The sequence below is a fragment of the Gorilla gorilla genome, chromosome 1 (assembly GCF_029281585.2).
Source record: "Gorilla gorilla gorilla isolate KB3781 chromosome 1, NHGRI_mGorGor1-v2.1_pri, whole genome shotgun sequence".
Lineage (NCBI taxonomy): Eukaryota > Metazoa > Chordata > Mammalia > Primates > Hominidae > Gorilla > Gorilla gorilla.
This window is the reverse complement of record NC_073224.2, coordinates 114,259,797-114,323,443: the sequence shown is the minus strand read 5'-3', so window position 1 is coordinate 114,323,443 and position 63,647 is coordinate 114,259,797. Positions and strand designations below refer to the sequence as shown.

Sequence of the window (63,647 nt, the reverse complement as noted above, 5' to 3'; positions counted from 1 at the left end):
TTGCCCGGGCTGAAGTTCAGTGGTGCAATCTCTGCTCACTGCAACCTCCACCTTCTGGTTTCAAGAGATTCTCCTGCCTCAGCATCCCGTGTAGCTGGGATTACAGGCACCAGACACCATGCCCGGGTAATTTTTGTATTTTTAGTAGAGATGGGGTTTCACCATGTTGGCCAGGCTAGTCTCAAACTCCTGACCTCGTGATCAGCCCACCTCGGCCTCCCAAAGTGCTGGGATTACAGGCGTGAGCCACCTCGCCTGGCCTAAAAGAATAATTTTAAAAAATCTTTTTTTGATCAGGCTTGGTGGCTCAAACCTGTAATCCCAGGACTTTGGGAGGCCAAAGTGGGTGGATCACCTGAGGTCAGGAGTTTGAGACCAGCCTGGCCAATATGGTAAAACCCCATCTCTACTTAAAATACAAAAAAATTAGCCAGGGTTGGTGGTGTGCACATGTGGTCCCAACTACTTGGGAGACTGAAGTGGGAGAATCACTTGAACCCGGGAGGAGGAGGTTGTAGGGAGCTGAGATTGTGCCACTGCACTCCAGACTGGGCAACAGAGACAGACTCTGTCTCAAAACGAAACAAAACGAAACAAAACAAACAAAAAAACAAAAAACAGCAAGCAAGGACCTCATGGCCTGCAAGATCCAAACCAGTAAAGGAGCAGCTCCTCAGAGACAGGCATGTGCATTAGAGGGAAAAAGTATGCTTAACTTGACTTCATATGATAATCAGCTCATTAAAACTCATGCATATGGACTACATATCATGCATGTACTTAAAATTATGGGATGGAGGTAACATGCAAGCACACAAGGGCCAAAGTAACTAAGCAACCCACCTGTCAATCAAAAGGCAAACACTGGCTAAAGATTAGGCATCCCTGTGAAGAGAAGAAAAAAACACACATAAAAAGACCCAAAGTATACCAAACTAATACTGATCTCATCTCCCAGACTCTCCCCACTCTGAGAGTGTTACTGTGCTTAATAAACTTTTGCTTTGCTTTGCTGCTTTATGTGTGTCATGTACAGTTCTTTGTTTGGGACACCAAAAGCCTGGAACTTCATGGAACCATCTGGTAAGAATTAGGATTTTTTTCCTAAGGGTTAACAAACCAGCCCTTTGGAAAGACTTGCCTCTCCACTGTTATCAACCAATGGCCTGAAACTTTCCCTCCCTTTTGTGGTTTTGACAAAACAAGCAAGCAGCATTCCCTCCTGATAAGAGACCACTGACCTAGGAATGATTCTGGCCAGACTACAGAGGATGTACAGTGAGGGTTTTCATGTCCTCTGCTTCAGCTTTTGATGTCAGAGGGCCACAAACTCCACTCTCAGATGATTGCTAATGCCACCATTTTATGAACATGTGCCCCATGCAGAGGCACGAAGCTCAATTGCACTTCTGCACATTTTTCCTCTTATAAATATTTGCAGAATGTACTCAAATTAGAAGCATTATATAAACACTATAATGTAGCAATGGCGCATCCAGTTCTCTACACTATAGAAATATCTGCGGTGTAGACATTTCCACAATGACCAAAGATATGTGTACAAGAATGGTGACTGCAGCATTCTTTGTAATCCTAAAACCATGAAACCAACCTCATCTCAAAGACATTTTTTTTTTTTTGAGATGGAGTCACACTCTGTTGCCCAGGCTGGAGTGTAGTGATCTCAGCTCACTGCAGCCTCCACCTCCCAAGTTCAAATGATTCTCCTGCCTCAGCCTCCCGATTAGCTGGGATTACAGGTGTGTGCCACCACGCCTGGCTAACAAAAACATTTTGAAAAGGGTTAAATAAATAATGCACAAACTGAGGAAAAACACTGTTTTCAAAAATGATGGAGAGGATCACTATGATGATGAATGATTCCACTGGTCACATTATTGATAGACCAATCAGTAAATCCAGGCACATCCTGGAGATACTACTGGACTCCTATTACTAAAATATGAAAAAACGGAGGCAAGTAAGTTACTCATTTAAGCGTATAACCGACTGAATTAGAATTTTATCACACCAGAAGTGGGTTCCTAGGTCTCTGTTTCAGGATTCCTGAGTTACACAGGTGTAAACCCGCCGTTTCTGGAGATACCCGGTTAAGAATCTGGTCAGGGAGCTGGTTGGCCCTTGACATGGATCAGTCATAAATTAGTGGCTAATTCTTCCCCATTTATGTAGTGATTGACAATACGTGCATGCTTTAAAAGTTCCAATAAGCATCCCTGGGTGGGCTCGAACCACCAAGCTTTCGGTTAACAGCGGAACGCGCTAACCGATTGCGCCACAGAGACAAGCACTGCTAATTCCACTGGGTGATATAGGAAGGGCGCACTCACTAAACTTCCTCCGTCCCTTCTATTCTCAGGGCCCGCCTGGCAGGACGACTGAGCAAGTCCTTGGAAAACCAGAGATATTAGAGCGGTGAATCGCGCTGGTCACGTTGGACACCTGCGCGTTAGGAGATTCTGGAGCCAGAGGGAGAGACCCCAGAAACTGCCCGGTCGGCGACCCAGCCCGAGACGCCTGGGGTCCCAAGGGAAGCTGAACGCCCGGTGGGCTCCCGGGATGGTTCTTCCGGTTCTTTGTGCCGCCTTCACCCAGTGAAGGAGCCTGTATCCACCCTGCCCAGTCGCTGTTGGGCTGCTGCGGAGCTTCCGCTGCCATCTTCGGATCCTGTGTTCCGCCCGGGGCTCCACCAGGGCAGGGATGGTGGTGAGGGTCGCTCGTGGGTCCCCTGGCAGGGAGCAGGGTCTGGCACTCACAAGGGCGCACGACTAGGACTTGTCGAATGAATCCCTTGTCGCCTTTAGCTTTTAGTCCTTTGAAGAGAGGTGAGAGTGGAAATCAAGAGATTTTTTTCCACGGGGAAGTTCTGTTTGCAAAGCGTTGATTTCTCGGCACCCCGCGGGGCGGGCAACTGACACGGCCTCCGGTGCACCTTCTGCGCTGTGGAGCCTCTGGGGCTCAGCTGGGCGGTGGTCGGGTCGTGGGGCGGTAGGGCGGGAGGGGGGGAAGGGAAAAGCAAAAGCTGGAAAAGAAGCAGGGGAGTCGTGAACCAGACATCCAGACCTCCTGAAGGGCTCGTGCAGACGTACAGGCGGGATCTTCTGGAAGTGAGAATTGTTTTTGTTTGTTTATCTATTGTAGCAGAATGGGGAAATGGAGAGAGAACCTGAAAGAGCCCCAAACTCGAGGACCTATTGCTCCCCAAGAATAACATCTTCCAGAACTAGACAGAAAACTAGGCATCTGGGAACCCTGAAATCCTTGGAGGAGTAGATTGTCATGACCCTCTGTGTTCCTTTTTATCAAATGACTTGCTTCCATTGTTTGTTTGTTCAATTGTCTGTTCGTTAAATAAATAAAACCCTTTTCATGTACCTTTAAAATTACAATGGTTCTATTATTTTATGATTACAAACGATGCTGCAGTCATCATTCTTGTACACTTCTCATTGGCCACTGGTGTATTTCTATAGGGTGGAGGCCTGGAGAGCAGTTGTTCCAGCATAGTATTTACACAGCTTTTACTTAATTCCGTTTTCTTTCCTTTGTTGCTTTATTAGCTATAACCCTTCTCTTATTTCAGTGGCAGCTTTAGGGTTTCTGGGATACATCTTTAATTTATCACATTCTGCTTTCAAGTGTAATTATACCTCCCTTTCTGGCCTTTAGCCTAGTGTTATGTATTTTTACTTTATGCATTATAAGTTTTGTGATTATCATTACTTTCATTTATTATGTCAAATATTTTTAAAAAGATTTAAATTATAAGAAAATGTGTAGTACATGCTTTCTAAATGCCATTTCCAATATTTGTTTCTGTATAGGTCCACATTTTTATCTGGGATCCTTTTGCTTCTGCCTGGAGGACTCTTAAGATTTCTTGTAGCGTGGGTTGGTGAGTTCTTTTAGTTTTTATATGTTTTTCAATGTCCTTCTTTCACTCACAGTTTTGAAATTTTATTTTTGCATAGAATTCTAGGTTAATTTTTTTCTCTAGTACTTTAAAAATGTTGCCATTTATGAAGCATTGCCATTTAAAATATCATCTTTCTTTCCTGTGCTTGTAAAAATGGCATAAAGCCGGTTTCTTGTGCTGGTTATGTAATTTTCAGAATGTGTATTTAAATTTAAAATATTAAATTTTACTAAAAAACTAAAAATATTAATCATGAATGTCCTAGATTCATCTTAAATTCCACCAAAAGTGCACTTAAAATGTGCCCAAACTGAGGGTCAAACCTACCTGCTGACGTGTAATTTGTGTTTGTGAGACATTCTCAACAGCATTTGCTTTCCCCAGCTGAGTGATCTTCCTCACATCTGAATGTCTTCAGTGTAAAAGGAAATGTTTTTCTTCGCAAAAATACTTTCAAATACTCTTACTTCAAGTAAGTGCATTAAAAACAAACTTCTCATTTGCATGCCTGGAATCCATTCAAAGCCCTAATCAAGTGCTTCAGGATCAAGAGCTAAACAGGGGAGGACAAAGCTTGGCTTCTTCACTAGGAGTCAAGCCAAAGTCAACTGGTTTGGTCTCCAACGTAGATCGGAACTCGGTTCACCAGCGACCTGAGGACCCGGCCCAGAAGAGGGAGTATCTATCTCTTCATGGTGCCTTCAGATAGAAAATCTCCTAGGATTTCTTTCTTTCCCTTTGATCTACTTCCAACTCTCCCTTTCTATTTCTTCAAGACCTTTTTCGGATCCCTACTGCGAAGGACCTAAGGGGCCGGTGCCCTTCCCCACTGGTCCCTCCCTGCCTGGTGTCTTAGGAGCCCAAGCTCACCTGGAATATTACTGCCCGCGGAGACAGCGAGAAGACCAAGGAGCGCGGCGGTGCGGTGGGAACCACAGCGTCACCGCTCACCTGCGTCTCGCCGGCTCCTAGAAAATTGAATAAATGCCCCCTGAAGCTTCTCTGCAGGTCACACGGAAGAGGAAGGTGGCTGCCGACACGTGGGAGAAGCTTCAAGAAGCGTCGGGAGGACCTGGCCCTGCCCCTGGGCCTTGAAGACAGGCCTGGCCAGGCTGATTTTGTCCGGTAGTCTCAAAGAAAATGTTCAAGGGTGGCCCAAACCTCGACCCCAAGATTAAGGCTCTTAAATGTCTGACGGTTTTGAGACTCGTCAGTAGAATCAATCCCGCCTGTATCAGGAGACCCCTTTGCCAAAATTCAGAGACCAAGAAAGAGAAAGATTGGGCAGGTTAAAGTCTGTAATGAACCAAACAGGAGACAGAATTTTTCTGAGAAATTGTATGTGTGCTGTGAGAAAAAGACTAGCCTCAAGAAGAATCTGTTCTTTTGGCTTAAGTGTAGGAAAGAATGGAATTGCCACCAACAATGGTGCGTTGAAACGGCAGGTGTATCAGGCTGTAGATGTGAAGGAATTAAAAATATTTTACCCCAAAATACATTTCTTTGACATATTTTGAGATGTCTGTTCAGAAAGCCAGCTGCAGAAGTAGCCCTGCAAAATTGTCTTTCGTTGGGGAGATTTGCATCTGTAGGGAATCTGCATTGATGCAGCCAAGTCTTTCCTTGCCCAGATCTAGGAAAGATTAACTGAGAGTCTGACAGCTGTAAAGGTCTGAAAGAAACTTTTAGAGCTTATTCTTTCTGAGAGCTGCTGCCTGTAAGGTTTCATTTACATATTAAGATCACCTTTGCTAGCCAGGCCTCCTCTTCTCTCTCTCCCATAACCTGTCTTGCCCACAATAAATGGATATACCTCTGACTCTAATGGTACCTGGTTTTGGCCATGCTTTGAGCCTTTATTCATTCTGTTAAGTTGAGACGGTATATAAGCCTCTGCATCCCATTGTGTGTTTCACTCACGTCCGTGTGAAGAGACCACCAAACAGGCTTTGTTTGAGCAACAAGGCTGTTTATTTCACCTGGGTGCAGGCGGGCTGAGTCTGAAAGAGTCAGGCAAGGGAAATAGGGGTGGGGCCATTTTATAGGATTTAGGTAGATAAAGGAAAATTACACTCAAAGGGGGCTGTTCTATGGCGGGCAGGGATGGGTTCACAAGGTGCTCAGTGGGGGAGCTTTCTGAGCCAGGAGAAGGAATTTCACAAGGCAATGTCATCAGTTAAGGCAAGGACCAGCCATTTTCACTTCTTTTGTTGTGGAATGTCATCAGAACAGGCCATTTAAATTTCACTTCTTTTGTGATTCTTCAGTTATTTCAGGCCATCTTGATGTCTACTTGCAGGTCACAGGGGATATAATGGCTTAGCTTGGTCTCAGAGGCTTGACATTCCTATCTTCTTATATTAATAAGAAAAATAAAACAAAATAGTGTTGAAGTGTTGGGGCGATGAAAATTTTTGGGGGTGGTATGGAGTGATAATGGGCGATGTTTCTCAGGGCCGCTTTGAGCGGGATTACGGGAGGTGTGGGAACATACAGCGGGAGAGGTTAAGCTGAAGGAAGATTTTGTGGTAAGGGGTGATATTGTGGGGTTGTTAGAAGGAGCATTTGTCATATAGAATTATTGGTGATGGCCTGGATACGGTTTTGTATGAATTGAAAAAAGAACGGAATAAGACAAGGAGAAAAACAGGTATTAAAGGACTAAGAATTGGGAGGACCCAGGACATCCAATTAGAGAGTGCCCAAGGGGGTTCAGCATAGCCCTGCCATCAAAGATTATTTATTTACTTTAAGAGGGAGTTAAGAGTGGCAAATCTGGGGAGAGCACCAGGAGATATAAGCTGTGATGGCTTGGAGAGACAGAGTAAACCTCCAGTTTAAGCAAGAGCAGAGCATTTATGAGTAGTTGAGAACGGTGAATAGGAGTATGACTAGACAGAAGATAGTAGGGATGACAAGTTTTTGGGGGCACAGTCCAAGTTGGTCTGGTGTCTGGAATGAGACTGGGGCCTAATAAAAAGGAGCGTCTATACAGGAGCTTAAATGGGCTGTACCCTGTAGCATTCTGAGGACAGGCCCGAATTCTGAGAAGGCAAGTGGTAAAAGTATTGTCCAGTCCTTTTTAAGTTGGTGGCTGAGCTTGGTGAGGTGTGTTTTTAAAAGACCATTAGTCCGTTTTACCTTTCCTAAAGACTGAGGACCGTAAGGGATATGAAGGTTTCACTGAATACCAAGAGACTGAGAAACTTCTCGGGTGATTTGACTAATAAAGGCCGGTCTGCTATCGCACTGTATAGAGGTGGGAAGGCTAAACTGATGAATGATGTCTGACGAAAGGGAAGAAATGACCGTGGTGGCCTTCTCTGACCCTGTAGGAAAAGCCTTTACCCATCCAGTGAAAGTGTCTACCCAGACCAAGAGGTATTTTAGTTTCCTGTCTCGAGGCATATGAGTAAAGTCAATTTGCCAGTCCTGGGCGGGGGCAAATCCCCTAGCTTGATGTGTAGGAAAGGGAGGGGGCCTGAGCAATCCCTGAGGGGTAGTAGAATAGCAGATGGAACACTGAGAAGTGTTTCCTTGAGGATAGATTTCCACGATGGAAAGGAAATGAGAGGTTCTAAGAAACGGGCTAGCAGCTTGTAACTTACTGTAGGAACACAAGATGACTGCTTTGGGGGTAGTGTTGGGTAGCTGCTATTGTGCTAAGGGCTGAAATTAACTGAAATTACCTACAATTTACCAACTGGGCCTTCCTCCAGAAGTTGCAAGCCTTCAGTAGGCTCCAGAGCTCTGAAATATTTACATCAGACAGATCCTGCCTGTGCAGTTGTTGTCTAGATTCCAGGTGCTTCTCATTCCACCATCTTCCCAGGATACACTCTGAGCTTCTGGATTTTGAATTCAGTCAAGCTGTTCTGTAACAGCTGGGGTGAAAGCCAGCAAAGATCCTGCTAAGAAAGCTCCCTGGAAAAAAAAAGTTCAAAAGTAACATAAATATCAAACTGGAAAGAAATTGATTTAGGAACCAAACCCAGGTTGTCATGGTGAAAAAAGGGGCAGAACCTTAGCTACTGAACTGCAGCCTGGGGTACGAGGTGACAACCATTGCTTTTTTAGTTTGGTTTGGCTAGCATAGGTGGCCTTGTTATATAAATAAAGCCCCTCTGGTAGTCAAAACCTTTATTTTCTCTTTTTTCTCTCTCTCTTTTTTTTTTTTTTTTTTTTTTTTTGAGAAAGAGCCTTGCTCTGCTGTCCAGGCTGGAATGCAGCGGTGTGATCAGGGCTCACTGCAAGCTCCACCTCCTGGGTTCACACCATTCTTCTGCCTCAGCCTCCTGAGTAAATGGGACTACAGTTGCCAGCCACCACGCCCAGCTAATTTTTTTGTATTTTTAGTAGAGATGTATTTTTAGTAGAGTTTCACCGTGTTAGTCAAGATGGTCTCAATTTTGTGACATCTTGATCCACCTGCCTTGGCCTCCCAAAGTGCTGGGATTACAGGCGTGAGCCACCGTGCCCAATGAAAACCTTTATTTTCGTGATGGCTGCTTATTTATTTATTTATTTATTTATTTATTTTTCTTTCCCTGCTCTCCCTCTTTTTAAATTTTTATTATTTATTTATTTATTTTTCTGCAGAGAGTTATCCAATTCAGAGGTCTTGTCCCCATAATTTGGAACTTTCCTTTGGATTTGATGAAGTCAGATAGAACTGGTCAAACCCAATGGGGAAAAGAAGGAAACAACAATAAAAACACAAACAGAAAACAAAAAACAGTTCAGAAAATTAATGATCGCACAATTTATATGATTGCCTAGCACTCTAACGGTAAGAAGAAATTATGATCAGTTGGTTGTTAATCTTTTTTATTTTTTTATTTTTTATTTTTTTTGAGACAGTCTCGCTCTGTCGCCCAGGCTGGAGTGCAGTGGCGTGATCTCGGCTCACTGCAAGCTCCACCTCCTGGGTTCACGCCATTCTCTTGCCTCAGCCTGGTTGTTAATCATAACTTTAATCATTTAGGAGAATTTCCAAGACAAAACACAGGTTCAGTTACTTACCTAGGAATGGGGCCCAGGCTGAAGACTGCTCTGTACCATCCTAGAAGCAGGAAAAAACTCAAACTCTCCTTCCCTCCTTCCCTGTTAGAAGTGAACTGAAACCCCAGAAAGGAATTGCCTGCTCTCCATCATCATGGAAGCAGGAAAAGTTGCCTTCATTGTTGGAAGCAAGTAAAACTCCAGAAAATGAGTTGTACAGCAAAATAAACCTTAGATCTCAATCAAATTTTGGGAAATCAGGGATTCTCTGGAGGGGGTGGATCTCTGAGGCCTCAGCAAATTGTCCTATTGGTTTGAGCAATAAAAATAGCTCAAGCTGGTACCAAGTACAGATAGGAGATTTGTCAAAGGTCAGGGCACCTCCACTCAGAATTCCTTCATGGTTATCAATTGTAAACCAAAAAGTATGTGAGACAGGTCTGAATTGATTTAGAAAGCTTATTTTGGACTCTTACTCATAGGTAATTCTAGTCTTCATAGCGGTATAGCAGCCAGGTGCAAATTGTGGGGGCCTGCAAATAACTTTGGTATAACAGAGATTAAATAATTTGTCTAAGCAATAGCTTGGCAACTTTGGGAGCCAAGTTGTAATCCTGGAAAGATTAATGCTTGGCCTGAGATGTAATAGCCACTCCTCCAGGTTGTCTTTTAACGTGGGAAGTAAGTTCTAGTGTGTTTCTGTAGTGTGGAACTTTTAGAAATAATATTCTTGTCACATTTGGCAATACCCATGGCTGATCTAGACAAAATATCATCCAGTCGCTGTTTAGCCCTGATTTGCATATGAGACTTTGTGCTGGTCATCTGGTAACTTTTCACTCGGCAGTGGGGATGAAGTAACTGAAACTCCAGAAAGAAGAGTTATTAGATACCTCAAAAATGATGAAGATATTAGAAGCCCTGGCCTTAGGGGTCCAAGGAAGAGCAAGGTTTGTGGGTAATAATCTGTATAAATCTGATAGGAAGCTATAAGGAGGACTCTTAGGACTTTGAGGTGGGTGAAGATTAGAGCCTGGATTAATCAAGGGCCTGTGGCTTCTAACACCATCAGTTGCCTGTACTCAGCCACCTTCAGCAGTGCTATCTGGCTCTAGAGAGCCATAGCATTCCAGGAAAGGAGAGAAGGCTGCACAAAGCCCTGATGTTTGTGTCCCCCCATCTAGACAGACATAGTAGCATGCAGGGACAAAGCAAAAGAGAAGAGTAGGCAGAGACAATGTGAATCTGTTCACCACATATTGTAAATGCATTTAAAAATATTGTTAGCCCATATTTGCAGATAGCACTAATTATGAAGTTGTTGGACTGAGGACTTTATTTATTTGTGACTCTCACCATCTTCAAAGTCAGCAATGAAGAGTTTCTTCCTCATTGAATCACTAACACGTTTTGGATCTCTCTGACTTCCTAGTTTGCTGACCTCTGACCTCTAGATCCAGACTTTAAAGGCCCATGTTATTAGATTAGTCAACCTTTATAATCTCCCCATTTTAAGGTTAATTGTACCTGCAAAATCCCTTTGCCATACAATGTAATATAATTATGTAATTAGCAACCGTAAGAAAGCTGAAGTGACTTTTAAACCAACCCAGTTGTCCCACAGAACTGATGTTTACAGTTTCTTTTGAATAAACATAGAAATTGACCCTTTCAGTCTTGAAATTTGAGAAAGTTACATTTGTATTATCTGAGTTCCTTTCTCAGGAAACCAAGCGTTGGGCCCTCCAGATAGTATCAAAGAACTGAAATTTACCAGAGTACCACATCTGGACAATGAAATGTCAGACCCCTTATCCCATCAAAATTGCCTAAGTGACCACCTGCTTCCTGTTGACCAATTCCTCTTTCTTACCTCTCCCTAATTCCTGTTTTCCTGCATGTAGTTCCATTTCTTCCCTGCTATCTAAACCCTGAATTTTCATGGTCAGGAAGATGGATTTGAGACTGATCTCCCATCTCCTAAGTTGTAGTACCTGATGAAAGCCTTTTTTCCTAGCAATGCTAGTTGGCTCAGTGATTGGCTTTCTGTGCAGTGAACAGCAAGACTTAAATCAAACCTCTGGTGTTTCAGTAGCAACTATCCTAATACCAGACAAAATAAACAAGAGACTTTAAGACAAAAAAAGTTACTGAAGACAATGAGGGCTATTTTGTAATGATAAAAGGGTTAATCCATCAGGAAGAGAGTACAATTATAAATGCACATGCATCTAATAGAGCCTCAAAACACAGGAAGCAAAAACTGACACAATTGAAGGGAGAAATAGACAATTTAACAATAGTAGATGGAGACTTTAATACCACAACTTTCAATAATGGATACAGCAACTACACAGAAGATCAATAAAGAAATAAAAGATTTAAACAACATAACCTACCAGACATCTATAGAATACTCCACTCAACAAAAACAGAATACACTTCCTCTCAAGTACACATGGGATGTTCTATAGAATAGACCATATGCTAGCCTTTAAAATAAATCTTAATAAATTTAAAAGGACTAAAATCATATAACTTCTGATATATCTCATAAACTAATACTATCACACACTATAGTTTCAGGTTAGCATGTAGGGTATGCAGTTTGTTGGTCCTGCTTCCATGTGTCATGAATGTGGAGGTGACCATGATTACACATGTGTAGGCCAGTAGCCCAGGAAAGTCAGGCAGCTGAAGGGAAAGGACAGATATTCCATAAGAGTCTCCCTATCTCAGTCTCAAAAAACCAGGGAGGAATTGATACATAGGAAGTGAAGAGTTACATCAGGGGATGACTTCTCTTCTGCCTATCTATGCCTGTCTTTAAAACCTCAGTTTCTATCCCACTAAACCCCATTGCACAGGAAAGCTGTTGATCACTGCCAACCACCACCGACTCATTAACTTGATTTTTACCATGCTTTGTCTGAGAATATATCCTCAGGCCAATGCAAATCATTAGTGTTCCATAAAAACTGCTTCAAACACATAAAATAGTAACAGTTTATAAGTCATTCCAAATTAGGTGGCAACTACATGTATTTAAAGAGATATACATAAATTATTTCAGCAATTGTGACAAATTGGAAAGAAAGCATGTGGAGTTAGAATGAAAATCATAAGTGACAAGCACAAAATATGTATACAGAGATTATAACACAAAGCAAACCACACATAGAAGAGGAGAGTGGGGTTAGGAGTTATGAATATCAAGCTTGTCCTCAAGTTAAGTGAAAAGCCAGCATGGGCCAGGTTTGGTGGCTTATGCCTGTAATTCCAATACTTTGGGAGGCCAAAGTGTGAGAATAACTTGGGCCCAGGAGTTTGAGACCTGCCTGGGCAACATAGTGAGACCCCATCTACACAAACACACACACAAAAACACACACACACACACACACAATAGCTGAGTGTGATGACATGTGCCTACAGTCCCAGCTATTCAGGAGGCTAAGGCAGGAGGATCACTTAAGCCTCGGAGTTTGAGGCTGCAGTGAGCTGTGATCATGCCATTGCACTCCAGGTTGAGCAGCAGAGCTAGACCCTTTCTATTAAAAAAAAGCAAAAAAACAAAAAACTAACATGCTTCCCCAGTGGGGGAAAAGATGTCAGTATAACATTGGTTTGCAGCAAGAAGTATATTAAGATATTGATCAAAATCCTTTTATTATTTATTTTGTTTTTATTTTTTGAGACAGGGTCTCACTTTGTCATCCAGAATGGAGTGCTGTGGCATGATCTTGGTTCACTACAGCTAAAAACACCTGGACCCAAGCTTGCAGTGAGCAATAATGTCTCACTGCAAGCTCCGCCTCCTGGGTTCACACCATTATCCTGCCTCAGCCTCCCAAGTAGCTGAGACTACAGGCACCTGCCACCACACCTGGCTAATTTTTTGTATTTTTAGTAGAGACGAGGTTTCACCGTGTTAGCCAGGATGGTCTCGATCTCCTGACCTCATGATCTGCCTGCCTCAGCCTCCCAAAGTGCTGGGATTACAGGCATGAGCCACCGTGCCTAGCCCTATGCCTGGCTAATTTTTAAAATTTTTTTGTAGTGGCAGGGTTTCGTCGTGCTGCCCAGGTTGGTCTCAAACTCCTGAGCTCAAGTGATCCAACAACACTGGTCTCCCAAAGTGGTGGGATTACAGGTGTGAACCACTGCACCTGGCCTCTAAATCGATATAAATCAATTATTCACGCACTGAGAGGAACATTCAGGATTTTTTTCTTATAATATAAATGATGTGGAAATCTGGAGAACCAAAGAAGAACACCAAGACTATCTAAAAGTGTTAAATTTTTCATTAGGAAGAAAATGACTTCATGATAGTAATTAAGACAGTGATAGAACTTGGGGAAATATGTATTCCTTGATGTTTTCTATGCATTTGCAATAATAAACAATGAAAATATGGTTGAATTTTAGAAAGAGATAGGCCTGTGGTATTGTCACAAGGGTATACAAATACTGAGATTGACTTGCTGAGGCAGTGGTCTCCATTGGTGGTGACCTTCAGAAGAGACCTGTGTTTCCACATGGCCTAGACACCTGGAAGGCAGAGATCCTAACATTCCATGACATCCCCACCTTCTAATTCTGACTGTGACTCCAGACCATTACCTGGCACTGGGTCTTACCTCTGGCATTCCTATCAGAGCCTGAACCACAGACAGTACCTTAGAGTCTAAGCTTAGGTACCTTTGTCTTGTTTTTGTGGCTAAGGATTCTCAGAGTTGCGGGATGCTGATGAAATTTATCGCAAAAGTAAGTTATGAATCAGATCTGCTTTCTTTTGACTCATTTAAATCCTTTGTTTAATGTAAAGAAACTTTATTGAGGTATAATTTACATACTATAAAATTTACCCATTATAATTGTACAGTTGAATAATTTTTAGTAATTTACCCAAGTAGTGCAACCATTACCATAATCCATGCATTTGTTTTTAATTTATTATTTGTCTGGGTTCTGATTCTACTTCCTCCACAAGCTTCAGCATGGCAGTATCTGCCACCACTTGTTTTGGTCCAAGGGCAGAAATGAGCATCCTGGAAACCAATCAGTACTTGCACTCTGAACTGGAAAAGTGCAAACAGAACTTCCAAGACCTCACAGAGAAATTCCTGACATCCAAAGCTACTGCCTACTCCCTGGCCAATCACCTGCAGAAATATAGTAGGTCCCAAAGGGGCATGGTCACCAAAGTGATAAATGATTGCCCATCTTTCCTCTGTGAAATGAAACACTGCAGACTTTATTCTCTATCAAAATTAATTTTATGCTAACTACACTCCCAGAAAGGTAGAAGTGGGCCTTTTACTCTCAATTTGCCAAGGACAGAAAAACTGAGGCACAAAGGTGTAAAGTTTGCAGGGCGAGTGTAGTGAGGAATAGAGACTAAAACCTTGGTTTAGGCATGAAACTGTCTTTCCCCTCTCAGCAATGAACATCAGCTTCTACAAACATGTAACATCACTGTTGGTTAAAACATCTCAGGATTCGATTTAAACTTTTTTAAGAGCGCCCATTTGCAAAGCACTGTGCCAACAGCATCAGGGGTGATAGAAGTAATAGTATACTATCACCCCATCTGCCTTGAAGGAACTTAAAACTAGCTATTCTCAACTGAGTCACAGATATGTGGAGATGTGAACTTCAATAGCAGACACGGAAAAAAGTCTTTATGATACCTGGATCAAGATTCTCTTCCCACATAAGGTCAGATAAGCCATTCCTCATGCTCTGGTTAGATTGAGGGTATTTCCAGAAAAATCAGAGACTTTGTAACACCCTTTCTGTCTCTCTCTGAGTATCAACTTTACAGACAGCAAGCAACTGCAGGTGGACATCCAGGATCAGAGCTATGAGACATATGGCCAAAATGAGAACAAGGCCAAGTGGAACAGACCGCCATTCTCAATAGAAGGCCAGGCCAGGTTAGGGGCTGGCCCCTTCCTCTCCACAGTTAGCTCTCACATTTTTAAATCCACTGTAAAATCCCAAACCTGTTACTAATAGTCAGGGAAGGGAAGCTGTAGTGACAAGGAGACATGGGAACAAGGGCATGAGAGGAACAGGGATATTAGAAGAGGATTCTGGTTAACATAGAAATTAAGTTTGTTTTCCAATTTCTACAATTATTTTTAAATACGTCATTGTGTGGGGGGTGGCTAAAAGTTCTGTCTAACTTACCGTCATAGAAAAGCAAAGCCAAAAGCCCACTTATTAAAGAAATGAAAAGATGAGCTTTGGTGTGTGGAAAAACTAGTTTAAAAAAAAAAACCTTCACTCATTATAATTGTAGGAAAAAAATTTCTCAAGCTAGAGAAGAAGAAAGATATCACCTAAGACCCTAGTATAAAGGTATTATTGTGCAGTGATTAAAGCGCATATACCCTAGGGCCAAATTTCCTGGGTTCAAATCTAACTTATCGTCACTGTCCCTCAGTTTTCTCATCTGTAATGGTAACAGAGTAGGAACTACCTCTTTGGATGTTGGTGATGATCATATGATGATAACTCCTAAAAACCTACTGCAACGGTACCATGACAAACACTATGTATTGATTCTCCCTTTAAAACACCACCTACTAGCTTTTGGGCACATATCATTTGGATCTTTCTCCTCTATATACAGTTTTACACAGCTGTATACAGATAAATGTTTAAATCTTTGAAATATTTTGGGAATATTGAAACTCCTGACACAGGAGGACCATCAGTCCTACCATTCTTAGTATCTTCCCAAACACACAGGAAGTCATTATTTCATGCCCTTATGTTCATGTTTTACTTAAGAGGCTGTAAGGCTTGGTAAATTGGCCTTAAGATTTGAAGTCATGGCTGGGTGCATTGGCTCACTTACTGCAATCCCAGCACTTTGGGAAGCCAAGGTGGGTGGATCATTTGCAGTCAGGAGTAATCTCAGCTACTTGGGAGGCTGAGGCAGGAGAATAACCCGGGAGTCAGAGGTGCAGTGAGCCGAGATTGTGCCACTGCCCTCCAGCCTGGGCAAAAAAGTGAGATTCCATCTCAAAAAAAAAAAAAAAAAAAAAAAAAAAAAAAAAAAAGAAAAGAAAAAGATGTGGCGTCAGACCTCAGGGGATGTGAATTCTGACTGCCTCATTCCAGTTGAATCATCTTGTCAAGTGACTTTATCAGCCTGTGGGCTTTTCTTCCCTCATCTCTAAAACAGGGAGTAGTTGAGAGACTGAGGAATAAAGATATGGAAATCCCAGTGTAAAGCCTGATACTGGGGATACTTTTATCCTTGAGATAGACCCTGCCTCCTGCCCTGCAGGCAGTGACCACAGCAGCATGGCCAGCCTTCCATGATGCAGGCATGTCTGTCTTTTCTCAGAGTGTGAAGAGTGCAAAGACCTTATAGAAACTGTGCTGGAGGAGGAGGTGCAGTTTCAGGAGAGGGAGCTGGCCGAATTGCCGAGGTCAGCTGCAATGCTCCGGTAAGGAGGTACCTCTGTGGGAAGTGCATAAATACTGTTTGAAGTAGGGCAGCTCAGGCTGGTAGAACAAAGAGCAAATTTGTGCAAGGAGAAGGGCAGAAATGTATGACTCAGGCACAGAACTAGACTAAGACACAATGAGGCTATGGTCTAGTTAGGTCTCTAGGGTTTTCCATTAAAGAGCATATTAGTAAAATGGAGACAGCTCCTGCATTGGAATACTAGCAATGTGGCTTCTATTTGTGTGTCCTTGGTCAAATTTACTTCACTTTTCTGTATGTCATTAACCTAGGCTACCCCATTTATAAAATGCCAATACTGACAGTATCTACCTTAGAGGGTTATGAAGATTAAATGCACAATTGCAAGTAGTTAGAACCATCTCTAACACATATAAAACTCTGAACAACTATTTTCTGTAATTATTATATTTGTTCCCATTTATAGATGTGGTGATTGTTATTAATATTTTCTATAAGAGATATTTTCAAACTTTCCAAAGTGCCTTTCATGATAAGAATGTTTCTCCTCCAAACTTTTTAAAAAAGTATTATACTAGGTGGAGTATTAACTGGTAGGGCTATTGGGTAGATAGATGATTGAGCAGCTGTTGTGTGGAAAATGAATTATTAATTCGCTCAGGACCAGCATTGACTATCCTTAGAGGGTTTCAGACATAAGGTAGATTGTAGCATTCGAAACTTCTTTTAATCCTTTGTTGAAATGAAATCGTAGAAGCTCAAATTTGTAAAACTCACCAAAGCAGAGATATTTGATTGAAGGTGGGATAGGTCTGGAGCCCCTGTTTCTCCCCAGTATGTGTCTTTACTTCCCCTGACACTTTCTAGTAACTCTAAGAAATAGAGTTTGAAAGAGGACCTGCAGATAACTACTTAGAAGACTGGTGGGGAGAAAATTCAAGCATTAGATGGGTTAGATGACTGTAAATGTTCAGTCTAGCTCTGGGATTACATGGTTCTAAACATTAATTGAATAACTACTTGTATGTGTACATACTACCGGGTGCTGTAAGTTGGGTAATAGGTAGCACTATCTTTAGACTCACAGAGCTCACACTCTACATTGGAACCCATGTGTATTAGTCCACTCTGACACTGCTATAAACATGTATCTGAGACTGGTGATTTATAAAGAAAAGAGGTTTAATTGGCTCATGGATCTGTGGGCTGTACAGGCTTCTGCTTCTGGGCAGGCCTCAGAAAACTTACAATCATTGCAGAAGTCAAAGGGGAAGGAGGCATGGTCTTCACATGGCCAGAGCAGGAGAGAGAGAGCAAAGAGGGAGGTGCTACACTTTCAAACGACCAGACCTCATGAGAACTCACTCACTATCATGAGAACAGCAAGGGGGAAATCCACCACCGTGATCCAGTCACTATCCAGCAGGTCCCTGGTTGGATTACAATCCAACATGAGATTTGAGTGGGGACACAGAGCCAAACCATATCACCATGAGAAATATTTAAACAATAATTAGAAAAAAAATAAATCCCCATAGAGTAGTGAAATTACTACTCAGAACTTTACTTTTTTTCTTTTTTTGAGATGGAGTCTTACCCTGTTGCCCAGGCTAGAGTGCAGTGGTGTGATCTCAGCTCACTGGAACCTCCACCTCCCAGGTTCAAGTGATCCTCCTAGGTCAGCCTCCCCAGCAGTTGAGAGTATAGGTGCACACCACCACACCAGCTAATTTTTGTATTTTTAGTAGAGATGGGGTTTCGCCATGTTGGCCAGGCTGGTCTCAAAACTCCTGACCTAAGGTGATCTGCCTGCCTTGGCCTCCCAAAGTGCTGAGATTACAGGCATGAGCCACTGTGCCCAGCCAGAACTTTAGTTTTAACTGCCTTCTTACTGATTATAGTCTATCTTCATGTCATTCAGAAGAATACTGCCCCTCTTGACCTTTTCACTGATTTTTCTTTTTAACTTCCAATTAATACTAGAGATACCGGCCCAACAGTTTTGAACTTGGCTTTTTTTTTTTTTTTTTTTTTCTGCCAGTTACTGCATATGAAAAGGTACTTGGGCTAAAGTAGGGAACCAAAGGGGCATCTTTTTAAAGGAAATTTAGTAAAATAACAGACAAACCCAAGGCTGCCTCTTCATTCCTTCTGCCACAGGCAAGTCACACAACTTGTACAAGAATTCATCTTGGGCCAGGTGCAGTGGCTCATGCCTGTAATCCCAGCAGTTTGGGACACCGAGGTGCATGAATCATTTCAGGTCAGGAGTTCAAGACTAGCCTGGCCAACATAGCAAAACCCCATCTCTACAAAAAATATATAAATTATCCTGGCATGGCGGTGGGCATCTGTAGTCCCAGCTACTTGGAAGGCTGAGGCAAGAGAACTGCTTGAACCCGGGAGGCGGAGGCAGAGGCGGAGGTTGCAGTGAACCGAGATCACATCACTGCACTCCAGCTTGGGCAACAGAGTGAGACCCTGTCTCAAAAAAAAAGAAAAAGAAAATTCAACTTGGGAGTTCCTTACAGGGATTCTAAGAGATCTCTCCTCTGAAACTTCTATAACCTATTATTCACTACATTCCCTCATACATTTTACTCTTCTTTCCCACCTTAGGATACATGATCCCTTAATTCAGGCTCAGTCTGAAGAACTGACCCACTCACGACAGAAGATACAGGAAGGGAGAGGTGTCTGCTACCTTTTCACCCAGCATGTGAAGAACACAGTCAAGTCTTTTGAGGGCCTTTTCAGGAACACTGGCATTGCCTACTACCAGAGACAGAGATTCTGTGAGCAAATGGTACAAGGAAGCCAGCTGACAGAGATCCTTGTCAGAAAACTTGCCACAGGTAAGTTGGCTACAGGCTCTGAAGACCCTTAGCTCCTCCCAAGTGCCCCAAAGTGGGGAGAAAAAATGCAAACTTATCTCCATTGTAGATTTTATTTTAGTTTTGACTATGGTCCTTAATCTGCATTCTATTGTTTTCTCTTTAGAGCACTCAGGTAATCACTTTTCATATTCTTTCAAGAATTCTAAGTTTTGTTTTTTATTTTGAGACAGAGTCTTGCTCTCTTGCCCAAGCTGGAGTGCAGTGACATGATCTTGGCTGACTGCAATCTGTGCCTCCTGGGCTCAAGCAATCTTCCCACCTCAGCCTCCCAAGTAGCTGGGACTACAGGTGTGTGCCACCACACCTGGCTAATGTTTGTATTTTTTGTAGAGATAGGGTTTCTCCATGTTGTCCAGGCTGGTCTTGAACTACTGAGCTGAAGTAATCCACCTGCTTTGGCCTCCCAAAGTGCTGGGATTACAGATATGAGCCACTGTGCCTGGCCTGAGAGTTCTTAGTTTCAATCAGTAAGAGAGATAGGGTATAGTGGATTACTTCATCTTGATGAGCATAAGAACTCACTTTCATTTCTGGAAGATATTTTCACTGGATGTAGGATTCTAGTTGACAGTTTTTGTTTTAAAAAAGTGTTTGGAAAGTGATATTCCACTGCCTTCTGGCTTACATTGTTTCCAACAAGAAGTCTGCAATAATTCTTATTTTTGTTCCTCTGTACATGTCTTTTTTTCTCTGGCCGCTTTTGAGATTTTCTGTTTATCACTGGTTTGAAGCAGTTTGATTAAGATAAGACCTTGTATAGTTTTATCTTTTACATATTGTTTTACTTTATTTAGTTTCTTGCATGTTTATAGTTTATACTTATTTAGTTTCTGCATGTCTATGTTCTAATCAAATTTGAATAATAATATGTATGTCTTATCTATGGCATATACAATATAATATTTGGCATATATATATTAAATATATATAATGTGTATTCTATTCTTTCTCTCTATCCTCTCCTTCAAAGACTCCAGTTATATTTATATTAGCTGCTTTGAAATTTTACCACAGCTGACTAATGGTCTGTTCATTTTTGTTGTATCTTTTTTTTCTCTCTTTGTTTCTTTCTTTTTCCATATCTTGGAATTGATTAATCTTTCTTTAGCAGCATCTAATCTGCTGTTAATCAGATCCAGTGTATTTTAATCTCAAACTTTATTTTTCATCTAAATTTAATTTATGTCTTTTTTTAAGGTCTTCTGTGTAACTCTTCATCATTTCATATTTTCCTCTAGCTTCTTTATTTTATTTTATTCTATTTTTTGAGACAGAGTCTCACGCTGTTGCCCAGGCTGAAGTGCAGTGGTGAGATTTTGGCTCACTGCAACCTTCACCTCCTGGGTTCAAGTGATTCCTGTGCCTCAGCCTCTTGAGTAGGTGGAATGACAGGCACGTGCCTCCATACCCAGCTAATTTTCATATTTTTCAGAGAGACGGGGTTTCACCACATTGGCCAGGCCGATCTCGAACTCCTGACCTCAGGTGACCCACCTGCCTTCAGGTGACCCACCTGCCTTGGCCTCACAAAGTGCTGGGATTACAAGCATGAGACACCACACTGGCCTAGCTTCTTTAATACAAGGAATACAGTTATATTTCTTTCAATGTCCTTGTCTACAGATTCTGTCATCTGTGTCCTTTCTATTGTTTTTTATTTCTCACCTGGTGTGTCTCTTTTAAGTTAGTCTAAGTAGATTGATTTTTTTTCCCCTTCTTATCATGGATTATAGTTTTCTGTCTCTCTGCATTCCTAATATTATTTGATTTGGTGTTAGATATTGCGAATTGTAACTTATTGAGTGCTGGACTTTTTTGCATTTTGTGTTAAAATTCTTTTAGCTTTGTTTTGGTATACAATAAAGTTACTTAAAAACAATTTTCATATTTTCAAGCTGGCTTTTAAATTTTTTTAGGCAGGATAAGAGCAGCTATTAGTCAACTGCTATTTTTTTCCCACAATGGAGGCAATATGACTTTTAAGAAAATAGACCTTATGTTTTAGAGTAGTTTCAGATTCACAGCAAAATTGAGCAGGAAGTACAAAAAGTTCCCATATACCCCCTGCCTCCACACATGCATAGCCTCCTAGACTATCAACATCTCTCTCCAGAATGGCACATTTGTTTCAGTTGATGAACTTACATTGACATGTCATTATCACACAAAGTATATAGTTTATATTGGGGGCAATACTCTTTTGAAGATTCTACACCAGTGATCTCCCACAGATTTGGCACCAGGGACTGGTTGTATCAAAGACAATTTTTCCACAGACAAGGTGGCGGTGGGGTGGTAGGGGTTGGGAGTTGCGTGGTTTCAGTACAAAACTGTTCCACCTCAGATCATCAGGCACTAGTTAGAGTTTCATAAAGAGCGTGCAACCTAGATCCCTGGCATGTACAGTTCACAATAGGGTTTGTGCTCCAATGCTAATCTAATGCCATCGCTGATCTGACAGGAGGCTGAGCTCAGGCGGTAATGCTTTCTCACTGGCTGCTCACCTCCTGCTGTGCAGCCCCATTATTAACAGGCCATGGACCAGTGCTGGGGGTGTGGGACTCCTGTTCTAACCAATGCTCCCTCTCTTAAAAGGGATTTTCCCTCTAGCCGATGGAAACACCAAGTGTTGCAAGCTCTGTTTGAGCTACAGAGATTATTCCTTTTGGGAAGTTCTTTGCCCTGCTTTGCATAATTTCCTCAAATACATGTATTAATCAGTACTTAGCTGAAGATTGAACACAGATATCCTAGGTATTCTGTCTGTGCAGCAATGTATTCTCTAGTCTGTCCTGTGATGTCTAGCCACCCTGACTTCTTCAAACTTACTACCAGGCTCTGCCTGGGTCCTCCCTCCCTGCTGCGCAGTTGACAGTCTCAGGCAGCAAACTGGAGCAATCATAGGGCTCACCTCTTCTATTTTCTCTCTCTCAGGGATCACTGTACCGTACTGCACTATATCCAATGTTGAAGCTAGAGTTTAAAATACTTTTTCCAGTTTCTTAGTTGTTTAAGGTGGAGGACAAATCTGGTCCCTAATACTCCAAATTGTCCAGAAGCAGAAGTCTCCATTCCATCTTTGTGGTCAGAAAGAACGGTATGACAGAAGGCAGCTTGTTAGAATGGAAAGATCCATGGACTAAGAATCAGAATTACCTAGGCTCTAGTCTCAGCACTGTATTTACTAACTTTGTGCAAATCATTGATCCTTCTTGAATTTCTGTTTCCTCATTTGTAAAGTGGGTCAAATCATAATTCCATGGCTGCTGTACAGATCAGTTGAAGTAGTATCTTAATGTTCATGAGTGTATTTCTCTTTCAGGGTTATTTATGTGTTTATTTTCAGGTCCCAATAAACTGTCCAAATCTTTTGGGGTTAGTTCAGGCACTGTATATAGTAGAAGCTGGTGTTAGAAAAATTGATTTTTCTGGAATAATTTCTATGTATTTCTATGAAAAATACTGGAATATTTTTCATAGAATCACCCCCAATTCTCACTAACAAACTGAGAAGAAAAAAAAAAAGAAAAGAATTCCCCCCAGGAACATCTGAGGAAGCACAACAGGGACAGACTTGAAGGCACCTGGGCAGTCCTCTGGTTTTGGAGTAGAGGTAGGACAGGGCTATTTGTCCTCTCAGAGACTGGAGCAGGTTCTGTTTGTGGGTAGCAATGGGACAAACAGTCACGGTCTTGCAAACAGCCTGTGGCAGGAAGGAAGGTTACAACTGGAGAAGTCCAAAGGGCAGCCAGGCAAGTATTCTTGGAGCTGGGGAATAAAAGACATTTTAAACTTTTTGCTCTGCTTCAGGCAGCTGATGTCATGGTGATGATTCATCACACCAGGAACACCCTGTCCAGTGGGCTCAGGCAAGCCTGCCAGGCCACTTCTCTAAAGACACCACCTGAGGCCTCCTGCAATAATTCTCACAGAGCATTCTGAACACACATGTAAAGTGTTATGTCCCTGATCATATAGGCCCCATGTGTGCAATGTGTGAAATGGGACCTGCTTAATTTCTGACTAGCTCTTTCTAATTTTGATTTGCAGAAAATCACAACGGTAAGAAAAATGAAGACAGGCAAAAGCCACTGGCTCCTAGGTAACTCTAAATGATGAAGGGGCTGATAATGGACTGACCAAATCTAGAGAGGATTCCAGAAGCAAGGACTCAAGAGGTTAAAGGTCCCAGATCTAGAAAAAGCAGAAACTGCTGATTGTTCCTTTTTTTGTTGACTGATTATACAATGTGTCCTTTTAAAAATGGTTCTCTGTTCTCTTTGCAGTTCTTGTATTGGTTCCTAGTTCCTACTAATTTCTCACACTTAGTTAACTAGTCAGTCTTACTGAAAAGTAAACTAACCAGGGATCCCTGGTTTCTGTATCTTTAAAACCTATAGGGTTACAAACCAAAGTGAGATGCCTATCTAGTTTCTGCACAGTTGTCCTGAATTATGTTGGCAGATATTTTATACCTAGAAATTCACCTTGAAAAATAAATTGAAACCATACCAAATATTTGGAGCTAGGGGTCTAAAGTCTGCAAAAGCCCTGGGAGGTTGTGTTGTCTCAAGAGCCAGTATTCAATGGACCAATCCACATCATAGTAAATAAAATTTGAACACAGCATTTTGAAGCCAATAGTATGGGTCTCTGTGTGTCCTGTGTGCCCTGAGTGTATTTTAGAGTAGCTGTTGAGTCTGCTGCCTTATCTGTGTGTTATGAGGTCAATGCACTGATCACTTGCTGTTTTCACTTCTATACTAACTCTAGGCATACTCTACTCCCAGTCAAAAGTGGATTGTATATGTCCTCTTTGATGTGGTAGTCCCTTTGGTTTTGGTGCCTCTTCCATGAGCTTCAGATCAGAACTAGCTATGTGGTTCCAGGCTGCCTTGGTTTCATCCCTTGTCTTGCCCACTCCACCAGGCTCAGGAGGGACGTCCAGGAGGAAGAAATGGATGAAGTCCTGGAGGGACTTCAAACAGTATTTGACCCATTCCAGCCGCCATGACTCCCACCAGCTTCCCAGCAGCAATGCCTTCCTCTTTGATGCACAGGGAGACCCCTCTGCTCTGGATATAGCCAGTGAGTGCTCCTTTGATAAGAAAAATAAAGCTCCATCAATCTCTCAGTAGCTCCTACATTCTATACGCTCACCACCTCTGTCTAAACTGAGAGATGTTATTCTCTGCAGGCAGGCCCTAAACATTCACTTTAAAAAAGTGATTAGGCTGAATACAGCTCTGGGATCAAGTCTCAAGTACAGGTACCTGGTGGGTCAGGTAATTTGCTCTGTTCCTGTCCTCACCTCAGTCCCTCTGGCCCCGACTGGCATCTGCAAGCCAGTATACTCAAAGCAGGCCAGAATGAAGAGAGTGAAGAGATTATGGCAGACTCTCTGCCACTACTGCCACACATGTACAAATCCACTTAACAGATCTCCTTCTTTAAAATGGGACATCTTATCTTTCCTGAAATATATATATTTTTTGAGACAGGGTCTCTTGTTCTGTCACCCAGGCTAGAGTGCAGTGGCATGATCTCGGCTCACCACAACCTACAACCCAGGGTCAAATGACCCTCCCACATCAGCCTCCTGAGTGGCTGAGACCACAGATGCATGCCACTACTCCCGGCTATTTTTTTGCCTTTTTGGTAGAGACAGGGTCTTGCCTTGTTGCCCAGGCTGGCCTCAAACTCCTGAGCTCAAGCAATTCATCCACCCCTGCCTCCCAAAGTGCTGGGATTACAGACATGAGCCACCACACCCAGCCTTCCTGAAATATTCTTGATAATTATAGTTCCTGAACAGTTTTCCCAAGCTGTTCTAGCCATCCCAAGAATGTTGGCAGGCTTCTCCATATGTTTGGAGGTGTAACTATAATGGTTCCTGGGTTTCAAGCTCCAGTCTCCATCTCCCCTCAGGTGCTTGCTTTCCCATAAGGTTCCATCTGACTACTAGAATATCAGGGGATTTCCATAAAGACAAGACTTTGATCTTGGCAACCCTTTGGTAAATAGCCAGGATTCTCAATCTTTGTGCAGCACCAAGGTAGTTTTAAGATCTCTGTTAGTTTAGTCTCAGTGTTGTAATTCAATCTAAATAAACAACGAGGCTATCTGCTGGAGAAAAGGATGAATCTAACAGCAATGCCACCAGCATGCCCTCTTCCCAGAATAACTCCACGCTAGCCATTGGAGCTTCTTTAGGTATATAAGAGCCCTTTAGGTTGGTAACCTCGCTGGTGTGTGTATAGATTAAAACCTTGACCTATATCTCCTCTCCCTTACTTGAATGTTTGACTTTACTTTGGGGGCAAAAGTTTGGATTGTTAGGGGACTATATGCTTTATATACTCTTCTATGCAATAGAAAGAGATTATATTAATTCACTCATTGAGCTTTCATAGTAATATAAGCCATATTAGGCTTGTCATTTTGTCAGTGATGGGTGTAAGTATGTGGCTTTTATTACTCATACCATCCTCTGACAAAGGCATCCTTATTTCTCTTTCCAATTTCACAATAAGGTGCAGAAGAAGGTCTTTACCATCTGTTAAAGATGTTCAGGGCTGGGCACGGTGGCTCACACCTATAATCCCAGCCCTTTGCGAGGCCTAGGTGGGTGGATCACTTGAGGTCAGGAGTTTGAGACCAGCCTGGCCAACATGCTGAAACCCTGTCTCTACTAAAAATGCAAAAATTAGCCAAGCATAGTGGTGCACGCCTGCAGTCTCAGCCACTTGGGAGGCTGAGGCATGAGAATCCTTTGAACCTGGGAGATGGAGTTTGCAGTGAGCCAAGATGGTGCCTCTGCACTCCAGCTTGAGTGACAGAATGAGACTGTCAAAAAACAACAACAACAAAAAAAAGATGCTCAGGAGAGATGTTTTGTAGAGAGGAAGATATTCCCTAGTACCTATAAGTCATCTCAAGGAGGTGGTCATATCTTTCCTAGTGCTAGAAAAGCCCTATTCAGAGACCTTCAGTGTTTTTCCACCTCCTGTCAACCTGCCTTATACTTCCCGTATCTCCATATGGGAGGCATCCCTGTGGAGTTTGCTTAGCACTTGGCCATGCTTTGTTTGAAACCTTAAAAGCTCTTAAAGAAAGTTGCCTTATGTTCCCTGATGAGAAGATGAAGTTGGCAAAAGAATGGTGAAAGGCAGGGATCTTGATGAGAGGCCCCTGACTACCCCTTTAGTGATCAGCATTCTTCATTTCCCATCTCATTCCATGTCCTGGTGGAATGGCTGCAGAAGATGAGATCCAGAGACAGCGGTAGCACCTGAAGGAAACCCTTTTCATCAACAACTGCCTGTGAGAAAAGCTGGAACGTCATCTCAGCAGCTTTGATGAAGAAAATGGTGGGAGAGGCCCAAGTCAGTCTGCTTCTGGCAATATGTATTTTTCTAAAGGCATGTGACTGGGGCAGAGTTTTATAGATTTCAAGCACTTTGACATACTTTACTTCACTTATTCATTACAAATGTCCCAGCTAGAGAGGTAGGGCAGCTACTATCGTTTCTATTTATAGGTAAATAAATAGGCTTAAAGATTTGCCTCCATCTTAGAGGTATCTACCTCTAAAATCATTCTTGTGATTCCTAGGCTGTCTTCTGTCTGCTGCTGTACACTGCCTGCTGTCTCTCTGCTTCTTATGTGATTGGCATTCAGTAGAACCCAGGTTTCTGAGCACCTCATGTAGCAGAATGAGAGTCTCCTCTGCTGCCATACTCATCAGCTTCCCTTATGTCTCGGTTACTCTTCATTCTACCACCCCAAGGTGGTTCTCTCCAACCCCCCTCCTCTTAGATTGTTCTCACACAGAGGCCATCATTTCATAACATTGTGCTGGGCCGGAAGAACCGCAACCAGGTCCCTTCCCATACCAAAGCAGTAACTATTTTGGAAAAGCCTCCTTCATATTGCAGCCATTGGACATGATAATACATGTGATGTGCTGGAGTTTGTTAAGAATCATGTGAAAATTAAGCTTCTGCCCCATCGCACTAAAGTTCCAGCCCTGAGTCCCCATGGTTTTCTCCCTAGACTAAGATAGAGAGGAAGAACATGAAATATGCAGAAAGCATTCTCTTAAGCAAACGTGTATAATTTGCCTAAATTGTAATTATTTCCTGGAACAGCATGCACCTCTAAACTCTACAGGCACATCATAGATTCCATCGTCCAGCTGTATAATGACAACAGAGTTCTCAGAGAACACCGGAGACTCCCCCGACTTGCCTGAATCAAGTTTCTAGAGGTAAGCGGTGAAAATCCACAATATGAAGTCACTCTCAGATGGGTCCCTTCTCTTGTCATACTCCACTGTAGAAACAAAAGAGGACGGGGAAGCCAGAGCTGCTCAAAACTTTATAACCCACAATTGTCATAGTTATTCTCAACTTACACAGGGCTGCTTTCTAGACGCACCCCCTCCAGGCCCCCAGACTGCCAGGCTCCAGGAATAAGTAGCTCTGAGAAATATAGTTTTTCGGTGCAAGCCACACTCCACTATTGCAAATTGGAGAAGAGAAGGACAAACTTAAAAGGTGAAAAGATTTAAGAGAACAACGTGGTGAAACCCCATCTCTACTAAAAATACAAAAATTAGCTAGGCGTGGTGACATGCACCTGTAGTCCCAGCTACTCAGGAGGCTGAGGCAGGAGAATCATTTCAACCTGGGAGGCGGAGGTTGCAGTGACCCAAGATTGCGCCACTGCACTCTAGCCTGGGTGACAGAGCAAGACTCCCTCTCAAGAAAAAAAAAAAAAAAGAAAGAAAGAAGAAAGAAAACAATTGTTTTAATTGAATACATTTTGTCAAGATTAAATCAACTTTCCCCTAGGGTACTGATAGAATAAGCAATCATAATTTAGATTCTAACTTACTGGTCTTTGAGAAAGTGTGAAAACCAAAAAGGTGCCATAAGCCAAAAAAGGAGCAAAAGTCCTAATTTTCAAGCTGATGAAAATAAAGAACTAAAAAATTGAAATCGTCATAGTTCATCTTGGTCCTTGGCAAAATACAAATTTATTGATTGAAAATATAATATCCTAGCTACCTTATTGTTCCTAGCTCTTACCACTGAGGAGAAAAACCAAACGCAAACAAAAGTATGTTCAAATTGGCAAAAATGTTTACAAACCTGCAAAATCTCTTCAGCCTATCCCTTAAACTCCAGACTTGGTATTTACTAAGCTCTGCTGTGTACAATACCCACCTTAATATCCATTCTTGCACAAGTTCTGTTAGGTATAAGCCAAGATCACATGGGATTTTTTTTTTTTTCTACCCTCTCATGCCTATGTCTGCTTTTGCTTCCAAAGACCCTTCTGCGTAAGGACTGTCCTCAGACTACTGGAGTCATTTAGTCACAAGCTTGCCTGAGGCTCAGAGCTGGCAATACCTGGGAGTTTATGTCAATCCCACAGCACCCAGCAACCTTGCCTGCGAAGTATTTACCCATGATTGACAGGTGCAGGTGTATGAAAGTCCAGCTCCTTGACTTGAGGGGTGCCTTTGTGGTGAATTAGCTTTGGGAAAAGGGAATCCAGAGGCCAACTTTGTAAAACTCCAGATAGATAAATGGAAAGAAATCTTTGCCTTGGAAGTCCAGTTGAGAAAGATAGTGATTTACTTCGGACTGTGGAAAGAGAGACTAAAATCTTTACTTTCTCATGGGAAAGAAGCCTATGGTGAAAGAGAAACAAAGAGAATGGTGGGAAATAGGGTGGGTCTACTCAGTAGCTTTAAACCATTCTGTCATATTATAAAGCCTGGTGAGGTTTTAACTAACACAAGTGCCCAGACTCTACACCTAGAGATTCTGATTTAAATGCTTCCAGGTGGGTGGAAGCCACTAGTAGTCTTAAAAAGCTCCCAAGTAATTTTCACATGTGGCTAGAGATGAAAAGGACCATCTATCTGTTAGAATGTCAAGTCACCAGCATAGAAGTGTCCCAAATGTGCAGCTACCTCATAGAAAAGGCTTAACACCACCCACTGATGGAATTTTCCTTCCTCTCGCCATGGTTTTGTTTGCATAGCATGGAAAAAAGAGAAGACAAAAAGAGATAGATGGATAGATTGAACCTATAATTTGCCTATGTAGAGCAGTTTCTCAAACTTATCTGACCACAAGATGCAGTGAGAAATATACAATTCTTTGTGATGGGTTTTTAAAAAATCTTTCATTATGTGTAATCCAACCTTCCTAGTATTTAAATAAAGCCTGTAGTAGCAAGCAGTCCACTATTGATTTCACAACCCATAACTTGTTCAGAATTGCAATTAGAAAATTTTACTTTTGGCCAGGCTTGGTGGCTTGAGCCTGTAATCCCAGCACTTTGGGAGGATCACCTGAGGTTGGGAGTTTGAGATCAGCCTGACCAACGTGGAGGAACCCCATCTCTACTAAAAATACAAAAAAAAAAAAAAAAAAAATTAACTGGGCGTGGTGGTGCCTGCCTGTGATCACAGCTACTTGGGAGGCTGAGGCAGAATTGCTTGAACCCTGGGGGTGGAGGTTGTGGTGAGCGAAGATTGCACCATTGCACTCCAGCCTGGGCAACAAGAGCGAAACTGTTTCAAAAAAAAAAAAAAAAAAAAAGCAAAAAGAAAAGAAAAAGAAAGAAAAAAAGAAAAAAATTTTTTTCACTTCTGCTCAACCTTTTTATCAAGCAAAATCTCAAAAGAACATTTACTGTAAAAGAACATTGACTATAAACATCTTTCTGTGAATCCTTATTTCTGTCCCAGCCACCATGACCCAATAATCTCTAGAGCCTGTTAGTGTTCTACAGATTGAAGCCTTCCCTCTAACTGCTCCTAAATCTGTGATGTAGTGGAAAAAGTTTGAGGCCTTGATTCTCATCCCAGGTTTTTCACCTACAGATCATATGCCCTTAGCCTCTTGACACCATTGTCTCCTTACGGCCAAAGATGGAACTGTACTTGGGTGGTATCTGAGCACCCTGTTGGCTTTGACTTTCTAGGGCTCTTCTCTTGGCACCACTCTCTTATTTAAAAGGAATAGGATGTGGACTTAGGAGGGTTATTTCTCTGCAAACTATCCTCTCTTTCTTATGACAAGCTATTTCTGAATGTGCACATTTGAGGCTAAGCAAATCCCTTCCTGGGAGGCGTGAAAGACCTTTGTTTCTCTCCAGAGGAGTATTATGGAAAGTCAATTGATGCTGAGGAGGTGGTAGAGACCTAGCTAACTCATCTGCAGCGGCTTTGAGCAAGGCTTTTAGAATCATAAGGTGGCTGGGGTCCTGTGTCCTACACCACAGGCCAGCTAGTTCATTTCAGGAGACTTTCTTTTCTATCTATTATTACTATCTTCTTCTAGACTGTAGTTCACCACCAGAGATTATCCACTTAGCTGCACTCAGTTTGCACCTGGCCTGTATCACCACTTAGCTCTCACTCCAGCCTCAGTTAGGTATCAGCAAGACCTCACCAAAGATTATTGTTTCATTGTATATGTGTGTGTGTTTTTGTTTGTTTCAGGTAACAACTGATGTTGGAACTATGAAAAGCTCTTCTCTACTTTTAACAAAGCTTAGTCACAAACAGTTCCCCAGTTGACGAGAAGAACTAAAACAACAGAACAATTGAAAGTCCAAATTTGAAAGCTCCATCTCCGAGAAGCAAATTTTACAGCCACTCCAGATTTGTATTCCAAATGGATAGTTTGATTGTAAAAATCACATCCCTTCAGCCTGCAAATGTGATAACTGCCCAAGAGACAGTGATGCCTATATCCATAGATAATCCCCTTTCCCCCAACCTATATATAACTGGAGTCAACAGCAGCTGGAGGAAAATGGCAAGGACTTGTAATCAAGATTAAGTTAGAAAAACACTGCTGTAGACTGTTTATCAGCTCTTCAGCATATGTCCGTTTTCCTTGAAGGATGAGCGTTTAGAAACCTCTGACAATAAAGTTTATTTTACACACATTCTCTTGCCTATCATTTTTTTTGTACAAATCACAATTATAAAACTTTCTTTCTCCAGCTAAAAGCAGGAAACTCAGTCACAAATGTGTTCACTACATGTATACCACAGAATGATAGCAACCAGTCTGATTGCATCACTTGATTCCAAAATTAAATGTTAGCACTCGGTAGTGAAACTACATGTATCTCCAACTCTGGAAACCACAGGCAAGATATTCCTGTTTCCTGCAGGGAAACAGATCTATAAGCAGGGCAGCAGTCTCAAACATGTACACTCCTGTGAAATCCAAGGAAACAATGATAGTGACACAGGGCAGGCAAGCCCCAAAACTGGTTTGTAGCCTGGGAAATTTCTCCCAGACTGTAGTCTCCTTGGCTTTGCCCAGAAAAGAATTCAAGGATACGCCGCTGGTGAGAGAAAGCAACTTTTATTGAACTGGTGCTGCTTCTTGCAGAGCAGGGCTAACCCATAGGCAGTGTGCCCAGAGTTGGTGCCTGTGGGCTACTAGCTAGTTGTATTTAGAGCCACTTTTAATTGCATGCCAATTAAGAGGTAGGTTATTCAGAACTTTCTGGAAAAGGGGCAGGGAGTTTCCAGAACCATATAAAGTAACTTCCAGGCCATTGCCAAGGTGTGTTGCCATGACATTTGTAAACTGGCCATGGTCCCAGTGGTAGTGTCTTTATGCGCATAAGCAGTGAGGGCAACTAGAGGTCACTTTCATCATCATCTGCTGGTTTCAGCAGGCTTCTCCACTGCACCCTGTTTTGACCAGATCCTGCTCTGTTCAATGGGGTTGTGACTGGAAAATAAGTCCTTCTGGTCTCCTACCTCATTTCCTCATCAGAGATTATATACTGCTCCTTAATCTTAAGGGGCTTGCAGAAGGGTGGAGGTTCATCTTCTGTAACTGCTTCCTGCTGATGTTATGGGCATAGACCCTGCCTAGCACTGGAGAGGTAAAATCTCTGGATACCTGTTCTAAAAGGCCCAAAGGTAAGATGTCTTTATTTTCTGGGTCAGAAGAGGGGATGGGTTGAAAGCCTTGTGCCAGCATCATCTTTACATGGAATTATTGTAATCTGGAAGACACAAACTTTACAAGGAGGTTAAACGAGCAAAGAGCAAAGATTAGTAATAAAAAGATATCTGTTAAAGGTCCTAGGAAGGGTAAAAACCAAGTGTCTGCTGGTAGAGATTCCTTTATTGAATTCCATCAGCAGGGCAAAGCAGTAAGAGGGAAAACATTATAATTAGGAGTAAGAGAAAAACTTTCATGCTCATCCACAGCATCATGTTATTACTGTTATCTGTGCATTTGCAAAACAATAGCTTTAAGTCTTCTGGGCGTTTGCAAATATAGGTCACAGCATCGTCCTCTGACATCTGTGAGGACTCATAACAATCTTTGAGGGCCGGGGGCGGTGGCTCACGCCTGTAATCCTAATACTTTGGGAGACCAAGGAGGGCGGATCATGAGGTCAGGAGATCAAGACCATCCTGGCTAACACGGTGATATCCCGTCTCTACTGAAAATACAAAAAAATTAGCCGGGAGTGGTGATGGGCGCCTGTAGTCCCAGCTACTCGGGAGAGTGAGGCAGGAGAATGGCGTGAACCCGGGAGGTAGAGCTTGCAGTGAGTTGAGATCGCGCCACTGCACTCCAGCCTGGGGACACAGTGAGACTCCGTCTGAAAAAAAAAAAAAAAAAAGGATCTTTGAGGCTGGGCATAGTGGCTCATGCCTGTAATCCCAGCACTTTGGGAGGCTGAGGCAGGCATTTCACAAGGTCAGGAGTTCGAGACCAGCCTGGCCAACATGGTGAAACCTTGTCGCTACTAAAAATACAAAAAAAAAAAAAAATTAGTCAAGCATGGTGGCACGTGCCTGTAATCCCAGCTACTCAGGAGGCTGAGGCAGGAGAATTGCTTGAACCCAGAAGGTGGAGGTTGCAGTGAGCCGAGATCGAGCCATTGCACTCCAGCCTGGGTGACAGAGCAAGACTTCATCTAAAAAAAAAAAAAAAAAAAATTAACTTTGAAGTTTAACAGCAGTGGGGGTGCTTAATAATGCCTGATAGGGGTCCTTTCCATTTTGGTTGTAATTGATTCTTGGGGGATTCTTCTTTCTAAGTTTTTAGTAAGACTATGTATCCTGGTTGAATGGGAGAGTCAATCCTTTTCCTCGTGGGAGGAGGTTACGTTTCACTTCCATATGATTGAAGGGCCTTTTGATCCTGGCCTAAGTTGATAACCTATGTATCTCTTCATCAAACAGAACGTCTAAAGTTAAAAAGGGCCTTCCGAGCTGCTCAGGCGACCCAGCCTCCCATCGCTGCTGCTCTAGTGCTCGGTTGGCCTGGGCCGCACTCAACTGTAGGGAGCCCAGGCCAAGAGGCAGCCTGGGCTTTCTGCATTGTGAGGCGCCGGGCCTCCCGCAGCGCTCCGCTGACGGGCTGCGGGTGGGCAGGCGGGAGGCCTAGTGTGGGTAGCGGTCGTGGCCCCCGCCGCCGGCCCTGGCCGCTGCATCTTGAACATAGATGTGGAGTTCCACATCTGGCACAACTACACCTGGAACAAGTTGCCGGCCAATGTGAGACAGTCATTAAGTGGAGATGGCTCATCATGGAGGTCTTCATCCTTGTCTTCACAAGTAGGCTGTAGAGGAGGAAATACAGGACGTATTGGTCTTGCTGTTCAGGGTGGCAGAGGAGGAAGAAAATCCCAGTCATCTTGGAAATTCACAGAGAGAATATGAAAAGCAGGTTGACCTGTACAGTATCTGCAATCAGTTACGATACAGAAATAACTTAAACATGTCAAGAAAGATGAATGCAGATACTATGAGGAACTGCTAAAGTACAGCCAAGATCATCTCATGCTGTACCCTTACCATCTATCGGATATTATGGTGAAGGGCTTGAGGATAACACCATTTTCATATTATACTGGGATTATGGAGAATATTATGAACAGTGAGAAAAGTTATGATTCATTGCCCAATTTTACTGCTGCTGACTGTCTAAGGCTTCTCGGCATAGGAAGAAACCAGTATATTGATCTTATGAATCAGTGTAGATCATCAAAAAAATTCTTCAGAAGGAAAACAGCCCGTGATCTTCTACCAATAAAGCCAGTGGAAATTGCCATAGAGGCGTAGTGGGTGGTGCAGGCTGGATATATCACAGAAGACGACATCAAGATACGCACTTTGCCTGAGAAATGTGCCTGAGAAATCAGCTTCATTGGCAACTGATAGTGATACAAATAGTCAAGAAGATCCAGCTGACTCAGCCAGTGTAAGCAGCCTGAGTCTGTCTACAGGACACACGAAACGCATCGCATTCCTGTTTGACTCCAGTCTTACTGCCTTCTTAATGATGGGATATCTTTCACCAGTTCAGAGCACTGGTGAAGGAGAAGCACAGAGGTATTCTGATCATGCACTTACTCTGAGAAACACAATACTGTTTCTGCATCATAACAAAGACCTAGTTGTGCAAACTGCACAGCCAGACCAACCCAATTATGGTTTTCCTCTGGATCTCTTATACTGTGAAAGCCTTCTTGGTCTGGACCCTGCAACTTGCAGCAGAGTTCTAAACAAAAACTACACGCTGCTTGTTTCCATGGCTCCCCTCACCAATGAAATCCAGCCCATCAGCAGCTGCACCCCTCAGCATATTGGACCAGCTATCCCAGAAATCAGCTCTGTCTGGTTTAAACTGTACATTTATCATATCACTGGACAAAGACCACCATCCCTTTTATTGTCCAAAGGTACAAGACCTCAAAAACTGCCAGATATATTTCAGAGTTATGATCGATTGCTAATAACATCTTGGGGTCATGATCCTGGAGTAGTTCCTACCTCAAATGTGCTCACGATGTTGAATGATGCTTTAACACATTCTGCAGTTTTAATTCAGGGGCATGGTCTTCATGGGATAGGAGAAACTGTCCATGTCCCATTTCCATTTGATGAAACAGAACTACAAGGAGAGTTCACTCGCGTCAATATGGGTGTTGATAAAGCATTGCAGATACTAAGGAACAGTGGACTTACAACATCTCTGCGGATATGTCAGCATGTTGAATGTTTCCATCCAACTTGCAAATAGAAAACTCAGTGATGCTTCTGATGAGAGAGGAGAACCTGATTTGGCTTCTGGCTCAGATGTAAATGGGAGTACAGAGTCATTTGAAATGGTCATTGGGGAAGCAACTACAGATTCAGCAACAAAGCAAACCTCTGGTGCCACAACAGAAGCAGATTGGGTTCCTCTCGAGCTGTGCTTTGGAATTCCACTGTTCAGTTCCGAATTAAACTGGAAAGTTTGTAGGAAAATTGCCCTAAATAACTTATCAAAAAAAAAATCATTCATATTTAAACATCTTCTCAAACGCCAGCCCATTTTCTGGCACAAACAAGGAAGCAGTTCTCAGTGATACTATCTGTCCAAAATCAAGTGCACTCAAACCATCATTTTCTTGTTTGAGTAGCTTGGGCTACCACTCAACCAATAATACATCATAATGTTCTTAATTTTCTAAACTGACAAGGCTATATAATAAAAGGTACAAAATGTATATAACCACTCATCATAGGTAAGTGGCGGATTTTCTTTCAGTAAAGGATTTAAATACTATTATACTTCAACAGTCAAGCTAGACTTACTTTCTAGGTCTTATATTAATGTTAATTGAGAACTTTCATAATTACTTCCTATATAAAGATGAGAATTATCTGACTTTGAATTTCTATCATATTAGTATATACTTTAAGTCATATATGTGAGTTTGAAACCTACATCAATAATACCATATAAGTTCTAAATGAATTGTAGAATATTGTCCAAAAAATTAAAATATTTACATATCATTATCCCCACCATATGCATTGGAAAGAGGTTATTCATTATGACATATTCTGGTATATTTCCCAGTGAATCTCTATCTCTTGTGAAGTTTCTTCTTATGCAATGCCTGGTCACCAGGGATCTGTGAGGTTCATGATAGAAATACTAATAGCAGTTACTGAAGTCTGAGCTGACTTGTGTGTTGCAGATGCTGTGTGTCAGAGTGAAGTATTCTTATACAGTAAAGTACATTTACTTACTTAAGTCCAACTGTTCCCTAGTTTTCCAAGGTCAAGGAAAAAAATGGGTTATAAAATGGAAATGGAAAAACTCTCTCTGGTTGGGTTTGTGGTTATTGCACCAATATCTATTTCTTAGAAATTTTCCTGCTAGCCAGGTACAGTGGCTCACACCTGTAATCCAGAGCTTTGGGAAGCCAAGGCAGGAGGATCCCTTAAGCCTAGGACTTCCAGACAAGCCTGGGCAACACAGCAAGACATCATGTCTACATAAATTAAAACACAGCCAGTGTGGTGGCACACACCTGTAGTCCCAGCTACTTGGGAGGTTGAGGTGGGATGATCATTTGAGCCCAGGAGGTGGAGGCTACAATGAGGCAAGATTGTACTTGATATGGTTTGGCTGTGTCCCTATCCAAATCTCATCTTGAATGTCCATGTGCTGTGAGAGGGACCATGTGGGAGGTAATTGAATCATGGGGGCAGTTCTTTCCGGTGCTGCTTTCATGACAGTGAGTAACTCTCAAGAGATCTGATAGTTATTATATGGGGGAGTTTTCCTGCACAAGCCTCTTTGCCTACTGCCACCTACGTAAGACGTGACTTGCTCCTCCTTGCCTTCCGCCATGACTGTGAGGCTTCCCTAGCCAGGAGAAACTGTAAGTTCAATTAAACCTCTTTCTTTTGTAAATTGCCGAGTCTGGGGTGGTCTTTATCAGTAGTGTGAAAACAGACTACTACAGTAAATTGGTACCAGTAGAGTCGGGGCTGCTGAAAAGATACCCAAAAATGTGGAAGCGACTTTGAAACTGGGTAACAGGCAGAGGCTGGAACGGTTTGGAGGGCTCAGAAGAAGATAGAAAAATGTGGGAAAGTTTGGGACTTCCTAGAGACTTGTTGAATGGCTTTGACCAAAAACCTGATGGCAATATGGACAATAAAGTTGAGGCTAAGGTGGTCTTAGATGGAGATGAGAAACTTGTCGGAGACTGGAGCGAAGGTGACTCTTGTTACGTTTTAGCAAAGAGACTGGCAGCATTTTGCCCCTGCCCTAAAGATTTGTGGAACTTTAAACTTCAGCGAGATGATTTAGGGTATCTGGTGGAAGAAATTTCTAAGCAGCAAAGCATTCGAGATGTGACTTGGGTACTGTTAAAGGCATTCAGTTTTATAAGGGAGGCAGAGCATAAAAGTTCAGAAAATTTGCTGCCTGACAATGTGATAGAAAAGAAAAACCCATTTTCTGAGGAGAAATTCAAGCTGGCTGCAGAAATTTGCATAAGTAACTAGAAGCCGCATGTTAATCCCCAAGACAATGGGGAAAATGTCTCTAGGGCATGTCAAAGCTCTTCACAGCAGCCCCTCCCATCACAGGCGCAGAAGCCTAGGAGAAAATGGTTTCATGGTCCAGGCCCAGGGTCTCCATGCTGTGTGCAGCCTAGGGACTCCATGCCCTGCGTCCCAGCCACTCCAGCCCCGACTAAAAGGACCCAAGATATAGCTTGGGCTGTTGCTTGAGAGGGTGGAAGCTCCAAGCCTTGGCAGCTTCCATCTAGTGTTGAGCCTGCAGGGGCACAAAAGTCAAGAACTGAGGTTTGGAAACCTGTCTAGATTTTAGAGGATGTATGGAAATGCCTGGATGCCCAGGCAAAAGTATGCTGTAGGGGGCAGGGCCCTCATGGAGAACCTCTGCTAGGGCAGTGCGGAAGGGAAATGTGGGGTCAGAGCCCCTACACAGAGTCCTTACCTAGTGGAGTTGTGAGAAGTGGGCCACTGTCCTCCAGACCCCAGAATGGTAGATCCACTGACAGCTTGCACCATGTGCCTGGAAAAGCTGCAGACACTAAACAGCAGCCTGTGAAAGCGGCCAGGAGGGGGGCTACACCCTGCAAAGTCACAGGGGTGGAGCTGCCCAAGACCATGGGAAACCACCTCTTGCATCAGTGTAACCTGGATGTGAGACATGGAGTCAAAGGAGATCATATTGGAGCTTTAAGATTTAACCGTCCTGCTGGATTTTGGACTTGCAGGGGGCCTATAGCCCCTTTGTTTTGGCCAATGTCTCCCATTTGGAATGACTGTATTTATTCAACGCCTGTACCGGCAATGCATCTAGGAAGTAACTAACTTGCTTTTGATTTTACAGGCTCACAGGTGGAAGGGACTTTCCATGTCTTGAATGAGACTTTGGACTGGACTTTTGAGTTAATGCTGAAATGAGTTACGACTTTGGGGGACTGTTGGGAAGACATGATTGGTTTTGAAATGTGAGGACATGAGATTTGGGAGGGGCCCAGGGCAGAATGGTTTGGTTGTGTCCCTACCCAAATCTCATCTTGAATTTCCATGTGTCGTGGGAGGGATCCAGTGGGAAGTAATTGAATCATGGGGGCAGGTCTTTCCCATGCTGTTCTTGTGACAGGAAGTCTGAAGAGGGGAGTTTTGCTGCACAAGCTCTCTTTTCCTGCTGCCATCCATGTAAGACGTGACTTGCTCCTCCTTGCCTTCTGCCATGATTATGAGGCTTCCCCAGACACATGGAACTGTAAGTCCAATTAAACCTCTTTCATTTGTAAATTGCCCAGTCATGGGTATGTCTTTATCAGCAGCATAAAAACAGACTAAGACAGTACTCCAGCTTGGGCTACAGAAAGAGACCCTATCTCTATAAAAATAAAAAATGTTCCTGCTATTCAATACTACATCGTATCTTCTTCAGGATAGTTCATTTGGGAATCGCTGAGTTTACCCCTGACTCTAGGGATGGGACATGGAATTTACACCTAAAATAATCAGCGTCTGAAAGGACGTCCCCTCTCTGGATATGGAAAAGGAAGAACTGCATGAGTTGTATGCAGCTGCCTTGCAATCCCATGGGAAACAATGCTAGCTCACAGGAAGGCAAAAGCTGACTGTTGAAAAGAAACCAAGTCCTTGAAGACATTGTTAGGCCCCAAACCAATCAACCCAGAAACCCATTTACCACTGAATCTAGAGTTAAATAAGCAAGAAAATCCCCTTTTATTTAATCCAGTCTGAGTTGGGTATTCTGTCATTAGCAAATGAAGGCATCCTGACATGTGGGAATGTCAAGACACACAAGCTCTTGTGCAGTTTTCCATGCATGGGGACAGTGCCCTGGCATTCCAGAAATCATGGCTTACTTATCACCACTCTCCAATCAACTGCAAATAACATCTTAAAACTAAGTGCAAAGAGAATGATCAGGAATATCATAAAATCTGCATTTATTTTTTTAAAAAAAAGGAGCTTACAGTGAAGTAGTCTCAAGCAACTGCTTTCTTTTATTTTTTTTTCTTTTTTTTCTTTTATTATTATACTTTAAGTTTTAGGGTACATGTGCACATTGTGCAGGTTAGTTACATATGTATACATGTGCCATGCTGGTGCGCTGCACCCACTAACTCGTCATCTAGCATTAGGTATATCTCCCAATGCTATCCCTCCCCCCTCCCCCCACCCTACAACAGTTCCCAGAGTGTGATGTTCCCCTTCCTGTGTCCATGTGATCTCATTGTTCAATTCCCACCTATGAGTGAGAATATGCGGTGTTTGGTTTTTTGTTCTTGCGATAGTTTACTGAGAATGATGATTTCCAATTTCATCCACGTCCCTACAAAGGACATGAACTCATCATTTTTTATGGCTGCATAGTATTCCATGGTGTATATGTGCCACATTTTCTTAATCCAGTCTATCATTGTTGGACATTTGGGTTGGTTCCAAGTCTTTGCTATTGTGAATAGTGCCACAATAAACATATGTGTGCATGTGTCATTATAGCAGCATGATTTATAGTCCTTTGGGTATATACTTCTCAAAAGAAGACATTTATGCAGCCAAAAAACACATGAAAAAATGCTCACCATCACTGGCCATCAGAGAAATGCAAATCAAAACCACAATGAGATACCACTCACACCAGTTAGAATGGCAATCATTAAAAAGTCAGGAAACAACAGGTGCTGGAGAGAATGTGGAGAAATAGGAACACTTTTACACTGTTGGTGGGACTGTAAACTAGTTCAACCATTGTGGAAGTCAGTGTGGCGATTCCTCAGGGATCTAGAACTAGAAATACCATTTGAGCCAGCCATCCCATTACTGGGTATATACCCAAAGGACTATAAAGCAACTGCTTTCTAAGTGGGATGGCTGAAGCAAGAGACCTTAAATCACTTGACCGTCTTCACAAAACAGAACTGAAGCAGAACCAGAAGTCCCCTGATAGCCTTTCAGGGACACCACCTACAAATACACCGTAATCCCTCATACCCCACACGCCACTTCAGGGAAAGGGACATGAGGCAGGAATACAAATATATACCATCTGTGACACTTCCTAAGCTCCTGGCTTCAGAGTAGCCATCCTGATAATTATTTTTTAAAGTCCACATTATAAATGTGCCAGTTAAGTGAGTTATGGAAATCATTCCAGATACTGGTTCACCAGTAACATCAGTTTAGCCCTAAATATTGTCATAAGTTCTCTGATAGGCTCATGTGATTTAAGCTGGTGCTCTGTCAAGACTAGACTTAGGCATTTTATCCTTTTTATGACATTATGTATGTTGAAGAGAATATATGAATATATTTTATATATATGAATATATATAAAACCTTCATTATCACATTATTCTCAATCCAGCATTTTTTCAGCCCCTGATTTTCATGTTAGTTCAGCATTCTTACATCTTTACAGATTTTCATCTAAGACTACATTTCTATTGTTTTATATAATCAGCCCCCCTAAGATCAACATGTCCACATTTTTTGGCAAAGACAAAGCCTACTGATTTCAGGATCATTATTTTCCTTTTTCAAAAGCACAAACCCAAACTGAGAAATAAATCAAGAGAAATTCTCCTTTTTTCTATGCTAATTTAGAAGTAGAGTCTTTATTTCTTTTCAAACCCAAAGAGAATCAGACATACAATATGAATTTATCTACTTTCACTTGCTCAGACTGAGAGGAAAGATTAATATTTTCAGGCTGTTAGTCAGAACTGTTCATTCAAATATTATTTAATAAAATCCAAGAACCAGCTAAAAAGTTGCTTAAGCTAAGAAACCTTCACCAGCCTCATGGGAAATTGTGTACAGTTTTCTACTAGAATAGCCTATAAATGCTTACTGAAAATGTCTAAGTTCATATCTTGGTAACTAACATTTTAACTTGATCTGCAGAATAATATATGCTTCTTTAGTGCTAAGATATGAATATTAGAGGCATTCTTTCTTAAAATTTCTATTTAGTTATATTTTCACAAATAACTATATAATATTAAAATTCTGCATGTGGCATAAAACATATTTTAATGGAGAAGGTAATGTGTAGGGAGTTTATTCCTGTTTGCTATTAGAACTTGTGTTTATTCTTGGTTAAAAAAACTGCACTGATTACAACATAGAAAAAAAACAAAAGTATGTTGTATATCTCTTACAGTAGAAGATAAAGAGTAGTTCTAAATTTAGAAAGGAAAAGTAAATATACACAGTGAAAATATGTGTCAGTGAGATGTTAATCAAAGATCAACTATTGCTGAGACCAGCAATATTAAATCCCTGCACAATTACTCATATCATAATGAGAATTTTAAAAAGAAAATATGAACACATAACATAATGAAGGCAGAAGTCACTCTTATCCTTCATCTTTGTACTCCCAATTCAGGAAGCTGGTATAGTATCTTCATTATAATTACTATTCAACAAACATTTGTAAAATGAATGAATAAGGAATGAATGATGAGAAAAATGATAAACATCTCCCTCTGTCTCCTGGGAGTTAACTGCACTACTTTCTTTTAAATTTAATTAATCCTCAATGTCCTTGTAAAATAGCCAAAGGGAAAATGTATTTACATTACTCTAAATATTGATGGAATCTACAAAAAGGGTTAATTAAACAACTTCCTCAAAGTAAATAAAATGTTCACAATCCAGCTAGGATAAAAGGATTTAAATCATTTCCTAGGTAGAGGGCTTTCAATTAGAGCCCCTGCTGCATTAACCACGGAAACTCATCTCACTCTCTTCATGATGGAGCCCTGAGTGTTGCTGCTAATCTGTACTCTACCATTCTAATGCTTTTAAGGTTCCTTTTCAGCACTTCCTCCTCGTAATCCACAAATACTGAGACCAAGGCATTTTTTGGGTCAGTCCTAATTTCAAGCATTCTATCCTGCCCTCCCCAAATGAACTCACACTTATTAGACCATATGTTCCTATATTAGTTCAGGAAGGGGGAAAAAATGTTAATCACACTTGTATATAAGAGATCATAAAAAAACAGTTTACTAATCTGTGAAAATACCATTCATTCTCTGTTTACCTCTGGTCCACAGCTAAGCAATCAGTAGGATATAAATGTACCCTATGTTCACTATTCAGTATTCATAAGTATACTATTTATGAATTGGAAATCTGACACAACATTTACATGACCTAATTTTGAAAATTTAAAATAGTGTAAGGCCCCTAGGCTTAATTTTACAGGGGAAAGATTAAAGGGACACAAGCAAACATATATTCTCTCTCTGTGCTGTGGGACACTGGTAATTTTTTGACTTAAAATATTTGATACTTAAAATGCCAAACTTCTACATTTCTGCAGTAACAAGGCAGTTATCATATTGAATACCATTTCTTTCTCTCCAATAAGTAGAGTTAATATTAGCATATGAACTGAAAATATTAAGTGATTATAAAAAAGTCCAAATAAATTCATTAAAATTTAGCTTGGCAAAATGTTAGTTTCATGATCTTGGTAGAAGTCCTTTTATATTTATATTCAAATGAAATGAACAATTTACAAGCAAAGGAAATGGCATCAAATATTTGATACCCTGCCTCCCAAGGTGTATTGATTCATGCTTTTTGCTCAGATCTAGGTTTCTCCACTCAGGAAAAGAGGAGAATGTACCCATACTTGGGAAAACAAGTTTCCAATGGCACAGCTTTGATCAAACAGCAAAATTCTATCCATCTATGTATTGCCATCTGACAGTATGACAAATGGTCCCATGTGCAATATTCACACTACATTGTAGTCAAACCTGTAAGTCAAAGGATATGAAATAATAGTAACTATACATTAAGCACAGAAGAAAATGAAACAAACAAAAAGGTTTTAAACCAACCAAAAATATGTCTTATTTTGGATGTTCTATATATTCTTACATTCTCTCAGGTCTTTTGTGTCATTATGAACACAATTCTAACAAGCTTGATTATTTTATTTCCATTCACATATTACAGGCAACAAGCTGAAAAAGTAGAACGGGGTGTAGAGAGACAGGACAAAGTACAGATTAGGGCTTGAAGTGCCCCTGACCAGTCGACAGCAACCACATGGAATAATGACTCATGTGCATTAATGATCACACTAAATGATATTTGTTTTTTACCTAGTCCTTCAACTGACAGCTTAAAGAACTTCAGGTTGTTCTGATTCTTGAGTCTCCTCTACAACTTCAGAGAGGACTTTCATTTTATTTTGGATCAAATGCTCCACAACTAGTTGAAACTGGAATTAAATTTTATATGAAGTTCCTAGATGATTTAAAGCTGTAAGAAGAATAATAATGAATCATAAGAAAACTTGCTGCTACAGATATCAAAAAGGAATGTTACCATCCCTCATGCTAATCCTTTTCATTTTAAATAAACAGGATCTAAAAAAAATAATGCTGGGAAGTCCTAACCACATCAAGAATGCCTCAGATCAGTGACCCAAGGAACCTTCCAGAATGGATGAAATAGACCCAAAGCTGAATTCACCTAATTTTAGGGCCAAAAACCCAAAAAACAAAACAAGACCAAAAAAATCTTCAGATACTGGGAGAACAAATCTCAATTGCTCAATTGTATCTTATGAAAACAATTTTTCAAAATAAAACAAGAGATATTTAAGATTCATTAAGTTCTTGTCATTTCAAATTTTAAGAAAAATATTTTCTAATGGAATTACATATATTTGTATGATTCTTCTAGTTATATCCATGGTAATAAATACTCTTTTCAGTTGGAAATAAAACCCATTTGTGCTATATTATTAGGGAAAATATCTACATAAATTAGTTTTTAATTTAAAGTCTATCTTTTGAATTCATAAGCATAAAATTTTAACCACTTGCAAAATTTATAACACACTTAAGGTAGTCAGAAGCCTTGTCAAGTAGTTTAACAAAAGTGATTTTCACCTGTTTGTTTTAATAACAGTGCATCGATTTTATGAAAATCAGGCATGTCCTCGGGTCCTAACAAAGTATACGAAGCTGAATGGATCTATGCCAAATATGCCAGATTTTACTTTCTGAGTCTGATTTTATACTTCTGTCCTCTTTCTTACCACATGGCTTCCAGTATCACTTACAGACTAACCCTTGAAAAGGAGAAGGCTAAGTTACTAACATTCGGAAGGCTTATGAAAGTGAAGCATAGTTATGAGCCAGCAATGTTTTTATTTATGGAATGTGTGCAAACCATACACTTAAGCAAGCTTTGGGGAATGAGAGTTGGGGGGAATCAACTCTTTTATTTGCTAATTGGTATTTCCTTTAAAAGATAGATTTCTTCCAGATTTTAACTGTGTTAATAGTTACTCTAGAAAAATTGGAGATTTGTGTGCATATATTTTATGTTGTAAACAGACACATACCCAGAGACACTGAGAGAGACAGGCAGACAGTAAACAGAGGAGCACTAACCACAAACGGTTTACAAATGACCTCTGTGCTCATTCACCTGTCTGTTCCCCACCTTGCCTTTTATAGCAACTATAGCAACAGCCATGAGAGTCATTGTGGAAAGAAATAAAATAAAATAAACAAAATCCTGGAAGCTTGTAAAGAATGTGAGCAAAGGGGAGGAAGTTGTGAAAAAAATGAATAAAGGTCACCGATCCAGAGTATTGAAGAAGGCAGAGTGGAGAGCCTAGTAATGAGTATCTGGTACCCCAGTATCCTCTCCCACAGAATCTGTACAGCTCTCCGTTTATGACAGTTTAAACTTAATTTAAATTATCAAACAGACACTTTCCTCAAACCTATAAATGATGAGGCAGTTCATTCAGGCTGTATGTATAAAGTTGTTCCAGCCACCTTTTTCTAACGGCTTCTCTATATCTTTTAAATGGAGACAATGAGAGATTTGCTTAGGACAATTTGACTGTAATTTAGAAGTAGGAAATGGGAAGTATTTGTATCTTCTTTGCCTAACTCACATTAGTTACTCAAGCAAGCATTTCTTCCGTTATTGCATTTTCCTGATTACAAGTTTTATGTTTTCTCTAAAACACATATCAAAAGAAATGTCCTAAGCACTATGCAGGGGGAAGCCATGACATTTATCCACCACTGTCAGCAAAAACATGAACTTAGCCCTCAACAGAATATTTCACTTCATTCTAGTGTCACCTCTGCGTCACCTGCACTGGAGTCACCACTTGCCTGTTGGGTAAGACCAGGATGCACCACTGAAATAAAAAGGGGTCAGACAATACAAGAAAAGCCAGTAGAAATTGCCAAATGTATCAGAATACACACAGGCTTGCTAAGGATATGGCCCAAGAGGGAGGCTCTAGAGCCCACCCTGAAACAGGATTTTTGACTTCACAGAGAAATTATTTAATTTTCAATAACAATTCAATTAAAGAAAGGGAAATACAAGGCTAAACAAATAAGAAATGAAGACAAAAACCCAACTTTTCAAATCTAAAGAAAATAATATGTTTTAAAGACGCAGATGAAGATCAGGAACCCAAAACAGAAGAAAGGAAAAGCAATTAACGCTGGCATCTGATAACAACGAAAAGTATGGAGTCTGGAGAATCGCTAGACTCTAAAAATTATAAAGGTTTAGACTTGGACTTTGTACACTGAAGAAAAGAAAACTGCATGCATTTATACTGACCTATGTACACTATTGCTGCTTTTTAACTTTTGTGTATATGTAGGGTAGATTTTTTTTTTAAGTGAAAGCAAGTTTATTAAGAAAGTAAAAGAATAAAAAGGTGGCTTCTCCATAGGCAGAAAACTAGCGTAGTTTTTTTATTAGAAATTGTTATTCAATAATAGTACATGTTACAAATAAATACCATTTTAAACTGAAAAAATTGTAGACTTTCAAATCAGTTAGGGTGGTCACCCTAAAAAAGGGCATTTTTTTCCCCTTAGTCTCCTTGTTCATGTTGCTCACAACAAGAAATGGGCTAATGCTATGAATAATAATAACAAACACTGCCTTCTGTCAGGCCCTGTGCTGAATACCGTCTGCATATGTATAGGAAAGGGTTAACTCAGCAGGTCTTGTTTGCCCAGACTCTGTACATTTCCAAGAAAGGTCTGCCTTTAGGACTGGTCCTTGGCCAGCTCCTGGAGAATGAGCTCTCAGCTTTTAGAAAATTCTATCTGCTAAGAATTGTTTTGCATGTCTCAGGTTTTGGGCCACAAAATATCAGTTTAATCAGATGGTTTATGTTAACAAGTATGATTTATGGCAAACATAGATCTCTAATCTCCATTTCTCTCTCATATATCTATATTTATCTATCCATATATATGTACCTATATATATCAAATATAAAGATATGTTTATAGCAATTGTATATACATAGAGAGATAGTATGTAGTATGAAGAGAGACACAGATATTATTCTTCATTTTAGAATGTTATCTTGGTATGTTTAAAAGGAAAAACTTAAGATGTGTTGCAATTGCAGTATGAGTTTCAGGTATGTACATGTTATGTGTGTGTGTGAGAGACACACACAAACACATTTCAAACATGTTTTATGTTTAAGCTCAATATTCAAACACAGAAATATAACATCTACTCTTCATATGTTTTATGTAAGTATAGCAGCAGCATTATTAAATACTGTATTTCTATGGTGATTGAAAATTAGTAGGCAGAGAATTTTTGTAATGGTTCTTAATAATTTTTGTAATAGTAAATAATTACTTTTTGTTTAGTATAGTCTTATAATCTATACATGAATAAAGTTGGTATTTCTGTTCATATAAAAATGTGATTTACTCTCATGTACTTATCTACATGCTAAAACCATAAGTTATCAATTTTAGTTTTGTGCCAAGGCACTTTTACTGAATAAAAATAATCAGCTAATTTTATATTTTCCTGATTCAAATTTCTATGCCTGTGTAATGTTCCGGGGTTTTTTTTTTTTTAATTTCTGTAAATCAGAATATTCAGATGTTGAAAAAGTCTTTGCCTTCAGATTTAAAAGATACCTTTGAAATGTAGCATATCCCAAAATGCAACCCAGAGGCTGGCAACGTCAACATTTTTCTGTTTTAAAAAACCTCTTATGAAAATTATTGCCATACTAAATTTTTTACTTGCTGATGACTTACAGCTGGAAAGGATTCTGTACATATAAGACATCAAATATTGAGGATACTGGAACTTTTAAATTAATGGCAAAGAAAGTCAACAAAGGAAGTTCATATGAAATCAAACTAGTAATATGATTACAAAAAAAAAAGTTTAAAATTTTTCTTGGCCCCAGTCTTATCATTTCTGAGCCAAATACAATTCTCATCGAAATCACCTGAAACTGAAATCACCATTCTAGGCTGGTTTTCCCATAAAGATGGACTGCTCCAAAAAGAGGAATCAAGAAAGAATTTGGCTCACAGTGAATTATTCACTTTGTCTTAGTTAACTAAAAATAAAATCTGACTGTTAACTACAGAAATCATTTCAAATCCTGTGGTGATAATAAAGTAATGACCACTTTTCAGCTGGAGGGACTAACTTTTTTTTTTTTTTTTTGCTGCGTATATAGCTGTGGTACATTTTAATGTGAAATGATGACTGCATCAGCTTATATCCATGGAGCAGATTTTAGCATTCAGCTTGGGTCTCCCAGTCAATATCTACGAGTCTCTTCTTAAGGAGATCGATGACACAGATACATACAGACTAACAAATGTGATACCAATAATCAATAATTCACTCAGTTAAGATTTTGCCCACTGATTTCCACACAAGAAACCTAGAATTTACTAGATTCTTGTGCCTGTGAGGCTCCTCTCGTTTCCCTGAATCACAAAAGCTACAGAGTATTTAGATAGAAATATACCTACTCTTAACATGAACAATTTTAAATATATGTATTACTGTGTCCACAGGAGTACACTTTAAAGCAGGGACTTCACTCTTCAATCTCTCCAATCATGTGTTACCTAAAGTGGCAGGTGGTTCCCTAAAGCTTAATAACTGACATTGCCTTAAAAAAGGGGTTTGCTTCCCGACTAATGTGGAAAAAGTCTGAAAAATGATTTTAAATCTTTCACTAAATTTCTCATTTGGTCACGTGGAGGAAAATGATTTCACCAAATAGATACTCTCATTAATTTTTTAATGTAATTTATCAAAGAAATGAAATATTTAGATAAATTCCAGATTTCCCCCACCATGAGCTTCTCCGAAAGTATACTCCATCACAGACTGCTCACTAAGAAGCTCTACTGCAGTCAAAATGACCGAATTTAAGGGGACATAATGACTACTTCTGCTACACAGAAACATTATCCATCTCTAACACTTCCCTATGAGACGGAAGAGGGACTTCTAATCAGGTACCAGAGAGGGCTCTGTCAACTTCAGGGCTTTGAAGAATAAGAATGGTTGAGAGCGCTCATCATAAATGAATTCAGTATAACTGAGTGAGAAAGTGAGAGAACCAGAGAAATAAATCCTCATGTAGAAAATTTAGGGGCATGAAATGCCAAATGCCAGTTAACCAAAGCTTTCTTTGTCATAAAGCAACTTCTATAAAAATTGCTGAAAATAAATTCTTCATGGCTCAATGTGAATCAGTAATTTCCATTTCTATTACACTGTTGTTTACCCAAAAACTATTTTTAATGACTAAGACTCAGAGTTTGCCAAAGTGTTTTCCACAAAACAACTGTTTTGAGATACTCCAGATCTGTTATCAAGTTAAGTCTGAAAAACCCCAAATACTTCACTCACCTCTTGGATATGCATAAAGCACACTAATATATAACGTTCTAAAAAGCCAATCATTAAAACTGTTTTATATTGTTTAAGCATTTCCTAGACATATTTGGCTACAAATCTAACATCTAATTAAACAGTTTGGGAAATGCCATCACATAATGTAGGAATATTACTAGTCATTTAAGAAACTAGAAAATATTTACTATATTCTAGGCAGTTGGCTAGCAGTTGGAGTTCTAGTCTCTAAACAAAATACTGACCTATTTCTGTGACTTTTTTTTTTTTAATGTGACATCACTCTTTTAAGCAGCTCTGTGCTTCACAATTTTTTTTTTCCTGGTTTGTTTTCTGCTTTTGTCTGTACTTTATTCCTTTACAGATGTGAAAGGCTAACAAATGTAAACTAGTTATATTAATCAGCCTCTGCCTCAGTTCTACACTTCAAATACAGTATATACTCTATCAACAATTCTTGGATAATAACAACCTGTACTTGTTTTTTAAACAATAAAACAGGCCGGGCACCGTGGCTGGCTCACGCCCATAATCCCAACACTTTGGGAGGCCGAGGCGGGCGGATCACCTGAGGCCAATATGGTGAATTCTCGTCTCGACTAAAAATACAAAATAATTAGCTGGCCATGGTGGTGTGTGCCTGTAATCCCAGTTACTTGAGAGACTGAGACGAGAGAATCGCTTGAACCCGGGGGGCAGAGGTTGCAGTGAGCCAAGATTGCACCACTGCACTCCAGCCTGGGCAACAAGAGTGAAAACTCCATCTTAAAAATAAAATAAACAATAAAACAATGATGAAAACACAAATAACTACAGCACTTCAGAGTTAGTTGACAAATCCACCTTTTCAATCTACATTTCAAAATGTTCAGAAAGACACCATCCTAGGGGAAGTCAACCAGCAGCAACCTCTCTGCTAATTTTTGTACACAGAAACTTGACCTGACTGCACAAAGGTTTCAATAGATGTCTCCCTCTAAAATTAATATTGAATGATTTGTCATCTTCCATTTAATACCAAAAGGGTATCAGCCACAAACTGAAATATCACTCATATGCAAATAAATAACATTCAAGACTTTTATCGTTGTGGTTATTAATCTTGTAATGGATGGACATAAATCTATTTACATTCTCATCCTATCCTCAAATTTCACTATCCTCTCCTCTCATTCTTACTTTGTTCTACTCATATTCTCACTCTATCCTCCTATGCATAAAATATTATGTATTCTAATGAACAGAGATACCATTCATGGGCAAGGAAAAAACACAATGAACTGCTCTTTATAATAAAAACCATGATCTTGACACAGATGTTATCAATCAATAAACTTTACACAGCTTTACACTAAATTAATACAAACTGCTGATGAGTGGGTGGGGGGTGGTCACTAAGCAAACAGAAGCATGTAGGTGTTAGGAAGCACGAGAAACATATATCAGTGGGTAGGGAAGGCAGTTCTCAAAGGCCAAGAACATAAGTTTTAGGTCTATATGGAAAAAGCTGTGGTCACATTCGAAGGCTTCTGAACAGAAGAATGATTAATTTCATGCTTAAAGAGTTCAGGTGTAAATAAACTGGATGGATAAGAAACTCAAAATCAAGAATTTTAAGACACTGGGTTAAGGTGATTGAGCTAAGTCAAAGCCAACAGGGCATGGGCTAAATATTGACATGGGATGGGATGAAGAGGCCAACAATGTTTCAAAGTAGAGGTTGCCGGAGCTTCAGGAACCAGAAGAGGAAGACTTGAGGTGAAATCTGAAACTGCAATCCCCATACCTGGCTCAAAAGATGTGATACTGACTAGGAAAAGGCTGGAGAGAGAAGCTTCTTTTAAAGAGGTAATAAGGGATTGTTTTGATGTGCTGGGTTGAGGTGAAAATGACAAATATTCAGGTGGAAGTGTCCAGCATTCAAGTAGGATAACTTGGAACAGAAAGCCCAAATTATGTCATGGTGAAATGAGGATAATGTCTTATTAATAAAAACACGTCTTACTAGTCTTTCCTGGGGAACATGAAAGATAGAATTTCAGAAATTTAGAGAATGAAAAAGGAAAGATTACAAGGCAATAAGTTGATTAAAATAGACTAAAATAAACTAATCAGTGGCAGCTATCTTAAAGCAAGATATATCTTCTACAGCACGATCTACCCAAATGCAAATCTGGGCAGAGAAATACAAAATATTTTTAGGACTGACAAAATTTCAGCTATATGTCTTTTTAAAAATGCTGCAGAGAGAAATTTGGATGGATTGGACAAATATTTGCATAAGGATTCCACAGCCACCGTACACAATTTTCCAACTACTATGGTTAGCACTGGGCTCAGGCACTACCTTTGCCAACCAGTAGATTTTCAGTATTGCCCCTGGCAGACATCCCATTAGCAATCTCTCCCCATTCCCAAACATTCCCAACTATTCTAGTCATGCCAATTCAACCAATGTCCCTTAAGCCTTACATAAACATTGACTTACACCGAAATGTATCCTATGGCTCTTACTAACTGTAACTTACTTAAATCACCCAAGCCTCTGTTTTCCCTGCTATAAAATGTAAAATAGCTGACAAAATACCTATTTGTATTTTTTGGAAACACGGGATAAAGCTAGGCAAGCAAAAAGAACAGCAGAGACAATGCTTAATAAATATCCTAGTAGGATCACCTTAATCCATGAAGAAAATGGAGTTTAATTTTTTTAATACAAAAAAACTCAATGAAGTTATACTTACATTAAATTGGTGGTTATTTTAGGTCAGTGGTTTTAAAACTCAACAATGAAACTGTTTTCAAAAAGAGTTGTTATACAGAACAGAAAAAAGCAGCCACAATTTTAAAAAAGATATGAAGACCCAGATTCTCACTAACTCACTCAGCTCCCTTCATACTCCCTCCCCACAGCCACCCCAGCTCCTGAGGCAGGTTCCCAGGGCTCCAAGGAACATACTTTTAAAAAATCAGTATTTTGAATATATAATAAGTGATGTAACTTAAAAGTATGGTGAGAAAGTCCCATTGCCAAGAGAAACATGTTAATTTTTTATTTAAAAAATCATCACTCTTTTCATTGTGACATCTTGAAGAATGCTGAATGGCTTCAAAATAACTGCATATGCCAAGATTTCTGGAGTGGGCACGTTTGATCTTCTTTCATAATGAAAACTGACAAACCTTTTTAAGGGGATAGTATTGTTTCTTCACTCTCCCCCTTCCTCACCCCTGCACACACATACATTTCTCCTTCCTGGGGAACTCCAAAGAAAACAAAGGCCCTTTAGCAATCAAGTAGATTGTCTCTCTTGATGGCATCCCATGAGTTATGGAATTACATACTGCGGGCCCAGGTGGATTAGGGCCCCTAGAAAGTTTGCTTGATCAACACAGTGCTGTTGATTTTTTCAACTGAATTAATTACTCTTGGAGTCCAAACTCTCCAGTGTGCCACAGTCCTCATCACTCCCTGTATCTTAAATATTGCATTATCTGTCCCCTAAAAGTATTTGAACATGTGACCCAGAGAAGAGGACTTACAACTTGACTAGGCAACTTCTGTCACACTGGATTCATATGAAATTCCACTGCAAGTGACATCACCAGACTGGGGACCCTGAAGTGTTTGAGTATCTTCTCCACATCTGGTCATTTAGGCTAAGAAATTCCTTCTTGTCTACCAGGTCTTTTAGCATTCATTTTGTAAGTCATTCAACACCTACTTACTGAGAAGGAATACTGGGTTAGACAGTGTGCTAGGGGCTGGGGAAACCGCAATGCATAGGAGAGAATTCCCATCTCCAAGAGGCTCACAGTCAAACAGACATAAATAGGTGATTACAATATACACTAACAACATAGTTTTAGAAACAACTAGCAGAATTATATAGACGAAGATGCCAGGAAAGGCTTCTCAGAGAATCTGGCTTGGCAAATATCTCAACAAAGAGGGCTGAGCAGGGATGAGCCGAAGGAGAGGATGGAAAGTAGGTCGTGGGTGAGTTTTCCAGGCAGCGTGTGCAAAGGTCCGGGAGAAAGAGGAAGGAGCCTGTACTTGGAGGAATATTCGATTACTATTATCAGTGTCACACTTGCTATTCATCTAGACAGAAGCTCCTGAAACAAAAAGGATACACTTCAAAAGATGCCAGTATATCCATGACCACACAAAAGAGTGTCTAGTCATATAATAAAGGGTGTACATATGCAGGCAACTCACATCCTGCCAAATATTAAATTTCTAATTTTATTATAATTTCTAATAAAACATTAGATTTATTATTATACAGAGTCATACTCCTTGATTGGGAAACTCTCAACTCAATGAACATTCTTTAGTTTCATGTCTTTTCTAGAGGAAAGAAATTAATGTTATATTCTTGGGTGAAAAAAAATGTGAGGTCTCAAAAGAGTATAATACAATTTGGGGATGCATATATATTTTACATGTATATAGACACATAAAAATCTAAAAGAATAAATTTTAATATGTTAACAGAAGACAGAAGTCATGTATTTTTTACTTTCTTCTTTTTGGCATATCTCTTTTTCTAACTTTTTTTTTTCTTTTTACAAAAAACAATTGTTATTTGTGTACTTTTAAAACCTCACAGTAATATTTTCACACTACCTTCTTGGCTGAAAGTTCACACTCAGAATTCCAGAGCAGTCCATGGCCAGGCCCACTGGGCTCCCCTTGCTCTCTCCTTGGCTTTGGTAACCACTGGCCCCAGGGACTCAGCCTGCTTTCCTATCCATCCCCTCAGTAGCTGTCACCATGCAGGTTACCCCTTCTGTTTCTTCTACCACTAACTCCATGTCTGACTGCAAGTGAAAGGAACAGAAGCCCAAACCTTTGGGTTTTAAGGAGTTAATTGCTAATCTGTAAAACAGAAAGAGACAGGAGATAAGCATGACAAAATATAGGGAAGAAATGACTTTTGCCTAAACTTCCAAATTGTGTACAATTGAAGCCTCTGCTTTATAGCTCTTAGCACACCTCTCAAATAAGAAGGCAGTACTGGGAAGGCTCTGAACCTGTGGCAGAACCACTGATAGCTGTGGAGCTATTCCAAGGAGTCTGGGAATCAGGGGGATTATCAAGATCATTGTTAGAATAAATTAATCTTACTGTATATATAGCAGAAGTTTTCAAGCATATGTAAATGCTACTAATAACCAAATAATTACACCTTGTTTTTCTTTAAACTGTAACTCTCAAGTATGTCTCTACATAATTTTTTGATGGTAGTGTCTGCATGCTCAAAAAGCTTGAAAACACTACTGGAGAAGAAGGTCTCGGGAGTGTGATGAAATACGTTTACATGGCAGCTTCATCATTTAATTGGTGAAAGTGACTATGTGTCTTAAAGTCTTTGAGCCTCAGTTTGCACATCCAAAAGCAAGGATATAATTCCATGAACCTTTCCACCTCAAGTCCACAAGGCAGAATAGCAAGATGTTAACTGCCACTCTGAGGACCACCAAATAAAAGGACAATTTATTAGGCCACTTGCCAGCATGGACACAATCGACTCTTGGCATTTCTTATTATCCACAGAAAAATTAAAAGTATAAATGTAGAACAAAATTATTGTATTTTTTTAATAGTAACATGTCTTTAAAATACCGTGTATCTCATTCTTGGAAAGCGTCAAAATGAAAATGGTATAGTAAGTTTTATCTACAACTTGAATTAAAATTATTCTTGAAATATGTTCTGAATGGTTAGATGAAATGGTAATTAAATACAAATAGAGATAATCATATACTCTCTCTCCATAAGGCTCCCACCTCCTTCAATGAAGTCTAGTTCACCTAAAATGACACTATTAACATTAATTCAATATTATAAGTTGATAAGCACATTAAATCAAAACACTGCAAGATTATTTTAAGAGTCTGACTGAAATGTCAGGATGAGAAATAGATTAATAAATATTGGTTTCTAATGTCGGTAATGAAAACAAACACGTTATTTTCAGAAAATAAAAGGTCTTCGCCATTAGGTACAAATCATAAAGCGATTATCTACGGTTACTACACTGTAACAACTTTTTACATATTGTATTATAGAACAAGCTTTTGAGAAGACAAAGCAACACATCAGCAGTTTAACCAATTGTCTTTCTCTTTTAACAGGCTGGTCTACATTAGATTAGATATAAAAGGCCCAGGTATTACTTGTGTTCAATCTTAGCCAAATGGCTGAGAAACATCCAGGTACATTTAAATCAGTGACAAAAGAAAACACTATCCCTTAATAAAATTACATAAAATAGGGAACATCTCTTACTTTAAGAGCAACCATGGTACTCGTTCCTATGGTGAAAACTGATGTTATCTCGATTAGTTAATTATTCATCCCAACACCTGGTCTTGCTCCCTTTTCCACCTCTAGCTATGTTAACAATAGAGTTCAGTAATTTGCTGATAAAGAATCTTAACTGCAGTATCTAACAGATCTTAGTGATTAAGCATATGACTTACCCTTTGTACAGATAAGTAAACTGAGGCCAAAAGAACTGAGGTATCTTATTAAAAATCAGAGAGCTAGTTAGTTGAAAAGTCCACCTGTCCTTCCTTTCCATATGTCTCACCAGAAAAACAGCAATGGTGAAAAGTCAACTCTGTTTTTAATGGGCCACTTTGTATATTTTAACTGTCAAAATAATCCAAGAGGATAGTAGTCATATACGAAGATCCTTTAGATATAATGTGTAGGACCAGCATTAATTTAATCAACCAAGTCTCCTCTCATTGAATTGTTAATTCATAATTACAAAGATGACATTACAGTAAATTAAGAAATGCTGTAATTTCATTCTCTCCAAAAAGTATACATTGAAGTCTGGTGAATACTGTTATATTTTCAACTAGTAAATCAATGTGCCAATTCTGGGTCTTAGGCATATTGTATATACTGGAATGATATTCACTTTAATTAAATTTGTTTTGAGATGTAGAATGTAATACAGATCCTACGTGTTTTTAAAAGTTCACATCAATTTCAAGCTTTTAAAAATGTATGTACACAAGAAAGCTTCTTTTGCAATTTATATGTTTACAAATGTTGCCATTAGCTAAGATATATTTTGGAATGTGATCAAACAATATTGAATGTCAAGTCTTAACAGCAGGGCTGGTCTAAGGAATTCCCTCTAAGCTAAATCTGATCCTTTCATATGTGGCTACTGCTCTTTTAAACTACTGTATCCCTAAAAGGCTAAAAGGAAGAAAATCCTAACTTAATAAGTGAAGGCAGCAAGGCATAGTATTTGAATGGCTACCTTTCATTTTAACTCTACTTCTTAAATTCAAAATTGGATTTGGGTTTGTTTCAAGTTGTTCACAATTTACTAACGAAATGTGCATCTCTCATTCTTCCCCCAAAAGAAAGAAGTCATCCACTCCAGCTACATATAAGTCTCCAATTTCTTTCTTACAACTAAACGTGAAAACCGAAATACCACTCATTGAAAAAAAAATGTATAGAGAATTGGCAGGCTGCATGTTTATGTGAACCTTCAGAAAACATGGAAACACGCAGCCCCAACTCACCAGGAAAATCAACACTTGTGATCAAACTATTTTGTGACATTTTATGTCTTTTATACATTTCACTTCATATCCAGTACTCCAGTTTTGCACCGGCTTGCCTGTATCAACCCCAAATCGCCTGAGAGCAATCTAGTACTGTAGCAGAACCGTTTCAACATGAAGAGTTCTGCTCATCGCCTGTGGCGTGGTCTTCGAAACACCTGAATCAAACATTGATTCCCCTCCCCCTGCTATTTAAAACCGAGGGACGTCAGGCTTGGGTTGTAGGTAAAGAAAAGCCACAATAATCAAACAAGCAACCAAAATACCCGAACACGGAACACGCTAAGAACAAAGGAAACACAAGAGTGTGAACAGGAAATGAAGCAACTCTACACCCATAAATACCTTCTGGGGCCGCCAACATAGGTAAAAGTAAAGGTGGAGTCTGAGTATCTGAAATCTGAAACAGAAAGTCCTGTCAAAAGCTACCCCTGGAGTGGATTTGTTTTAACCCCGATCAGGACTTGAGCCCTCCATTTGGTGGAGTCAGGGGAGGCCTGGCCGGGCGGGAGGCGAGGGCTAGAGGGCGGCGAGGTCTCTCCGCGCAGCGTCCGAGGGGATGCGGCGCGCCCCCGACTGGGTGCAGCGGCAGGCCGCCCCCGGCAGCAAGTGCCGGGTGCCATGGCAACGGCAGGAATTTCCCGGTCGGGGAGGCCGGAAGCAGCCCCAGCCGGGCTCGCGGCAGCGAAAGCAAAATCCGATCTCTCCCAGGGGAGCAAAATGGACGAAAGGCGACCCCCCAGGCAGGGGCGCTGGGTGCCTTGGGAATCCGAGGAATCCCTTCTCTTTGCCAGTCGGAGGGGACTAGATGGAGCCGAAGGGGCCGGAGATGGGCCGAGCGCTGCCCCCCCGGGGGTCCTCGGCGCCGGGCGCGGCTTACGAGCGCAGCGCAGCGCAGCAGGCTCCATTCCCGGCCGCCGCCGCTCAGCCCATTACGCAAACCTGGCGGGTCCAACCAACCCCGCTCTGCCGCCGCTGCTGGAACCCAGGAGGCGTGCTTGCAGGCTTCGGGCACTACGCGGGGCTGGAAATACACGCACTGCCCCTTCGCCTAGACCCCCGCTCGGGCCACGCGGGTTCTGCCCTCAAAGCTGGTAGCTGCCCCAGACTTGGGGGTGGGGGGAGGGGAAGGGGCGAGGCTGGCGCCCCCTCCCGCTTTTGGCTCCCGCGTTCGTTGCAGCAGCTGTTGCCAAATGAATCCCGGAATGCGGACGTGCAAACCCTCCACCCCACCCCCAGCCACACACGTCGCGGTCAGAGAACTGGGAAGGGGGCGCTGGGTCCGAGGTTCTGGAAAAGCAAGAACTCACCTGCAAACAGGCAGTCCTCAGCTCTGGACTTCTGGATCACGACGTGGATATCCTTCTGAATTCGGTCTTGCCTTGAACACATCCCCATTAAATCCCTGGAAAAGAGGCAGCCGCTATTTCCACCCCACCCCACCCCACCCCCCTCTCACGCTTTCAGCTTTCGTAAATATTCAGTTAAAAATGAAACCTCTGGCCGAGGCAGGGGCTGAAGGCCAAGTGGTTTCGGAAGTGATCCTGGGTGAGAGGAGGAGGAGGAGGAGGAGGTGGAGGAGGAGGGGGAGGTCGGCTTTCCATTTCCAGATGTGACCGCCCAGCTGCTGCTCGCCGCTGCTGGATTCTAATTTCCTCCCCTTCTGGCGATGGATTGGTGATGACACCGAGTCTCACTTTCTCCTTCCCCCGCCCGGACCAACCGCCGTGGGGGGCCGAGGGTGCCGGGGACGGCCGGAGAGCGATCACCGGCTGGGCGGCGGGAGCCGACGAGGGGCGAGCCCCGCCCCGGCTCAAGCGCGCACACCCCTCACGGCTCGCACTCCGGCCTTCCACACCCGGGCATTCTCTCGCCCGCGGGCGGCGGCAGCCATGCCCAGGCTGCTGCAGCGCCACCCGCCCGCCGCGGACCCTCCGCGCCCTCCGCCTAGTCACCCGGCCCGGCCGCGGGCCGCCGGGGCTCGCACAGTGTCAGCCATCCCGGGCAGGAGTCGCGTCTCCCCACCCCGACCTCCACTCGCGCCGGGAGCTGAGCGGCAGTGTAGGTAGTGAAGACTCCCTGGGGCTCCCAGCCTTCCCTCTCCGCGCTCTCCCCCCATCACTTTTATGAATTCGACTCCACTTTCTAAAGGAATTATGAGTCTTGCGGCAAACACAAACCGGAGTGGCCGGGAGGGGGAAAAGGGGGGAAAAGAAAATCTTTAAAAATTAAAAAAATAATAAAACGAACAAATCTTTACTTGTTGCCACATCAGATAACACGGAAAAAGCCTTGAAATTACTCCAGATGTGCACCCTCCCCTTCCCTCAGTGCCTGAGTCTTTTTCCTCCAGATCGAAGTATTTCAGCCCTTTTGGGGCGCCGTTTACGAAACACAGCCCCTTTTGAGGGACTTCCTCCTCTTGAAAAGACTCACCAGTTCTCCCTTCCTAGGTGTTTCTGTTCATGAGAAATTGTCAGAATCAACTGGCACGTTCCAGGGTCTTCCTAAAGGATGGAAACCTGTTCGGCTTGCTTTTTAAAACCACCTCCTTTGACAGTCAGTCAAGGGAAAGCTACAATCCAGGTGTTCACAAATGAGATACTGCTCTGATTCTCACTTTCTGTTCTGCCTAAGGACACCTCAGGCTGACGTAGCTGCCCCACCTCTATATTGGTTTATGCCCTAGGAGAGGTCTCCAGCAGGCACTTTTCTTGTTGATCTTTTCTCCGCTGAGAAGGCTCCCGCCAGTAGACCATGACTCGTTTTGCTTTGCATTCTCAGTGCCACGTACAGTGCCTGGAATACAGGAGGGTGGCCTAAATGTTGGCTGAATGCATGAATGGTCATTTCTTGCAGCCTCTTTTCATTACCCTGTCTCATCAGCTTTCTTATCAGAATAAGTGCCCAAGAGTGCCAAACTGTTTCAGACCCTTAATCAATTTAGTTCTGATTCTGACCGTGACAACATGATGTTCAGCACGGTAGGAATGACTGCCATCTCTGAAGGAGTCTTAAGATTCTGTAGAATCAATAAAAGATTCTATGTTCTAACGCCTTTATCTTTCAGGAAAGAAATTACAAAATAGTTTCATTGTCCAGTCATATTCACTATGAGTTATAAGAGGAAACATTCTATCTAGAACTAGAAATACCATTTGACCCAGCCATCCCATTACTGGGTATGTACCCAAAGGACTATAAATCATGCTGCTATAAAGACACATGCACACGTATGTTTATTGCGGCACTATTCACAATAGCAAAGACTTGGAACCAACCCAAATGTCCAACAATGATAGACTGGATTAAGAAAATGTGGCACATATACATCATGGAATACTATGCAGCCATAAAAAAGGATGAGTTCATGTCCTTTGTAGGGACATGGATGAAATTGGAAATCATCATTCTCAGTAAACTATCGCAAGAACAAAAAACCAAACACCGCATATTCTCACTTATAGGTGGGAATTGAACAATGAGAACACATGGACACAGGAAGGGGAACATCACACTCTGGGGACTGTTGTGGGTTGGGGGGAGGGAAGAGGGATATCACTGGGAGATATACCTAATGCTAGATGACGAGTTAGTGGGTGCAGCGCACCAGCATGGCACATGTATACACATGTAACTAACCTGCACATTGTGCACATGTACCCTAAAACTTAAAGTATAATAATAATAAATTAAAAAAAAAAAAAAACATCACGTTGTACCACATAAAAAAAAAAAAAATTTGGATTTTGCAAGGAAGATAGACATCTGACTAAAGTTTGGCCAAGCAAGGAATCTTTGTTAGTACTACTTCTTGTTTAAGGAAAGAAGAGACATTCATCTTTCCTTCAAACAATATAAGTCTCTTTTCTTGTTTGATCACCTTTTATTCATTAAGGACCAGTTGAATCATCTGTTGGGACTTGGTAGCAGAGGATATTTCCTGGATAGTGTGAGCTATCAGGCCTTTAATGTGGGAAGTTTAGTTTCTATAAAAATAAAATTAAAAAAGATTAATAGTTGGAACGAACTATAAAGACCGTTTCTGAGCCCAGAGGGCAGCTGATCAATAAGATTTCTAGATGCCGGGCTTGTAGTATCTTCAGCTGGAGTGAGAAGAGGCATTGGATTAGTTTGCAGTTTGAATGCCATAAAGATGGGCCACACACAAGCTGTTGTGGTAACTTTTCTGAAGCTTATGTCAAGTCATCCAGTTTCAGTTTGAAGGACTTCAAGAAAAGAAAAGTTTATAGTTTTAGTGATTCCAAGCCAGAATAGCAGGAAAAAAATGAAATATTAATTTGGATTGTTGTAGCTAAATATTGTAGTAAACTAGAAAAATTGAGGATCTATTGCAGATTGCAGGCAGATAATAAAACCTCAGGGAAAAAAAAAAAACAGCTAGAATCTAATATTGGGTGCACTGCAGTTTTCTCCCGAAACATAACTTTTCTCTCTATATTCACTCTCATTTCTGTCAAAGATAATCAAAGTCAGATTGATTTGTTTGCTAAATAAGTTTAATCTCATTAAACTTGTACTGGTTATGTACACAAGTGCAGTTAAGAGTAATGATTCACCATTTAGGCTCTTTTAAAGGTTGCGCTTGTCAGATAAGAAATCTCAGATTAAACTTTTTGTTTTTGTTTTTTTAGACAGAGTCTCCCTCTGTCTCTCAGGCTGGAGTGCAGTGGTGCGATCTTGGCTCACTGCAACCTCCGCCTCCTGGATTCAAGCGATTCTTCTGCTCAGCCTCCCGAGTAGCTGGGATTATAGGTGCGTGCCACTATGCCTGGCTCAGTTTTTGTATTTTTAGTAGAGACAGGGCTTTCACCATATTGGTCAGGCTGGTCTTGAACTCCTGACCTCGTCATCCACCTGACTTGGCCTCCCAAAGTGCTGGGATTACAGGCGTGAGCCACTGTCTCCGGTCAGATTAAACTTTTAAAAGCCACTTGAGGCTGGGATACAAACCCAAAACTTGTCATTAGTCTGCACCTGTTACATTTATAGATTTAGATAAATTTCTCTCTTCTTGAGGTCCCTAAAATATCCCAAGGTTTCCAGACCTGCCAAGCAGTGACATTCTTTACTTACCTGTAAGTCTGGGAACCCTAGAGCCAGTTTTTCCAAGATGGTACTTTATTGGTTCCATAAAGCCAACCTTAGTCCCCTAAAGCCTTCTGGTCATATCTGAAAACATGATGTTTCAGTCAAAGCCTTGGTGATATAACCTGTGTTTCCAGTTTGTCCTGTTACAAAGACAACAGATTCTTATTAAACTTATGCAAATAAATACATTGCCATAAAAATAAGAATATGCACAAATAGTTTCCAAATTCTGGAGGGATAAGTTAGGGAGAAAAAGTAAATGTTTCCATTTTGCACAAAAGTATTCTTTACTGAATTGGTGTAAGCTAGAGATAGCTTAAAAAAAGTTTTCTGAAATCTGGAAAACAAAACATTTAAAGAACTAGCAATGTTTCAAACAAAAAGTCATTTTAAAAATTATTCTCATCAGTTCATTCAGTACCATGTAATTAAATCTTGTTTTGCTTGATCTTGGGTTAGTAGTTACATGAACCCATCAGTTTTATTAGAGTTCTGGAAATTCTTACCAGTCCAATGGTATGATGTTAAAGTTGTTCAGAAACCTGTATTCCAGAATACTCATAAGAGTACTTTCCATAAATCTCCTTGAAGAAGAAGCCATTTTGGACTGTAGCTAATTTCAAATGCTTTTAGAGAACAATTAAATTAAAACAATAACTGTCTACAGATGACAAGGACTTAAAATGTCCATGGTTAAAAAATCTAATGAGAGTTCATTACAATGATGCAATTTATAAGAAAATTTGGTTAGCATGGCATACAGCATTTTAACATAATAACCAAAATTATGACTGATAACATACTAGATTTCTAGGAATCTCATACAACTTTTGTACACTTATCCCAATAATATATCCATAAATATAACTTAAAGATGGCTTAGCATCACTTTTTATTTGAATGCTACACATATAATTTAGCATATTAAATAAATCTAATTGGTTTAATCTCTCTTTCATACAAAAAAAATTATTCTTTGTGGCTTTCTGAGGGTCCAATATGGAGAATCCTAAGTTAATTTGAGGTCAAAAAGACTTAACTTAGAATGTGATTTTGGGAAGATTGTCAAGAATGTCAAAAAGTTTAAAACATTTAAAACAAATATGACCATAGTTGTCTATTTAATAAAAGCTCCATTAAAAGATTTTAAAGGCAAATTCAGATTACATAGTTGTGAACAAGAACTTAGCTCCTTTAATATTGAGAAGACTCACTTTTCTTAAGTAACCAAAAACCTAATAAAACAACATGAAACTCAAGAAATTATCTTGATGAAACAGTGTCTCTGTTTCTGAGGCCAATTACTTAAAAGGAAAAAAATACCTTTTACATTCTCAGACCAACATTCCAAGAAAACTTTACCATTTTAACGGAGAAGATCAAATTCTACTTTTGAATCAATGTATTACTAAAACTAAGTTTTAATAAAACCTTATAAATAAATCTACCCAATCTCAGTCAGCTTAGACCATACAAGATAAGATTTTCACAATCCTTCTAGACATCTTTTCTTATTTACTTTTGCAACAGACATACACCAGA

At 40.8% G+C, this 63,647-nt stretch overlaps 2 protein-coding genes, 1 long non-coding RNA gene and 1 pseudogene across 3 annotated transcripts; all 4 read left to right on the top strand.

Annotated features, from left to right (window-relative positions):
* Positions 1-2,942: 2,942 nt before the first annotated feature.
* LOC115935305 (neuroblastoma breakpoint family member 6-like protein) lies at positions 2,943-23,939 on the top strand (the record flags this gene model as incomplete). Its single annotated transcript, XM_063707141.1, has 4 exons — positions 2,943-3,128; positions 3,846-3,916; positions 19,008-19,243; positions 23,336-23,939. Coding segments are annotated over 4 exons (549 nt in total), but the record flags the coding sequence as incomplete, so codon positions are not given.
* A 3,194-nt stretch (positions 23,940-27,133) lies between these two features.
* Positions 27,134-31,261, top strand: LOC134756704 (uncharacterized). The gene is made up of 2 exons (XR_010129790.1): positions 27,134-27,554; positions 30,810-31,261. It is a non-coding gene; the product is annotated as an uncharacterized lncRNA (long non-coding RNA).
* A 539-nt stretch (positions 31,262-31,800) lies between these two features.
* On the top strand, positions 31,801-35,820 carry LOC101133921 (protein FAM91A1-like; annotated as a pseudogene).
* Positions 35,821-57,552: 21,732 nt separating this feature from the next.
* Positions 57,553-58,408, top strand: LOC115935304 (uncharacterized). The gene is given in 3 exon segments (XM_063695448.1): positions 57,553-57,692; positions 57,694-58,022; positions 58,025-58,408. Coding segments are annotated over 3 exon segments (807 nt in total). The 3' UTR covers positions 58,363-58,408.
* The last annotated feature ends 5,239 nt before the right edge of the window (positions 58,409-63,647 follow it).